General features: G+C 43.1%; 1 protein-coding gene across 1 annotated transcript; it reads right to left on the minus strand.

The window, feature by feature from the left end:
* Positions 1-19,670: 19,670 nt before the first annotated feature.
* LOC112901587 lies at positions 19,671-39,249 on the minus strand. The gene is made up of 22 exons (XM_025970528.1): positions 37,929-39,249; positions 36,174-36,289; positions 34,809-35,017; positions 34,085-34,204; positions 33,548-33,676; positions 33,345-33,470; positions 30,679-30,734; positions 30,496-30,595; positions 29,583-29,700; positions 29,272-29,484; positions 28,507-28,831; positions 27,468-27,561; positions 25,820-25,928; positions 25,455-25,723; positions 24,860-24,987; positions 24,376-24,610; positions 23,346-23,534; positions 22,516-22,799; positions 22,215-22,422; positions 21,887-22,126; positions 21,310-21,395; positions 19,671-20,348 (listed from the first exon to the last, which is right to left on the minus strand). Exons 1-22 carry the CDS (start codon positions 38,771-38,773, stop codon positions 20,189-20,191), a joined length of 4,359 nt encoding a protein of 1,452 aa, XP_025826313.1. The 5' UTR covers positions 38,774-39,249; the 3' UTR covers positions 19,671-20,188.
* Between the last annotated feature and the right edge of the window lie 32,840 nt (positions 39,250-72,089).

Here is a 72,089-nt window from a genome sequence, read left to right on the forward strand (position 1 = left end):
GTTCTAGTGTTCCATACATTGGTTCCTGGAATAATGCAACTAAGGTTTCCAAACAATTCCTAAGAACCTAATGCATAGAGATAAATATAAATAATATAGGTTGCAGTGTAGTAAAGTAGGGGTTATGTCCGGGGCTTGCCTTTACTGGTGGGGCTGAAGTCAGTAAAGTTAAGATCTTCTGAACTTTGGTTCAGGGCTTCAGATAATTCAGTGACGAAGTTCCCAGGGTCTTCAGAATAACCTCCTTCTGATTCCGGAATTAGCTGGTAATTTCCTGGCGAGAGTGGTCGAATCTATATGATATGCAAGATGGAGTTCAATGAATGCATACACTCTCATTTCAATTCATAATAAAGTTGCAATCTAAATAAAAGAACATTACATTTCGACAAATAATCTAACTACCCTATACTGGGCAGTCATTTATCGAGTATTAACTAAACTAACTAGTTACGTTAAGCAACAGGGTGGGTTACCCTAAACATTTATACTAACTTCATTAGGTAGTATGTTTGGTTATCTAATTGGTTGGTGTATAGGTCTTGGCCTTAATCGATGAGGATGAAACAAGTTTAGCTGACTGATGTGCTTTGGTCGGGCCTAACAGAGATGTGTCTACTGTGCGATCTTACTGATCTAGGGTTGTGTACTTTGGTCTGGGTAGCCGATTGACAAGTGCACTGGTTTTCTAATTGATCGATGAAAACATCGATCACTTTAGTAGAGGGATGTTTCCTAAAGCGGCTGTGTCCTAGCTAATCTGTGTGAGCATCGACGTACTTAACTGATCACATGCGTACCAGCATAGCGGATCCATGCTTTAGCAAAACTAGTCGATCAGTGATTTGACCTTCTAGCCGATTTAGTATATCGGCACATTCGCCGATTTATACATCGGGTAGAATTAGTCGAGTGATGTATCGGCATAGCTAGTTGACTAAAGCAAGTAACTAGCCGATGGTGTATTGATAGACTAGTCAAACTATGTAACCGTACGGTCTGTGTCTCAACGTATTCAGCCGATGGGTGGATCAGCTGTGTAGCCGGTTTTCATCCTTAATGTTCTCCTATATTTACTGGGGCATATCAGCTGCGTAGCTGATTGTCCTATTCTGCACTGGTTGTGCCTAACTAAGATGTGCTTAAGTGTTATCTTAGGTAACTAGATGTGGTTACATCGGCTGGATTACATCAACACAACAATTGAGTGCTGTACAGCTGATGGAGTTATCTAAGTTAGATCTATTTCAAGATTTAGATGTAACAGAACACTAATATTAAACTAGGTTGGTGAGACCATAAGTGCGGAGTTAGACAAAAGAGAATGTGGTTGAGGATATGTAACCGGTAAGCATATAGCCGATCTCTCAGCCGATAAATCGGCTGATAATAGTGTGTGGATAAGAATGAGAAAACTAAGGATTGACCGGCCATATTTGACCGCTATGGGAAACAACTGGAATCGGCTTAGATCAGTGGATAACAGAACTCTAAGATCGTGTGTGTATCTCCGATACGTCGACTATGTGCAGCCGATACGTTATCAAAATCGGATGGCTAGTCGATCTGTGAACATCAGCATGGTAGCCGATCAGGGTATGTAACTATTTGATTGTGTATTGGTAAACTAGTCGATAGTGTGAATATCGACCAAGCTAATATGTGCGCATGCGTTAGATTTGTGAATCGGCACATGTAGCCGATTCTCTATGCTGTACTGGCTGTGCTTGGCCGATAAATACGTTCTCTTATTGAATGTGCCTATCCGACTCTTGACTAGAGTGTTAACCGAAGTAATCAGTGTTTAAGTGGTTCGATGATATTAACAAATAACTGATTAATGCATAACCGGCGTGGTTGTCTAAATCGGACCAGGTCGATTAGGGCACTAACATTGGATCGGACCGATAGGGTGGTTAACATCGGCCGAGGGGCTTTTGCCGATAAGGAAGAAGTCAAAAGGCTCATGGTCTATAGGGTTACGCCTATCGAAAATCGGCTGAACTAATAGCCGATTGCTAAGCCTGGTTACAAAGGTATATCAACTAAGTAGTCGATACACAAGGTATGACCAGGATCTTTATATAGGAAGGGGCTCTAACAATATTGCAATCAAGACTGAAGTAAAGGCATAAGCATCCATATGAATAAAAGGTTAATCAATCATCACAAAAAAAAAGTCTGCCATAGGGGCAGCAAGTACATCAGGCATGTTGCACAATTTATCTTTAATCAATCTATAGCAAGAACTTTGGCTACCAATAGCTAATTAAGTTTAGCGTCACACAAATAATAGGTTAAATATAAATCAAACATTTCACGTTCGAACTAGACTTCTCTTATGCTTTAAAGTTGTACAACAAGTCTAATTAAGGTTCGAACACGCAGTACAATGAACATATTGCAATAACAAGCACATACGACTAAACATAACTTTAAGTGGATATGCTTAACTATTTCTTCTATAAAATAAATTGAATTGATTAACATAAAAGAATTTAAGTTACAAAACAAAATTAGGTTTGAAAATTCCATATCAATTCATACTTAATCTATAAAAATTGTATACCAAAAATCATGATCTACAAAGTTAATACGTAGGAGCTATGAATTTTACACTCTCTCTTATCTTAGATTTAACATAGATTCTAAACTATTTGGTTTCATATCAAACTCACTTAATAGAAATTATAGAGTTCAAAACTTAGTTTCAAACAAAACTGGTTTTGTAATTTTTGGAATTTCCTACACTTCTCTATTGAATTTACAAGTTAAAAATATCACTCACATGAAATAATGAACACCCATCCACTTCTATTCTAAATACAGTACAAACTACCTATTTTCACAGCATGGTCATAAAACAAAAGTGATAGAATTTGAAATGAAGATTCAAGTACAACTGGTTTCATATTTTTTTGAATTTTCTACGATTTTCTAAGGATTTTCAAAGTTCAGCACATCACTTCACATGAAACAATAAGCACCTTTACACACGGGTCCTCGAACTGTACTGTTCTCATGAGTCTAGACTTCGCAGAAAACACCCTGAACTTGTTTTAATTGCTGCACAAGGTCCCTCACCTGCAAACAGAGCAGAGGAGGCGCTTGGGGAGGTCGGTTCCAGTAGGGGAAGGTCATGCCGGGGACCGGGAAGCTCGAGCAGTTCACTGGGAGTCTTTTTTGAGAGTCAGAAGGTGAGGAGGAAGACCGGAAGGATGTTCTCGACAGTGGGGGGGAACACAGTGAAGCAGGCAGCTCCGGCCGAGCCATACCACGCACCAGCACGCTGCGCTTGCCGCGGCCCACGCCCGGGCCTGCCTGCGCAGCGCCCGCTCGCGCACGCCCGGCCCTCGCGCCAGCCGCCGCCAGCACTTGCTGCCGCGCGCGCGCCAGCTCGCGCACCGGCCGAGCCGCGGCCGGCTGCCGCTGCTGGGCCCGCTCGCCCTCGTGCCCGCGCTGCCGCAGCTGCGCTCGCCCCTGCGCCCGCAAGCCACCGAGCGCCTGCCGCCTGCGTGCGTCGCGCCGCCTGGCACCTGGGCCCGCCAGCGCTCCACGCACGCGCAGCGCCCAGCCGAGCCACCGCCAGCCCGCGCGGCCGCCTGCTGTCGCCTGCCCGGGGCCGCGCAGCGCCCGAGCCGCGGCTGCGCCGTGCGCCGGCTCCTGTGCCGCTCGCCCAGCTTGCTCCCGCGCCTGGAGCTGGCTCACCCGCTGTCGCGCGGGGCAGGAGCGCCCCTGGCCTGCTGCTGGAACGGAGCAGAAGGGGAGAGGAAAGGAGCAGGGAGGGAGAGGATAAGGCCAGGAGGGGCGGCAGGGAATTAAATCAGTGCTAGAGTTGGACGATGCGTGGTAATTTGGCAGCAGGAGGTGGCACGGTTGGAGAAACAGCGGTGAACCGCAGTTCAGAGGAGCAGAGAAGCGCCAGAGGAGGAAGACAAAGGAAATTTCCCAAGGACTCATTTGTAATTTTAGAAAATTGCAGGGACCTCTCGGTAAAGTAAATTTAACTACTGTTCTAGGGCTCAAACATAAATATGATCAAAATGAAAGTTGTACAACTTTTCGAACTCTACAACTTTGTTTTAGGGGTTGAATTCCAAAACTCACAATATGAAGTTTTATTTTAAGACTTGGACTAAATTTGAATTTTATAACATTTTTGTTATTGTTAGTATAAATTATATATAACCTTGGGCCTGTTCGCAATTTGCTAAGTAAGTCATGATTGCTTACATTATTACCTTTTTACTTCTAGTAATTTTGGAAAGTTACTTTTGTAAATCATCTATTTTGCATAAAAGGACCTGTACTTTTGTAAAATTACATACATACCCCTATTTCCTCAACTTTACTCAAATTTTTACACGATTTAACTCATACACTTCTAATGTAGCTGTTGGGTAAAAATATAGATTTTTACAAAACATAAAGTAAGAAAAATATATTTGCAAAACTAATCTTCACTTATTTTGAAGTTCCTTCTTATCAAATTACATTTTGCAAAAACAACCCTAGTTTTTCCATAATTACGAAAATACCCTTTTTACTTAAGATTTTCAAGAACTTCATACAAACACACAAAAGTCTTACACTAACAAGCATACACTTCACACTATCAAAATATAAGCCTAGCATTACAAATACACAAACTGTCACAGAAATTCCCCAAGGACTTATGCGTAAATTTAGAAAACTGCAGGGACCTTTCTGTAAAACATAAATTTCCCATTACTCTAAAACCCAAATGAAGAAATGCCCAAAATGAAAGTTGGAGAGTTTTTCAAACTCTACAACATTGCTTTAGGGCCCAAGTTCAGAAACTCAAAACTTACATCTTTACACACTAAATTTTGAACAAAAGTTGGATTTGAATTGCAATCATTTATGACACGCCATGATGACGGGATAGACTCGTCATAATGATTGGATAGATATGTCATGATAACTTGCATCTTTTACACTTTAGTCCTGAGTAACTTTGAAAGTTACTTTTGTAAAGCAAATACTTGCATAAAAGGACTTGTACTTTTATAAAATCACATAAACACCCTTATTTTCACAACTTTACCCAAAATTTTGTACACACTTCAACACGCACATTTCAAATGAAACTTTTGGATAAATATATATTTTTTATAGGACATAACTAAGAAAAACATGTTTACGAAACCACCCTTCACTTATTTTGAAATTACCCCTTATCCAAATACATTTTGCAAAAATAACTCTAGGTTTTTCTATAATTACAAAAATACCCTTTTTACTTGCACTTTAAATTTTCAAAAGCTTCACACAAGCTTTACGCTAACAAACACATACTTCACACTAACAAATATATGTCTAGCATTACAAGTACATGAACTGTCACAGTCTCAGAACTTGATTCTAAGCATGGGGACCCTGTTCTTAGCCCCCACCATTCTTCTTCTGGCAGTCAGTTCTCTGTAGGCAAATTCGATGATTTCTAGTTGTTAAATCGTCGACTTCCTTCTAGTTGTAATCTGTGAGGAGTGAGATGCTTTAGTTAATGTGTAGTTTGCTTAGACCATGTGCCATTTGATGTAACATAGATGGCCGGTGTATGGATCCTATGGTTGAGTCATGAGGGAAAACTATCAACATCCACGTTGTAATATGAGCTTCATGTTTTATCTTCTTGATCCTTATCTTGATGTTCTGAAATGAGATGATTGAATGGAATATGTGCCTTACTTATACGAATAATGTATCTTTTGAAATTGGGAGTAAGGTTATGTGATTAATAATGGGTATCTCCTTTATTTCAGATGGTTGGAGTCACGCGTGGGACCCCGGAAGGCTTCCAGGCAGAACAAGTCAGTGGTTCCCAACAACGCCACCGCCACCTCCTAACCTAGCCGAGGTGATGGCACGGCAAACAAAACTTCTTAATCTGCTGGTACAAGCACAACAGAACCAGCAACGTCAACAGTTTCGAGGAGGTCGTGATGACCTCAACCCTCCAGCGGCCAGTTATCAGGACTCTCTTAGTACCCAACCTCCATTCTTCAGTAAGGCTGAAGAACCTTTGGACGCTGATGCCTGGTTTCATATCATCGAATCGAAGTTTGCCCTTTTGACTATACCTTGTGCGGACTCGAATAAGGCTTCTTTTGCTGCCCAGCAGCTCCGCGGTACTGCTCGTATATGGTGGGATAATTTCTACGCCATGCAGCCCGCAGGACATGTCATCTCCTGGGATGAGTTCCGGACTGCATTTAGGGCGCATTATATTCCCGAGGGGTTACTGGAACGGAAGTTGAACGAGTTCTTGGCACTTACCTAAGGTTCCAATACGATACTACAGTATGCACAGACTTTTAATCATCTGTGCCAATATGCTGGTTATCATGCTGATAATGATGCCAAGAAACAAGACCGTTTTCGTCGTGGCCTTAATACCAAGCTCAAGGAGCGCCTGAATCTGATTAGGGCTAACAATTTTAGCGAGCTGGTTAATATGGACTTAACCCAGGAGAATTGTATCATGGCACATCGTGCTTAGAAGAAAAGAAAGACTCCTACTGGACCCTCAAGTGCTCAATCACCAAGATATCGGGTTGTTCCTAACACCCAGATTAGAGCACCACAGAGGAATGCCCCGTTTGGCAAATTGGTTTTTAGGCCGCCCCAACAGCAAGGCAAATATAGACCTCCCATATCTCCACAGCAACAACAGCAATCTGGCCCAAAACCAAATGTACAACAAGCTCCACAGAGAGGCTGTAGTTATCGCTGTTTCAATTGTGGGAGTGCAAACCATTTTATCAGGGATTGTCCGCGGCCCAAGAAACCTAACCAAGGACAAGGTCCCAATCAGGGTAACCAGAACAAGGGTAAAAGACCAATGATGCAAGTTCGGCAAGGACGAATCAACTTCACCACCCTTGCAGAACTTCCGGACGGAGCCCCCGTCATGTCGGGAACATTTTCTATCCATCACCAACCAGTTATTACATTATTTGATTCTAGAGCAACTCATAGTTTTATTAGTAACAACTGTAGTACCCGAATAGGACTTGATCCTTGTCTTACCTAAGGATCATATGTGATCTCTACCCCTGGAGGAAAGATTTCCTCTAATCAAATGGTTAAAAGTGTGCCAATTCGATTAGGCAGCCAAGTGATTAAAACTGATTTGGTATTGCTAAATTTAGAGGGTATTGACGTTATACTTGGGACGAATTGGATGACTGAATATCGAGTACTGCTGGACATTTCTTCCCGAGTTATTGAAATTGATTCACCATATCATGGAACCACTACCCTCTATCTACCCCAGCAGGAATATCTACATTCTTGTACTTATGCTATCACAGATATTAAAGTAAAAGATATTCCTGTAGTTTGTGAGTTTCCCGATGTATTTCCAGATGATTTGCCTGGAATGCCACCAGACAGAGACATCGAATTCATTATTGAACTTCAACCGGGCACTGCTCCTATTTCCAAGAGGCCATATCGTATTCCTCCAAATAAATTAGCCGAGTTAAAAATCCAACTTCAAGATCTTCTTGATAAAGGTTTCATACGCCCAAGTGCTTCACCTTGGGGTTGTCCCACTCTCTTCGTCAAGAAGAAGGACAATAGCCTAAGGCTATGTGTCGATTATCGTCCACTCAATGTGGTCACTATCAAAAATAAGTATCCACTTCCCCATATTGATATTTTGTTCGATCAACTAGCTAGAGCTAAGGTTTTTTCTAAAATCGACTTACGCTCTGGCTATCATCAGATCAAAATCAAGCCTTGTGATATTCCAAAGACGGCCTTCTCGACCAAATATGGGTTATATGAATATCTGGTTATGTCCTTTGGGCTCACTAACGCCCCGGCATATTTCATGTATCTCATGAATTCAGTTTTTATGCTGGAACTTGATAAGTTTGTCATGGTCTTCATCGACGATATTCTTATATATTCCAAGAATAATGAAGACCATGCCAATCATTTACGTATCATTCTTCAACGACTACGTGATCATCGCCTTTACGCCAAATTCTCAAAATGTGAATTTTGGCTGGATAGTGTGAAATTTCTGGGACACATTATCTCTAGCAAAGGCATATCAGTTGACCCAACTAAAGTTCAGGAAGTTATGGATTGGAAGCCTCCAACCTCAGTCCATCAAATTTGAAGTTTCCTTGGATTGGCAGGATACTATCGCCGATTCATTCCAGACTTCTCTAAAATACCCAAGCCTATGACTGAGCTACTCAAGAAAGAAGTTAAATACCTATGGGATGATAAATGTGATGAAGCATTCCATACCTTGAGGAAGCTTCTAACAACCGCGCCCGTGTTAGCTCAGCCAGATAACACCCAGCCTTTTGATGTCTAATGTGATGCTTCTGGGACTGGTCTTGGTTGTGTTCTAATGCAAAACCACCGAGTCATTGCCTATGCATCCAGAGCGCTCCGAAATCATGAGCAAAACTATCCTACTCATGACCTGGAATTGGCAGCAGTTGTTCACGCTCTTAAAATCTGGAGACATCATCTTATGGGTGTTAAGTGTAACATTTACACTGACCATAAGAGCCTCAAATATATCTTTACCCAAGCGGATTTGAATATGAGGCAAAGGCGATGGTTAGAATTGATCAAAGACTATGACCTTGAGGTATATTACCATCCCGGTAAAGCAATGTGGTTGTGGATGCACTCAGCCGCAAGGCACATTGTCACTGCTTATCTATAGCAACTATCAGTGATACTCTCTGTAATCATATGAGAAAACTCAATCTAGAAATCATTCCTCAAGGCAGTCTAAATCTTTTATCCATGGAGAATACCCTTCGAGATAAAATCATCATGTCACAGCTACATAATGAGGGTATCAGAATTATCAAACTAAAACTATCTCAAGGAGAAGCTAAATATAAGTGTTTTTGTACTGATCCTCAAGGAGTCTTGTGGTTCAACAAACGCCTTGTTGTGCCAAAAGATCATCAACTTCAAAAACAAATCCTTGATGAAGCCCATCTATCCAAATTCTCTATTCATCTCGGTAGCACCAAAATGTATCAAGATTTACGACAACATTTTTGGTGGACCAGAATGAAAAGAGAAATTGCCAAATATGTATCTGAGTATGATACATGACAGAAGGTCAAAGCTAGTCATCTTAAGGCATCTGGTACACTTCAACCATTACCCATTCCGTCATGGAAGTGGGAAGACATTAGTATGGATTTCATTGTTGGTCTTCCTAACACGTCCCAAAAATATGACTCCATATGGGTAATCATTGATAGACTCACAAAAACGGCTCATTTTCTTCCCGTACATACTACTTACTCCGCCAAGAAATATGCTGAAGTCTATCTTGATCAAATCATTCGGTTACACGGTGTTCCTAAGACCATTATCTCTGATCGAGGGTCACCATTCATTGCACATTTCTGGGAACAATTACAGGATGCTCTTGGAACTAAACTGATTTGAAGTTCTGCGTATCATCCCCAAACAGATGGACAAACTGAGCGAGTTAATCAAATCCTTGAAGACATGCTCCGAGCTTGTATTATTCATTATGGTACAAGCTGGGACAAGTATCTTGCTTTGGCTGAATTCTCTTACAACAACAGCTATCAGTCTAGTCTTCAAATGGCACCTTTTGAAGCGTTATACGGTCGCAGATGTTGAACCCCTTTAAGTTGGTCTGAGACCGGTGAACGCAAAATCTTTGGACCGGATCTAGTTGTTGAAGCTGAGGATAAAGTTAGAATTATTCAAACTAACCTTAAGACAGCCCAATCTAGACAAAAGAGTTATGCAGATCGAAGAAGGAAACCTCTGCAATTCCAAGTAGGAGATTTTGTATATCTCCGAGTATCTCCTACCAAAGGTGTTCAGCGTTTCAGCATAAAAGGAAAACTAGCACCCCGATATGTCGGACCCTTCAAAATTCTTGAAATTTGTGGCCCAGTGGCTTACAAACTTCTCCTTCCACCTCAAATGGCTGCTATTCATGATATTTTCCATGTCTCCCAACTTAAAAAGTGTATCAAGATACCCACGGAGATTGTAGAAACCCGAGCAGCTGAGATCGGACCTGATCTATCCTATATTGAACAACCCATCCGAATCTTCGATACCAAGGAAAGGGTCACCAGAAGAAAGAAAATCAAAATGTACAAAATCTTATGGGATCATCATACTGAAGAAGAAGCAACTTGGGAAACAGAATCCTATCTCCAACAGAATTTCCCAACTTTCCTTTCAACGAATTCCCTAAATCTGATCGTCTAATTTTGTTCATCTTTCGAATCTCGGGACGAGATTCTTTTTAGGGGGGAAGGCTGTGATATCCAGGTAATAAGGGATATAGTCTCTAAATTCTAGTGTGGAGTAGGCATGTTTGTTATAGGTAGTACAAAGGGCTAAGGGTGTATTTGTAATTTCTATACAATATAGGCCTCTAAGTGCATGATGGGTGGTTTGGCAGGTAGCCTTGAAACCTAGGATAAAATTAATGTTAGGTGCAAAATTTATGTTATCATAAGGAAAATAAGCCCTTAAGCAAGTGTAGGGGCCTATTTGTAAATAAACTTAAGCTATAGGGTCTTTTATGCAAATAACTGTGGAATAGAAGTAACTTTCATGTTTACCTGAGGGCCTACTTGTAAAAAATACTAGTCATCATGACATTTCATGAATATTTGCAAATATATCAAAAATTTGATCAAAACCTCGTTTGGTAAGGACAGGGGTGATTTAAATTCTACCTTGATTCAAAATTCAACAAGTAATGTTGCAAACTTTGAGTTTCTGAATTTGAGTCCTAAAGCAAGTTTGTAGAGCTTGAAAAACTCTACAACTTTCATTTTGGACATTTTCTCATTTGATCTTTAGATCAGTGAGAATTTTTAGTTTTCTGAAAAACCCTTGAACTTTCCAAGTTTTCCAAATCAGCCCTTGGACTTTTCCCCTTCATCTTCTACCTCTGCACCCTCTGCTCTGCTGCTACCTGCTCTGCCGCCGGCACAGGACCTCCCCCCTGGCCACTGCCCTGCCCTCGCCGCCGTTCATCTCCTGCCTACTCTCTCCCCACGCGTCCCCCCCTACTCCTGTCGCCGTTGTAGCCTTCCCTGGTGTCCTCCTGTGTGCGCGCCACGGTGCTTCCGAGCGCTCGCCGGCTGCCACCTCGCCGCCCGCTGTTCTGGGTGCAGCCGTGCCCATCCCTTTCTCCTTCCTTTTCCTTCACTTCTGCAGACCAAGTGTTGTTACAAACCCGACCACACTTCCTCTTCCTCCAGCTGCATTGCCATATCTTCTTCCTCGCGACACCGAGCCGCCGCCGTTGTTTCTCACCGGAATACTCCCCACTCGCGCCACCCCGCCCAAATTCACATGGCCAGCTGCTTCTCCACCCTCTTCCCCAGCCCCTCGACTTGATCTAGCCCAGTCCCCAACCTTCCTCCACCGGAATTGCCCTCACCCCGAGCCGCCGCTCACCGGAGCCGTCCGAGCTCGACCCCGTCGTCGACAGCTCCCTCCGCTTGAACTCCAACTCCTCCAGGTATACATATCGACTCCCCGTAGCACACCGATGCTCGTGCGCGTGTTTGACCTCCATGTTCGCCGGCCCTTAGCCGGGAACGGTGATGCGCCGCCACGGCCGCTGCACCCTCCCGTTGTCGACCATGTTCCACTGCCGCCCATCCAGCACACCCTCTTCCCGTACACTCCCTGGGTCCAGTAGGTCGTGTTTAGCCCGTCCTCCTCGCTGGAAAGCTCACCGCCGGCAAGAACACCACCTAAGCCGATCAGCCGGCCGTCGCCAAGGTCAGGTAGGGACCCATCTGCAAATAGATTTCTCGCCCCAGGGACCCCAGCGCAAGAATGCCCGAGCCCCCCCCCCCCCCCCCCCCTAAGTCTGCTATTATTTCATGTGATGCTGCTGCTGTCTTGTAAATTTTATGACAAACTGTAGAAAAATCCAAAAATTACAAAACTAATTTTACTAGAAACTAGATTTTAAAATCTACAACTTTTGTTAAATGAGTTTGGTTTGAATCTGAGTATTTTTGAATCTATTTTAAATCTAAGATAAGGGAGTATAATGTCCATAGCTCCTACATGTTAACTTTGTTGATCATGATTTTTGGTATACAATTTCTATAGATTATATATGAATTGATGTGGAATTTTCAAACCTAATTTTGTTTTGTAACTTAAATTCTTTTAAGTTGATCAATTCAATTTGTTTTATTGTAGAATTAGCTAAGTATACCCATTAAAGCTTAACTAACTAGATTTCTTGGTCATAATCTTTTAAGTATGCAATTGATCTATGTTTAAATTTTCAAAACTTTATAACTTTATTTACCCAAGGTTTACATTCAAATTTGAATTTAATTTAAACTTGAAATATTTTAATTCTTGTTTTCAATTAAATCAATGCTATAGTCATAAGTTGAATGTAAATGATTCAAAACTTAGATCCCTTCTTGTAACATAAGTTCTTGAGTGTTAGCCTTTTGGATTACAGCTTATCATGAAATAAAGTAAAAAGAGTATGCATTTTTTAATTTTATATCTTTGCATACCATGTAGACCCGACTACTCTCGCCGACGGTGATTACGAGCTGATCGCGGATCAAGCCGTGGAAATTCCTGCAGACCCCGAAGACGCCGTCGAAAGTCTAACTGAAGCTCCGAACCAAAGTTCGGAAAATGTTGACACTACTACCCCCAACCCTACACAAGAAGGCAAGCCCCGGACATAACCCACTATTTTGAATACACTGCAATCTATATCTATTGTATAATTCTATGTATTAAGTTCCTAGGAATTGCTTGAATTGCATTCTCCTAGGAACCAATATGTTGGATACTAGCACTTGAGTCCGAATAGCTGCTATGCTAATAGGACCAGTAGAAGTCGGGTGATTCCCTGTCACTCGCGTGATATAGGAATTGTAATGTTTACATTCCTACAGTCACTATAAGGATGACGGACGGGAAGAATATGAGGTATCATGGTTGAGATGATACCCCGTCTGTGTTGATGAATTTTGATAAGGTCGCAGTGTGTGGTGATCGGGGTTAAGCGTTTGAAAGTACTAACCACATGCCGTGAGTTTTGGGTAAGCGGCAAGCCTAGTTGCCAATCGGCCCGCGGAGTGGACATACCTCCCACCACTTGTATTTTGGTTCTTCCTGTTACTCGATTCGACGTGTGGGAATACGTGTTGCTAGGCAACCAGGAGTACGGACATGTAGTCGAGCTACAGGCGTACGTCCTGCACTTTGGAAGTGCGTATGGTCCTGCAGTCATTTGTGGTGGATCTGATCCACGAGTCGAAATGAAAGGCAAACGGTTGCTTCGGAACGATCCTTTGGCGTTCCAAGCGTGTGAGTTAGGTTTATCCTTGCAAGGCTTAAAATTCAATTCAGAATCATCCGTTTCTCGCGAAGATTGAGACTGCTTGATCCCTTTGTCACATAGAGTAACAAGAGCAATATTATGATTATCAAAGATGATGCTTGATCAAAGATTATACCATGCTTGCTTAGCTATAGGTGCTTACCTAGACTAGATAATCAACTAGAATCTGGAAACTAAAAGATAAAATTAAGGATTTACTCTTAGTGCTTTCAGCTCAAAAACTAAATCTAGGACCAGAGTAAACCTTCATAATATCTAGTTACATGGCTAAGTATACCATAACCGGGTAAGCCTTGCTGAGTATTAGAATACTCAGTCTTGCCTCATAATTTTGTTCAGGTAATCCTTCAGTTGACTCAGCTCTACCTGTACTGTGGCCCTACCCTTTGCCTGATGGTTGGTCCGTGGAGTGGGACCCGTCCCCGGCCAACGCAGACCCCTCCGAGTGATGTCATGCAAGGGCAAGCATGACATCTGCACTGGCAACATGTACAATGCCGTACTTTAAACTCCGCTGCATAACTTAAAACTTACAGTTGTTTTGTAATAATTTCCCTCTGTTGGGAAAATTTATGTCACTTTTGAATACTTCTGTAATATATTTGCCTGTGATGTAAAATGTGATGGCATTTGTATCTCTGGACTCGCCTTCGTGCAGGGTACCTCGTTTGATCCTGCTTTCGGTGGTTTATCGGGACGTTACCCGACAGACCCAAGGATTATACCATTTGAAGCACGTTGAAGCCCTCTAGAGTGGACTCGCATGCTTGAGCTGGTGTAATTCAGATTGGTTCTGCCACAAAGGGGGGAGATTGAAAGATATCTAGGCCCCTTAGTGGGTTTTGGTGGTAGATGACAAAGCACATATATATCTAATCATGCTATCGAGCATGTGTGCAGGGGCTAAGAATGATGAAGTAAAGCCTATTACAAAAACATGACCCCTCAAAAAGGGAAATGAAAAGCGGTGTTTCAAATTTACTTGAAGAATTAGATTTTATTTTGAAATTGAGTATAGGAACGCCGTACTATCAAGAGGGACTTTGATCCACAGGTGTTGATGTGGTAGTTGTGCTCAAGAGAACCTACAAAAGCCATGAGAATCCAACCTACCACTAAAAATAGCCTTCTTGTGAAAATCCAAGTTTATCCGGACTGTCCGGTTCACTGTCCAGAATGTCCGGACATTATGATCCGGAGTATCCAGACAGTCACCCAGAGTCTCCGGATAACTATTACTCATCCAAAGTTTATCTGGGACCGGAGTCTCCAGACCCCTATGTCCGGAGTATCCGGACATATATCCGGAGTATCCGGGTACCCTTCACCCAACGGCTAGTTTTCTGTGAGAGGGGGTATAAATACCCCCCATATCCCTTCATTTATCTCTCTTGCTCATTTCAACCAGAATACGCCACAAGCAAAAGGAGAGCTCTCTCACTTCCCCTCTTTCATTCTTGAGTGATTTTCTTAGGGGATTCAAGTGAGATTGTTGCAAGAGCAAAGATTCATGCTAGTAAGCATTCCATTCCATCTCTTGAGCACAACACCCTTAGCCGGTGAATTCAAATTTATTACTCTTGGAGCTTCAAGCTCCTAGATGGCTAGGCGTCGCTTGTGAGTGTTCAAGCAAGTTGTGAGCACCATAAGAAGTTTGTAATCTTCATTTCTCTCGGAGCAATACATAGTAAGTAACCTTGGGTTTGAGCGTTGGTCTCACCCTTGGAAGAGGACCATAGGGGTTCTTGAGCACCGTCTCTTGAATCCTTCCTCAACGGAGACGTAGCTCCTTTGGGAGTGAACTTCAGGAAACAAATTCTATCTCTCTTTTGTGCTCCTCACTAGTTTTATTAGATATTTGCTTGTGAGACTAACTTTCTAGGGTTTGAGGTCGATCTACAATTATATTAGTCTCTAGAGCAAAACAGCTGGTTAAAAACACTCCTAACGTACTACTAGCTTGCCTAAATTTACTTGATCTAAATTGCAGCATCAATATCTTTTTAGTGCATACATTGTTTCATACCCGGACTCTCTGGACAGTATTTCCGGAAACTCCAGACACAAAACCCATAGTATCGGAACATATATCCGGAGTATCCGGATACCTGTGTTACTGACAGTGTGTAAAGTGTTTTAAGTTTCAGATTAGCCTATTCACCCCCTCTCTAGGCATCTTGAGATCCTTTCAGCCCTTCGGTCGGCAGCTCGAGGTGGTCGTTGGCGTCGGTCATGGCGATGACCCAGTCTGTGTGCCAGTCCTCCCACTTGGCGCTGGAGAAGGCACTGATTTAGGAGCTCGACATCCTGTGCAGCAGCTGGAAGTAGTAGGCGCCGATGGTGCACCTGCTCCTCCCAGACCCGACTAGGGCGTAGAAGTGCTTGAAGATGGTGACGCAGGGGCGGACCCCCATGAACATCTCCATGAAGTGGACGAACACAGACACGAGCAGGATGGAGTGGGGGGTGAGTTGCTGCAGCTGAAGCCCAAACTCCTCCAGGAGCAAAAGGAAGAAGGAGGAGATCGGAGGGGCTAGCCCGCAGGAGATGTACGAGTTGAAGAGGACGAATTCCCCCGCGACTAGGTCGTTGAGGGAACTCGAACCTTCCCGGATCTTCCCGTCAAGTTCCGGCGCGGTCCAACCCAAGAGGCGGCGCACCAAGTCGAGCTGCTCCTGATGCTAGAAGCAGCGAGGATGGCTAAGAGGAGACATGGTGGAGATTGCCGCGGATGCGTGGGAAAGGATCGTGCGGAAGCAGGAAGGGAAAAGGTGCCGGGTGAAAAGAGCAAATCGCAAAAGTGCGAGAGAAGACGAAAGGGCGCTGCAGTGTCTGGAGAAAGCAAGTGCAAAAAGGTAGCCAATCCCTGCGGCACATGCCTTTAAATAAGCCTGTTTCCCCTTTGAACTCTATGGCGACCGAGGGGAATCCGAAGAGCCGATCGCACCAAGCGCCCGCCTCTCACCCCCTATGACCGGTTGGCCCGGGCCCGCCAGTCATAGGTGCGGTCACTGGAGGCGGGGGAAAAGGTGGAATCTGAACCGCCAGTACATTGGGACGTGCGCAAATAAGATGGAAGTTGAACCGTTAGGCGCGCTGAACGCGGGCACTGGACGTTGCCTCGGGGATCTCACCGGAGGGGAAAGTCCTTCTTGCCCCTTCGCAATAGGAGCAAGCTGTCCACCCAGCGCAACACAAGATTATGGCCCCACCTGCGGGTTCGTACCTCACCCGAAGTGGGCCCGGGGGCCTCTGTCTGTACATACAGACAGGGGTACCTCCTACTAGTGTGTCCTGCCTGAGGGGCGCGAGGTTATCCGTAACCTCGCACTAAGCTTCTGGGCAACAGGGCGGCCCGGGCCTGATGACTAGGGGCACGGTCTCCGGACCTTCCTCCACGCACTAGCAGGTCCGGCGCCTCCACGTGCCCGCAAGGACGAAGTGCTCAGGAACAGCTACCACGGGCCCGGACCACCGCGGGATGGTCTTAGGCCCCCACGTGTGGAAGCCGGACCCCTAGGGGGCCTGAGCGCCTGGGCCAGCCAGGGGGCCCGGACCTCCCATCCCTCCAGGGAGGAGGTTCGGTGCCGCCACGTGCCCTTAAGGAAGCAGCCGCTAAACCAGCACCGCCACGTATCCGTTGTATTTCAGCCTTCTGCGAGAAACCAGCCCAACTACCGCATTAAATGCGGGTGGTTAGGGTGCGCATGTCTGAGACAGGGCATGGGCTGCCCTCTGACACGTTGGGCAGGTATGGGTGACATCACGGTAAGCCCGCCAGTTACCGAGGCGGCGCGTCACGTCACAACGCCACGTGCGTGGGCGAGGGGCGTATGGTCACATCACAGCGCCGCGCACGTGGATGAAGGTTTATTATGACCTGCTACAGGAAGGCTACAGCGTGCGCTGCTACAGTGCGCAAAGGCTACAGCACGGCAGGTCAGTATAGCCCCTTCGCCTATCAGCAAGAGCTGACTCTACAGCGACAGCACGACTCCCTCTACGCATGTCTGCGGCAGCAGACTCTATACTAACAGCACAGCACAAGACCATATCCAGACGAAGGGTATGCCCGGAGGCTGATGAGGGAGATCTCCAGATCTGAGGCATTTAAGGCTCCAATGTGTACGTTATTTAATATGTCGGTGGGTCCACCTGTCGGGACCCCGCTCAGTGTACGCGCTCCCCTTGAGCCTATAAAAGAGAGAGCACGCATGTTAGAACATAAGTCCACACACACACAAGTTCTCACGAACACAGAAGTTTTCACAGACTCTCACAAGCAATACAACACACAGTGGACGTAAGGTTTTACGCTCCGGCGGCCTAAACCACTCTAAACCCTTGTGTGTTTCTCGTGTTCATACGCCTCTAGATCGAGCATTCCTTGACTTGCCCCAAACTCATCCTAAACTAGGATTAGGCGGGTGCACTCCGCCACCCGGCTGGAGAAATCCTCCGACAAGGTGAACTTTTATTTTCTTTTAAATGAAAGTGGTAGAAACTCTGCAATTTAATTAAGAAGAGATCAAGGGTGGAATCCAAAAATAGCCTAACTGTAACTTATTGCAACATGCAAAAATATCTATTGCAGCATGCAATAATACCTTTGCTAAGAAGATTAAAGGATACCTATAGCAATAACAAATACAAATAAATATTGCAGAATACAGCACGGCTTATACATATATGACCAATTTGATAGTTGTAACATGTTGCTATGGCAAGGTAGGCATGTACAACAAATTTAAAATGTTATTATTGACGCATTTACAGGATCTAACTCACCTCCGAATCTAGCAAATCTCAATAAACAAAAGGAACAAAGTCAAGTGCATCAAGTTACTTAGTACTTTTCTTTGGGCTCCCACAATTGTTTCGCCCCTACTTTGTCCAGGTTGCCCGGCCCAGACACCATCAGACGTCGTCATAAATCTCGCTACCCATCAAATATTGAACCGTTGTGTAACTCAAAAAACAATATCGAACCTTTGTGCTCCCTTTGGGTTCTTTTGGTTGAAGAGGAAGGTTAGTTGGAATGACTCCATCCATAGTTTTAGATATGAAATTGTCCCTGTTGCATGCTAAGGAAGGACCAATTTGATTTATTATTTAGTTGCGAAAATTATGCCATCCCTTGGTTCAAGTTTGGTTGGTGGGATAGGATCGATGTTTTAAATAGTGGTCCCAGTGCTGTGCAGCGCTATAGTTGTTTCATGGAGCTGCCGACAACTACAGTGGAAAATAGCGTGCTATTGCGGATAATAACAGTTTGAAGAATCTATTATTCAATTCAGTAGCCTACTGTTTAAAACATTGGATACCTGGCGCGAGTCATAAACGTGCAGCTAGTGTATACATACGTGTAACCATAATTAACCGGTAGTAATATGTATAGCACAATTATACATATAATTATTAGGTATTATCCTTAAATATATAGCAAGTCCATATGTTGCCAGTAACCATAATTAACTCCTGGCACCTTGTATCCGGACCTTCATTTTCCTCTGATCTCAGAATGTTTTCTAGGGTCCTTAGGTGTTCAATGGCTTGAAATAGGTGTGCCAGAAAAGTGCTTCCCCTTTAGGGTCAGCACCTAGCTACGGCACAACAGATCCTACTGTAGCCACCCCCCCCCCCCCCCCCCCCCCCCCCCGCCACAAACCCAACAACCACCCACACACAAAAAAATAAAAATCCTCTTGGGCCAATTATGGTCTAGTTCTCAGTAACAGTGTCGTTTTTCCTTCTCGAACGCTTGCATTAAGGTGAATTTTGATATTTTGTGCTAACCATAATAGCACAAAGGCACAGACTCAACTAACACCTGCTCATGACGTCTCCTTAATTCTTCAATGGATACAAACTTAAGGTCTGGTTGGAGCAGTTAAAATTAAATTTAAATGCTAAACTTTATATTAGCACTTATGCACATGCAAAAAATTTTAAATTTTAGCTAAAGTTTAACCACCCCATTAGCACTCTCATTTGGATAAAGTAGTGCTAGAGTTTAGCACTTTCACCCATTAGCACTCCCATTTCACCTATTAGCACTCCCATTTGGATAGTGCTAGAGTTTATCACTTTCGTCCCTTAGCACTTAGATCCAAACGAGACCTTAATTGTTTATACGTATCCGTTTCAAAACATGTTGATGATGCACGTTGTACTTGGAGATGAGTAACATAGCCAAGGAGAGAACATAACCAATAACTAAGTAAAATTTGATATTATAGCGAACAATCTCAGAAAGGAACATCAGAATTCTTAACGATGCTGTAACTCTCCTCTGCCACATCCATTCAGCTTCCAACCAAGCAGGGCAATTTGCAACACGCCACTTACAGAAAGTAAAGCTAAATAAAAAAAACATCTTCCCTAATAACTGTTTACAATTGAATCGACTGAGCTTACTATTACTTACAAGAATGTACACCACTAGGACACCAATTTCACTGGATTCTTTCTGTACACTAAAATCACCGGGTGAATCTCAACCAAAGAAAATGTAGAAATCTACTTCTCACGGGGCAATAGACCTATACTAAACACCCAACCAAGATGCAAAACTGAGATAAAGAAAAATAAACACTTATCTGCACTAAGCTGGAGAGCTCCCAGAAATAGGAGGAAGTTCCAGGTCTTAGCATGTCAGACCAATTCTTCGGATCCAGAAATTGCATCGGACAGACGGAAATGCTAGAGACAAAATGCAGCTTGTCCGCATCAACCAATTGATACTTTCTGCCATTCTTAGCCTGCAGCACGCAGCTACATTGCCCAGAATCTATCAGGGTCAGGGCTAAACAACGTATAGTCCTGGATCTCCAAATTCGCGACATGCAAGTTGACAAGTCCAGCTTGCAGTGACTTGATAAGAAAAAGGATGATAGGTAGTATCCACCATTCATTGTCTTCCCTACTCTTGAAGCTGAACAGGTGACGTAGAACAAAGATATCAATTACACATCCTTGGAGAATAAAAATGTTTATGAAAAGCAAAATTAGAAATATCTTGTCAGTTCCTTTTTGTATTATTGGGAAGAATAACTTGAAAACAGACATTCAGGATCTGAATAGAGAATCCAGATGAATGTTTAAACATGTCAGAATGCAGCCACACTAGGGATCAAAAGTACACTCTTAAAAATATTTGGACAGAACCTGGGTATAACTCGTGTCCAAATTCAATTAGGATGATGACCAAATAATACATGACAAGAAAATAAGATGTGCCTGATTTCCATTGAATTTGGTATTTTTTAGTCTAAATTTTTTAAGTATGTTATTAGTCAAACAACAAATCTATCCTACTGTTTGTCAATAAAATTATTAAAATCAATTTGCATTCGCTTCATATAAAGGTTCAGCTATGAATAAAGCATGCCAGATGTTTCTAGTGTCCTATGGCAAAAATTCCCATTGTTAGGGCCTGTATGAAATGGAGGAACCAAAAACTAAGGAATGAGGAGAACACAGGACAGGGATAGAGATGTAGTGGCAAACAATGGAATGAAAAAAATACAGGAAATGGATAGGAAGATGTGTTTGGACTTTAGAATGCAAGGAAACATAACACATATAGGGCCAGCTCCAGCTGCGAGATACATGCTGGATTTGGAGTTTGTAGAATAGCATAAAGTGGTTTGCACATATGTATCTACAACAAAATAATAACAAAATTGCTCAGCTAATATCTTCAATGTTCCCACAGCTCCAGGTCGAAGAATTTCTGGAGCCAGGAATGACAAGCTCCAGAAAATGAAAAGATTCCATAGTGTAGCATAGCAAGGACAACAACAGCAGCATGACACCTACTGCTGTTTTTATTAAGAAAGTGAATGCAGAGATCCTGTTCCAATATCACAATGCAGGAATAGAAGGAAACAAACCTTTTTCCGTTGTATACATGATGAAGTGAGGACAACGCCAAAGAAGAGAGCCAAAAATACAAAGCACCATATATGATTGATACAATCTGCATAAAACTAATATGGTCAAAACTCACATGGCCTTTAATGTTGCACGCATATGCGTATTTACAGAGAAATAGAGTTGAATAGTTAAGACACTTTTTTCCAAGTCCAAGTTGGAGGCACTCATGAGCACACCCACAGGCACGCCCAAACACATGTGGGTGCGCCCTAGAACACATCTAACTAGATTCTAATATCATATAGCACGAGCATGCCATTTACATTTGAATGCAACTACATGATGTAGATGAGCACTCATGCCGAGTCTGGGACTTGGACCTGGGTGCGCAGTCCACTACAAGGATCCTATAGTTCAGTTCTCAAATAGGTGAACTCTATATGCTCACAAGATTAGAATAACAGCATGCAGTAATAATTTTTGTTGTATAATACAACATATTCTACTGATCAGTGATCACAACAGCAAACAACAGAAATATGTAACATGTGACTAAACAAGATAATTAATATACAAACAAGTCAGAAGACTTACGATGTTTATAACTGAAGTAATGTTCCAAAGTGCAAAAATACGGGTCACAGAGGAACGTTTGGGTCCTCGGCTGAAAAGTGCATTGAGACCAGCAAGAAAAGGTGAAAGCAAAGCAAGAGGAGGAATGAGCAGTACAGCAAGAAAAGCTCCGACAGATATCCAGTAGTACTGTACAAGCATGAGCAGGGTGATGGAAAAATCACCCAGAAGTACAATACAAATGAGCAGCTGCAATGTTTCCTGCAATATTATAGCATGATTTCAGTCATGGTGACGTCAGATCCAGCATGAGCACATTTTGCGCTTACAAAATGGGTTCAGTAGTTACCGCGTATCCTATAGGCCTGAAATTTTGCAATAACAATGAGAAAGGGAAGAGATAGTCTCTTCTATAATCTAGAGACTTGAGTGTTCCCTCATTTATAATCCCACCATTCACTCCGCCTGTCAACCGCTTCCTAGAAACAGTGTAGCTTGTGCAAGGTTGATCCTGATTTGCCTGGTTGAAATCCTGAAGTAGAACTGCAATGTTCTTCCTGTAGGATTAAAGGCATTCAAGTTATATAAACATTAAATAGCAAGTAAAACATTCTATAAGAAATGATACTATAACATGCAACTTTTCAAACCTCGAGCGTTCACCGAATTCTGGTCCATGCTCGTGGGGGTGGAGAGTCTTGTAGAAGTTCTCATTCACAGCTACAACAATACCTAGCTGGTAATATCCAGAAGCAGTGGACTGGAACCACCCTAGCTCCACTCGAACACCATGCCTCTCAAGTTGGGGATTCCCATGACTGTTGATCCAAGAAACAACAGGGCCCAAAGTTGAGTGGATGCTTCCTTGTCTTACTGTCCTCAATTGAGCATTCAAACCGGCGACTAATCTATTCCAGATAGCAGTCGATACATACTAAAAAAACAAAGTTCACGTTACCCAGGGTGATTGAACACAACATACTGCAGCTTTTAGCATGTTCATGAAAACACCAAAGAATATTTTTGGTGTCAACAACATAAAAGCTAAAGAAATACGGAGATCCAAGAAGATTAAATTTTCTAATAAATGCTGCAAGATTTATTGACTGTAGCCTGTTGGTGAGTATCCCTATGCACCAAATGAATCTCATCCTGATCAATTACTCATATTCTCCGCCTAGAGGATATGAGACAAGATGAGTCCTCATGTAACAATAAACTAGGAGACCTAGAGTATCAATGGCAAACAAAAAACGTCAGGATCATACAAATGTGCATCAGGATATGGTTCGGTTTTGCTAGGATACTAGGTTATGCTTTGGGGAAAATATTTAAATCATCATTACCATAGACCAGAGAGGTCAATGTATACTAATATGCAAGGGAGAACAGAAATAGGAACAGTATGTAGATCCTGATCATGAGTCATGATAAACAATAGGTATGGTATTAATATTGCAGCAAAATATCTGATTTTTACCTGGCCAAGAAGGTTCGATAGCAATGTATCACTATGCAGGTAGTATGGAGACATGTAGCTTCCATCACCACCAAAAATTAGACACATGGGAAACCTCTTCTGAATGGTGGATGCTACATCAAGTCGTTTCTCATCACCCCCAAGAAAGAAATCTATGTAAGCAACCATCAAATCTGGGGTTGAACCAACCTGCAAAGTTCAGACAGTTACACGTGCACTATATCTTCGTTGATATGCATACAATAACAAGTCTGGAAGGCAGTTGTTTTAACTCAATTCCAATACGATAGTGATCATAGTTCAGGTTAACAAGCTAACCAAAAGATCATTCAAAAGAGTGGTTACATATTTTATCCCATCAGGCATACATTGAGGTTTGCATTCAGAATGAAGTTAAAAGTTCATTACAATCATAAAATGGAAGTCTGCAGATATTTGTCTAGTTCTGAGAGTAAAAAGTTCTGGCAACAACGTTGCTTCATCTAACGGTAATAAGACCTCTTAGGTCATATGCAGAGCTTGATCCTGACTTACCAGATGACTCTGACCAAGCTGGACTAACATTTGCATTTGACTTCTTGCTTGATCTAAACCAACACCACAAAAGTTGTCTTTATAGCTTCAGGAATCCTAAACAAGACCCACACGATAGCATAACTAAACCAACTTTTGAACATGCCTAGCAACACCATGCTCGTAAGCTAACAATACTAGATACACCATGCTCGTAATAGGTAATACTAGGGCCCTTTAAGGACTTGCAGTAAGCTAACAATTCATTCAACTGACTACAGCTTCTAGATATCTATCTGGACTCTGCCGCAAGGCAGGAACTTCCTGCTACATGCATCTGCGCTCCTGCTACTGATACTCATCAGACACAAAAGACCATACCATGTCAGCAGAGAAAACCAGTAATTCTGGTTTTGCAAAAAACAGGGAAAATTGCTGCTGGTTCTTGTACGAAATGACATAGGTTATTTTAGTTTTAGATAATGACATATAACATTTCTGCATCATGATTACTGACCTTCAAGCCTTTATAGAGAGCCCGTGACCTGCAAGAACGAAGACATGAATGGTCGTATTCAGATTTAACATACTCTTGAAGACGATGTATCTTTTTTCTTCTGCACCATTGCTTCCAAGACCAGGCACAAGGATATGCAAGAACAGAAAGTATACTGTGTATAGATCCTTCCCACCACTCATATGCAGCCACCAAATTTATCTCATCAATAAATCGGTTGAAAGCATCTTCATAACTGAAAGGAAAGCAATATGCAGTTAGCTTTTTCTGGTGGCATGCGTGCAATACTGAGACAAACTGATGGCAATGGAGTAGAGCAAAAAGAACTATAAAAAAATTTTCTGAACATTAGCAACAAGTAAATAAATTCAAACTCATGCAAAGCTTTTACAGTGTATGGGCTTTTGTGAATACCTTTCAGGTGAATAAAGGTTAATATAAATGGCACTCTTCTATTCTATAATTCTAAGATGGAAAATCTTACACAATTCCAATTATCGCATCAGGAGGTGAGTAGGGGAGATGCCAGGGTTCCCGGAAAGTATTAGGCCCCATGAAGTACATTCTGTGAACATGGCTCTGTGTTTCTTCTGCCCGGCTAGCCCCAGGAACCTACAAAGGAGGGGCACACTATTTATCAGCACAAACACAATATGAAAGAGTGCTTAAACAAAGTGGACTAGAAATCCCAGAGTACTTTCTGGGTATACTTTAACAGCCAATTATGTTTTGTTTTTGACAGTCATTCAGGTAATTTTACTTTTTTCAGAAGCAAATTTAGCATATGCCTATATTTCCATAACTGCATGTCGAGGTACACAAAAATATATCTCTCATGATGGATTCATTTCATTCTGTCCAACAAGGATCAACTTCTAGAGTTCTAAAATATGTGAATCCATGAATTGTACAACCATGAGAAGGGTAGTCACAGGATCAAATAGTTTTCAATAAATAACTGATAGTAATCAAAGTTATATACAAGTGCCTAAGGAGTAATTTGTTCAATGCCCAAGATTCAGCTATTCTGTAATAGTTTGTAATAAAAGAAAATATATTGAATGAAATGAGAAGTATACCTCAGCCAAAGAAAGTAAAAAAGGGAAAGAAGAACATCCATCATTGTGGATTGCATTTGTTGCCGGGTAGGTGATATCACTCTCACCAATCTTAATTCTTAGACCACTCAAGATAAGTGCCAAAAGAATAATTGTAAAAGAGAGGATAATTGCAAAAGACCATGGACCACCAAAAGTATACATAAGTTCCTCAAGTGGTGTGTAACAGTTTGGCATCTTGTACTTATCAGATATGCATTTATATGGGCAGGGCGGCTGGGTAACACCACCTAGCAGAAGACAGTAAATGCTGAGTTTCGTGCATTCAAAATCAGGATATTGAAAGTAACATCAATACTTAACTAGAAATCACCACGATGACTTACCTCTTACATATATGAAGTCAGCACGGTTTGGAAGACTATCCACAGAACAAGGAGTGCACAGAGATGAATTGGACCCAGTAACATTTTTATATGTACCGACTGGGCATTCCTGAAATGAACTATGGTCAGCAATAATGAACAAATAAAAAGTCATCTCCTGGTTTAAGGAAAGCATGCACAAAATTGCAGTGTGTTAACCAGGTCAATATTATATTCTAGGGTATTAGATCAACACTTCCCCGAGCCACCACCTCATAAACTATCCCCATGATATAAAGCTTAATTTACAGGTCACAACTGTTCTCAATGTCTCAGATCCTAAACGAAACGAACAAATAACGCCCTGTTTGGGAGCACTCCAACTCCAGAAAAATAGCTCCACTCCACCAACTCCAGGTTTTTTCAGCTCCACTCCACAAACTCTAGGAAAACAAGGAGTTGTTCTACCTGTGTGGCTGATTGGCTGACTCCAGCTCCAGGAAAGGGAGGCTTTGGGAGGAAGAGTCTTTTTTGCCCTTTCTTTTTCTTTTTCTTTGTTCTACGTATGTAAAATTCTGCATGTAAAATTCCTCTCACGCGTACTATACATATGTAAAATTCTGCATGTAGTTGTATACTTGTATATATGGCAAGTATTTATCAAGTATGGTACATGGCACGAAACCACATACGATGGTCGACGATGAACGTGCGCGCATGGGCAATGCCTTGATGTGGGCGTGCACGCATGAATCAAGCGGCGCCGGCCACAATCACAGCTCAGAGGCTCCGAGACCGCTCGTCAGATTGGAGCAGCGCCGGCTCGTCACAGACGAGGTTGCACGGGCCGCCACCAGCGCGCCGTGCTCACCCTCCCGCATCCCTTCCATGCTGACCGACCCGTCGTCCAGCTCGCGCACCACCAGACCAGCCGCCGACATGGCCCCCTCCAGCGCCACCAGGATCTGATACCAGAGCCACCGACACGAACCGCACCGCCGCCGGATGGTGGTGCTGCTGCTCCGGGCCGCCGCCGCTACCTGCGGCCTCGCCGTCCTCGAACAAGCAGCCCGACAGGTCAAACCCCCTCAAGAACGAGATGATGTCTAACGCGTTCAGGCTCTATCGCCGCCGGCTGCTCCCGCCGAGCCCATTGGAAGGGAGATCATCTTATTGGGAATCCCTTTTGCTTGAGAGAGGAGGCCGCCGGTGATGTCTCCCTGGAGCGCCGGCCTAGGGTTCACGGGTGGTGGTGGTGCCCGAGGAAGAAGAAAGGCGCAGGGAGAAAGGAAGGGGTGCGCCTCTCTATCTTTCTTTTTTTTAGCGAACCGGTATGTTGCGTAACCAGTGGCAATGGTGGGTAATTTTACCCCAACTCCATAAGGATGTCTATAACTAGTGTTTTTGGAGTACCCCTTGAGGAGCACCCCTTGAAAAACATGGAGTTGGCCCTAAACTCCAGGTTTTTTTTCTGGAGTTTCCGGATCTGGAATTCCTGGAGCTAGACGTGTTTGGCAGGGAGTTCGTGGAGCAGAGCTAGACGTCTCCCAAGCACGCCCTAAGTAACTGAATATCTGCACTAAAAAGTATCCTAAGTCATGTCTTGTTGCAGCATACGTCACATGGAATACGTATACAAACAAAGAAATTATTAGTTTAGTGTCCATACGGTGCAAAATGTTCCATATAGACCCATGGGGCATTTCTTTCCTGTTACTGTTCCATCTTCTCCAAAACGTCCATGATTGTTACCAGATCCTCCACTATCCAAAAGAAAAGTAATATGAATTATTAGAAAGATCTATTGGCTCACCAACAATTAACTCATGGGAGTGCATATGAAGAAGTTCCATAAAAGGCATACTTGGATGACCCTTGGAATACCAGTAATATTTTAAACATCGTATTTCTGTCAAAACTCAAGAAGGCAGCAGTGGTTGCATTGTTAAAGAACACATACATCTTGGAATTTGTTGCCACAAGGTGTTTGGAGTTTTTTATGTAGCAAGCATATGGAGAGAAATGAGGCTTTTGTATTTTTCCCCCTTTCCCATTACAGGTCAAGCAAGCACAAGGAAATGGTTGTTTACTCCACAAGTAGGGATGCAAGCGAGTTTGCCCGCAAGCCTGCAAATAGGCCATCTTTTGGCGTTTCACAGGAGCCCACTAAAAATGTCTTAATTGCGGGTTCGCGGATAAACCCACTTGCATGTTGCATCCCTATCCCCGATTGTGGTTTCTGAGATATAATTTTGATAATTGTTTTTTGATTGGTTGGGAGAATATTTATAATATTACACTTGTTATAGAAATATTCTATAAAATTACTCTAGTACTCAACTATGTAAGAAGCTTTCTTGATGTGATGAATCTATTGCTTCATTAATTTATATCAGTAGGTACAGCCCGAAAATTTTGATAGCATGCATTGTATTGCAATTCATAATGCCTGGCAAGACTAACAGTGGAAATAGCCAACAAGAAATTTCTGAAAAATATCAGCGCATACATGAAGTAACGCAACTGAAAGTTGTAATTGGAATAACCGAATAAAACTACAATCCTCATTATGTAAGATTCTTGCACAACTGGAATGTGGTGGGTTTTTGTTTTCACTAGGCAAAAAGAGTTTGAAATGATAATGCAGAGTGACAAGACAAACAAGAAACCTACTTTACTCGACTTGCAGTTTGAAAAGAATTGCATACCTTGATGCTACTGTACCATTGACAGAAGCAATCTGAACATATTCATCTCCAGTAGCAATATTCGACCAATGGAAATGTATTCTGCCACCACCACCACCTCCGCCACCATATACACCTCCATTGCCACCAGATGCGGATAATGATGAGTTTTTATCTAGCAGAAGACCTTGAAGAAATAATAGAATTGACCCTCCAGAACCACCACCAACTCCACCTTTAAAAGTGCCATTTGAGTTTCCAGTTGTGCCTCTATGACTCTCACCATCAGAGTTCACTGAGCCATAAATTAGCAACCTTGAAAGTGGCCATTTCATTGACCCAATGACTGAATAGTGAAAAATGATCAGCTATTAGAGCAAAGAATTGATTCAAAAGTTTGAGCCAAATACACTTCTAGAAAGGAAAAGATATGTCACAGAACAGTGCACTGCATGATGTATGTCAACACAGAACAGTGCACTGGATAGTGAGTTGCTTCTCCTTCCGTCTTGATGAAAATTATTGTGGTACAGCTTTCAAAAAAAAATCATTGTGGTACAGGTTAAGTTTTTCATTAATACAAAATTCTTATTTACTATGTTTTCTGTAAACACGTGCATGCAGCACATGCATTCTACTAGTAGTCTAAGAAACTATGCCAAAAGCAAACTCAGAGGATGCTATCAAACAGCATGAAGGGAAAAATGGGAAAACAAAGAGTGGAAAATGCAGGATACAAATCTGCAGAACATAGACTTCAAAGGATAAGAGTAAGATGGTACCAACCAATTAATCCCCCACCGGCAGTGCTATCCGCTGACACAGCAGAACCACCACTCCCACTTCCTAGCTCACATGGAAGATCAGCATTGCCATATGCTAGACCTCCATCGCTTTTCATTCCATTGTAAATCCCCACACCGCCTCGGCCACCATGCCCAGCACCACCTCCAGCTCCATATTTTAGAAATGTTCCTTTTCCAATGCCTTCCTTGCAACCTATCAAAGAATCCAAATTGCTGGGTTAACATAGTAATGACACTGACAGGACATAATATAGCTCCTTTATTAATTATTACACAAAAACACAGAATCACCTAACTCTGAGGCACTAATGGTGCCATCCTTTGCAATGGTCACAGTCCTTGCTCGATGAATATGGATTATACTTCCCCTGACAATGCCACTGACAGTTATGTCTTCAACCCGACAAATCTACAGGAAAAAAAAACCATAAGAAGATCTACAATGCAAATGAAAGCTGCAATTTAGGTTAAGACATTTTGCAAACACGAGATTATGATGAAAGGTGAACTTAGTTTCATTTTTTGTATCAGCAGGGAACAAATATAATTTCAAAATGAGGTTAATAAAGCCCAAATTTCAAGAGATATATTCTAAAATTGTCTGATTACTAAGCTGAACCACATAAAGAGTTCATGAAGATAGAGGTATATCACCCCAAAGAACCTTGGTGAGGCGGTGTATCATAAACTAATAAACATGAATCAGGCAATTATGATACAAATTATCTAGTCCCAAGAGATTGTATTTCATGAACCAACAAGTTTCAGATATTGAAAGGAAAGATGGGCAATGTACTCCAACACACCCCTCACATCAAGTCATCAAGCTTGCAACATAGCATCCAACTAGACCACAGGTATTTGTTTTTCTTAAAATTGCTTTACAGGAAAAGGGCAAGCCTGGAGGATAGTGTCTCTCCACTTGTATCTGGAGGTCCTAGTTTCAAATCAACCTCCTAGCAAAATAAGTGACGCTAAGGCTGCCTAAAAAATTCCTTCCCCTAGACCCCACCTTGTGGAAGCTTTTTTAGGTACTGAATTAGGACCTCATGTGTGTTTCACCCAAAACCTTAAGCATTGAGGAGTGAAAAATAAACTTAGAAAACTTGGTAGAACATCGATCTAGAAAATAAAGTTGTTTATTTTATTAAAAAGAAATCATGTGCCAATGAAAAGAAAAGAACATAGATTAAATTATACTTACTTGCAGTGTAAACGACAAGGAGCGGTTAACGTGGCAATCATCAGGTGGGGTAATAAGCTCACTAGGACATGTTTTACTTTCACAGCGTGAAAGTGCATCCCTGGTTAACACAAATATCTCAATCATATGCACTGTTAGAAGGAATTAAATATTATTAATTCACAGTAAGATAACATAACTTACAAGCTACTTTGAACAGCCTCATCGTGTGGAGCCTGAACAAGGGAACCAGGACCAACCTGTTCACATGCCGACGGACATGGTTAAGTCCCAAAATAGTAAATATTTAAGAACAAGATTCAAAATATCACAATGTTATTTTTTGATATGATAACTTAAACTAGCAGGATAATAAACACACCAAACGAAAATGCGTACAGTAGCACAGGATCTAGAATGACCACAGAAAGTGAATTTAATTGTTATGTTCCCAAGTTGCCCATCAATGTGCCCAAACGGTACTTCCTCCCCTTGCATAGTATTTTAAATTGAAATTTTGACCACAAATTCTATTGACACATCTAGTTACTAATTGGAAAAAAAACATAAACATAGGAATGTAGATTACAATACAATTGTTGTGGTACAAAATCTGTGCCATTAAACCCATACATACCTAGTCTAATTATTGATCAAGGCTATAGAATTTGGTCTTGTAATACGTGCACACCCAATAATTTATTTTTAGGGGAATGACGCTTCTAATTTCGTCCAAAGGGGGTTTAAAACTAAATAAGGTCCACTTGATGCCAATGGAAACATGTAGAGGGAAATATTATAGGAACAGTACTTAACAAAAACTGTAATACATTAATACTCTAACTCAGCTGATTAAACAAATAAAATACCAGAATAGGAAGTTGCCAGTATACCAAGGATCTTATACATCAGTGTGCCATGGTATTATTACACAGCAAAATGAAAAATTTAAACTGCTACATACAAGTTGTGCCATTTATAAGAAAAATAAATACATGACATAAGCAGCATCTATGGTTTTCGATATTCTTGCCTATATTATATGTTAACCGTCTTCTTTCTGCATGCAACACATCTAAGTTGAATCTACCTGACTCGCTACAAACAGATAGACAATGTCAACGAGCAGGTAAACTATTTCTGTTACCACAAAGACTAATACACATCACATTTTCCTCAAGTTATTCGAATTCAAAGCACTGAATCTTTTATTTTATGTCATGAATGTCAGCACTACAATGCCAGCATTCATTTGTAGGCCTATGTGGTTATGTTTACTAGCTTCAGCTTTTTCAGTAAATAAGCTTATATAGAAGCCCTATGAAGTAGATTCAGTAGATTCAGTAGTTAAGTTCTAAACCCAACATCTTTTGAAGTGGCCCAGCATTCTAAATATTACATGAGGAAGAAGCTCAACCTTGCATCAATAAACAGGCCTAAGTATATTATTGAAAAAAAATTAGAAGATTCATTTGTTGCTAATTATAAACTGTACTGATATATTACAACAACAACAACAACAACTTAGCCTTTTGTCCCAAGCAAGTTGGGGTAGGCTAGAGATGAAACCCACAGAAAACAAGAATAAGAAACACAAAAAGGGCACAAGCCAAAGGAAGAGTTACGGGTTAAACAAAAAGTAACAAAGGTCACGGTTCAGGTACGTTAATTGCTAATTTCCAAGCGCTCCTATCCATAGCTAATTCCTTAGCGATATTCCACTCCTTAAGGTCTCTCTTAACCGTCTCGTCCCAAGTTAGTCTAGGTCTACCTCTACCTCTCTTTACATTATCGCCCCGCTTTAAAACTCCACTACGCACCCGCGCCTCGGGAGGCCTCCGTTGTACATGTCCAAACCATCTCAACCGATGTTGAATCAACTTCTCATCGATAGGTGCCACCCCGACCCTATCTCGAATCTCTTCGTTCCGGACTCTATCCCTTCTTGTATGCCCGCAGAACCAACGCAGCATACGCATCTCTGCTACACTCAGTTGCTGGACATGTCGCCTTTTTGTAGGCCAACATTCAGCACCGTATAGCATCGCTGGGCAAATCGCCGTCCTATAGAACTTACCTTTTAGCCTCTGTGGCACCTTCTTGTCACAAAGGACGCCCGAAGCCTGCCGCCACTTCAACCACCCGGCTGAAATCCTATGTCTAACATCTTCATCAATGTCTCCATCTTTCTGAAGCATTGATCCTAGATACCGGAAAGTATCCTTCTTGGCCACCACTTGACCTTCGAGGCTAACGTCCCCATCCTCATGCCTAGTCGGGCTAAAGTCGCACATCATATACTCGGTCTTGGTCCTACTCAGTCTGAACCCCCTCGACTCTAACGTGTGTCTCCACAGCTCTAACTTCATATTAATCCCTGCTCTACTCTCGTCAACTAGCACCACATCATCAGCAAAGAGCATACACCAAGGGATATCACCCTGTATGTCCCTTGTGACCTCATCCATCACCAAAGCAAATAGATAAGGGCTCAATGCTGACCCCTGATGTAATCCTATTTTAATTGGAAAGTCACTGGTATCGCCATCACATGTTCGAACACAAGTCATCGCATCACATCACTGTACTGATATATTATGAATAAAATATTGAAGCTTCATCTGTTGCAAACCTCTTGATTAAACTTAGTTCAAAATTAGTTATACTCAAGGCATTAAGGAAACAAAGGTGTAATAGATTTAGGAGTATAGTTGACGCAAATCTAGTTACTTAGCATAATACCATAATGATATATAAATCATATCATTTGGTCTCCGTAGAAGGAATATTAAACAGGAAAAAACTTTATAGCATTCAGCATAGTAACATGGTACTATGAAAACAAGGTAGTACATATACTACAATCTTACTTCAATGTTGTAAAATAGAGAGAGAAACAGTCGCCTAGCTTTGATTCCATCGCCAGGGCCGCTCAAGTTAAGAAGTCCTTGCCCATAGACCATCAAATCAGCATTGGAAGATATCACTGAACCATGCTGCCACAGTAATGAAAAGAAAACTGAACACCAGTGCTAAATAAAGATTTTGGCAGTAAGGGCTTCAAGAAACATACCCTGAGGACTACAAGGTTTCTTGCCTCAAGCATAGATGCAAGAACAACATCTTTAGCCCCGCCATCAATCTGAATCTTTGAATCCCACATCAAGAGCACTTTGACATACATTCTGAAAGCTCCGTAGACCTTCCATAAGAGAAAAAAGGAATACAAAAAAGGGTAACTAAAACAACATTTTGATGAAGGAACCATAGAATGCATCAAGTACCCAATATAGCACATATTTTTTACAAGCATCGATTCCGCATAAATTCAGTGGGTAATATAATAGTGTTGGACAACTCTATGCCTCTAGCACATAGCATCCAACATATAGAAAAAGGGACACCTATGGTATAAAGCATCTGATATATGCTAAATTGATGACAAGAAAAGTAAATTTTTTACATAGATATTGCCGTGTCTCCAAGTCCATATTTAGAAAAATTAATTACATTCAACTGTCAGTCGCCTGACATGCATATGAAAATTAATTATTTACTTAGGAGACCCATCAAAAGAAACAAAATAATCTGAAGGCAATGAGCATTTTACCTTTATAACAGAGTCACTCATTAAAAGCTCTTCTGCTACCAGCTCAAATTCTGATATTGGATTTTCTGATAACCCAAAGCAGATACTGCCCTTACTAAGCAGTCTAATTTGACCTGTCACCTGACAATAAGAAAATAGTGACGGGAGAGCAAATATAACATCAGAAATGCTAGGATTCAACAGAGAGAATGGTAATACAGGAATATAGGAAGAAATAAAGTGATCAGGTAAATGGAACTAATGGACATAAATAAGATTCTTAAACTAGCATACAAAACAAATCTGAGAGTCTGATAATGTCTGCTAGATCAAATCAGAAACAATATAGTGAAATTTTCAGTATATGTAACTGCATAATGTTCACTGAACCATGTAACAGAAAGTTGACAATGGTGCACACAAAAGGAGAAGCCGACAGTCACACTCATTAAGCCTATGGTAGTTTAATCAGTATCCAAACAATTTCCGTTTCCATGCCCAAAGATCTAGTAGCGCTATACAAGCAACAAGCTTGTTGCAAAGGACATTTTAATTTGATATGTTAAATTTCAGAATTAGACTGCTGCATGTCTTATAGTTCATCAACCCCTTAAAAGGGGAAATACCATCAGAAAATTTGGATATTGGTGTAGCATAATTGCAACAATGAAGCTCAGATATCTACATATACATAGACGTAAAAGGAAATTGCTAATAAGATGTTAATCGGGCTCTTGAAACAAACCTGTACTCTGGACCACAACAAGGGAACCAGCACTCGTGCATTGCACTCCACAAGCACATTAGACCAAAGTCTAGTCATTGGGAAACCAAGCAATGGAGTTTCTGTGTGTGTGGTGAAATTTCCATTGCTCACCTTGAGAGTCTGTAATGAACTATCATATACTGTACCTGCTGCACCAGCATTCTGAGCACAGCCAAAGCTCCGGCCACCTGATGTGTTTCAAAAAGAATGATATCAACGAAGGACAGAGACAGAAAGAGGAATTACACTAGAAAAGGTTAGGAAAGAAAAAACACACGTTTTTAAATGCATATATATCAAAGAGAATGGATAATGAGAAATCATAACAGTGACATCTTAGGGCCTAAAAGCCCTAGCAAACCCTAGGGGCTAAAAGCCCTTGCATCTGAAGGAGGATAGGTTCTATCGTAGAGGGCGTTCTTGTTCTATATTGTCACTGGTGAGAATATAAGCTAAGAATCTCTAGGGTGTGTGGGTGGGTGTTGTAAGGGTGAGCCTTGTTGTTCTTATTTAATATAATGATACGCATCTCTCCTGTGTGTTCGAGGAAAAAACATCTTAGGGCGTATTTGGAATAGTGGGAACTATGGGGATTTATATAATTCCCTTGGACTGGGAGGAGAAATGAATTAATTTCACTTCTATTCCAAAGGAATTGGATGTAATCTCTTCCTATCGGTAGCAAACCGATGGTCAAAGTTCTACAAAAATACATAACTTTGATGAATGTAGCCCAAAGTAGGACAATAAAACTTTCATTTGTTCCATATATATCCTAACTCCCAAGTTGAAATAACCAAGACAATGAGTAGACATTATCTCTATACGTTTGCTTGCAAAAGATGTGAAACCTTCCTCTTAACTGATAATGTGCGCATAAAGCTTACAATGTACATTGAATGTGTATGCCTCTGAGGCACTGAGACTCAAAACCCTAAACTGATACATTTGTGTATGTGAGAATGATGCTTTTACATAATAGTGAGATAATTATTAATATGCAAAACAATCCCAAGGTAAGTCAGCATAAGTTGACCCTCCTAATAAATAATGGGAAATTGAGCATACTCCGACCACTATCTTATATTATAACTACATTGCATCTAATTGTAAGCAATAAAAATATTTTTTTATTGTTATCAATTCAACAGAATGCATCCACAGAGCTGTTTCTGCAAATGGCATAATAGCATGTCCCATCCCCAATTCCCCGAATAAAATTTGTAGCTAGTGTTACAACCAACCGATACATCATGCCAAACAGTACTTTTATTCGTTAATTGATGGCAGATGCTCTTTTGTACACAACACTTTGCGGAAAAACTAAGGTCAGAAAATACTAACCATGAACTGTAATTTCCAGATCTTGTTGAATGCTGTAACAATCCAGAGATATCCTCCCACCACCGCCACCACCCCATCCATTACCACCAGCAGCACTTATTGTACCATTTCCATATCTAAGAAGTAGGGAATGTTTGTGAATATCAAATATATTGACAGTTTGCACTTACAGTAACAATTATAGAAAACAATTACTGGGTTGACCATAAACCCTGGTGAAAAGTCAAAAAAAACTTTGTATCTATTCCACTTCTTTTTCTTCAAATAGAGATATATCCTTTCTAAAAAAAATTGTATTTCCAACCAAATCCCGCAGAATGCAGATCCATCCTATGCCAAACATAGACATTGCAATTCATACCAATGCTGTAAATTTCTTAGTGTGCACCACATCAAAAGGTTTGCAAGGGCAAAACTAGGTTAATGAGAACAATCCGACAAAATATGCACGAAGTAAGCTAAGTCTTTGGCTACTATGGTATGATTTCCAAAAGCAGTTCACCATGTTAATCCAGCCCCTTGCTTTCCTGTCTAGCAAGACAGCAACCAAGGAATTGCATGGAAGGGGCGTGGCCTGCTAATACCAGCCTTGTTCGGAACAATTTATGCGCATTCATTTACTGACAAATCTCATTGGAATTGACAGGAAATGATATAATAGAATAAATATCACCACAACCATCAAGCAGTTTGAGAAAATTCACTGCAACCATAAAGCTCTGAAAACTGCCATTACAAAGCTTTGAGACTCTACGAAAATATCATGACACTCAACACTGAATTTTGTGACATTGGACAAAAAGACCCTTACGTTCTTCCTCTTCATCCCTAGCCAGACCTTCAAGTGTATATAGCCCCCTGATGAGTCAAGCAAAGAACACCATAATCTGTTGTTGCCCCATTTGATTTGACAGTGTTCAGAACGTTGCAGATGGTCACAGCAGAGCATGCACGTCATCAACACTGCAACAGTTATTGCCCAATCGACCATGACCCCATGGAGACTTGTACTTGGACATGTAAACTAAGCCATGGCTGCCAGAGGTGTGCTCTGTGCAAACGCTCCTGCCTCTAGTCTATCTTTTTTTTTCTTGGACACAATGCTTGAATCATCAATTAATTGCTGGTCTTGTGGTTTAGCATTACTCATTGTGTGATTAAGGTGACCTGGGTCTGACTCAACCTCTTGGCATGATCACCAGACGAGATCATGTTCTGATCAATGTACAGACAGAGAAATACTAGATCAAAGTTGACCGCTTATAGCTCCTCTCATAAAGTAGAGAACAAACTCATCATTGTGTATTGCATGTTCCTTTTCTGGTCAACCAGCAAACAGTTTCTTCTTTGTAACCACAAGTTGGAAAACCTTCCGCCTAATCTAAGATAAAGCCATAAAGAGCAGCATGACACACAAAACAAGCCAAGAGGTCAAGAAAAGAAAAAAAATAAGGCCACGTTTGTCCAGAAGATTGACAGCAAAGGTGAGTGGATATTAGAGAAAAGAGAATCCTCAAAGTTAGGAATGGCCTCGTTTAAATGCCTAATGACTGCAGTGGCTTTTTCTTGCTGGTGATAACTGCACAATCAGTTATCCTAGTATACCAATATTAGATAGAGCTGGTGATAACTGCACAATCAGTTATCCTAGTATACCAATATTAGATAGGACACAGTTTCTGATTCGCCGAAGAATTTAGATTGCCGTGGTAACTCATAAAAAACAGGTATAAGTTTGAGTGATGTAGATCTTACAGCTTGAAAGCATGTATTATAATGCTTCCACCAGACCCGCCGCCTCCTTTGAGGCTGCCAACACCACCTTCAGCAAGCACATGCCCATCAATATTCATAAAGTCCCTCGCCCTAAGCATGACGCGGCCTCCTCCATACCCTCCAAACTGCTGATCAGCGGACATGCTGCCACCCATGCTGCCGTAGCTCCAGGGCCATGCCAACGTCGACCATGCATACACGTCGCCTCCCCAGTTGGTGTCATTAGACACCTTACATGACGCGCCCCTCCCACCATGCCCTCCGCCAGCCGCTTCCAGGCTGTGCGGAGTCCCACTCGTTTGGGGAGGGGCCTCCCCGGCGAGTGCAGTGGTGTTGATGGTCGAGTGGTGGTCCAACGTCACATTGGCCGCATCAAAGCTGACTGAGCCCCCAATCACCTCGACATGCTCACCGATCGTTATGCTCCCAGAGACATTGACGGTGAGGTAGCATCCCCTGACAGGGCAGATGATCTTCACGTGGGGCCGAATCTCCAAGCTCCCGTCGCCATACACGCATAGATCACCATCCAGCGAGGAGCTCGAGCTGATGACGCAGGTGGTGTTGAACGACCCGGAGCCATTCAACTCTTCGCAGGTCCTGGAGTTGGCCGAGTACATCTGGCACTGGAGCTCCCCGCGCAGCCCCGCCGCGGCCCCACCGACATCGCCGCCGCCGCCGCCACCAACGGCCTCAACAGGGGCCAGCGCGAACCGGTCATTGTGCCGTGGCTCGGCCGCCAACGCGAGCGCGGGGAGGATGCCGTCCCTTCGGGCGGCACCCAAGGCCGCGAACAGGACCGCCCACCACGCGACGCACCTCATCGACGCCGCCGCCGGTCGCTCCGGGTCATTGCTCGGCCCGGCGAGCGCTGGAGGCGAGCAGGGCACCGGGCTACCCGCCCAGTCGCAGCGTCCACCGATTCGCCGCGGGAGGGAGCGGATCGGGCGGCGGCGGCGCGCCCTACCGCCTGACGAGGATGCGGCGGCGGCCGGATCGGCCCGGATCACGGGAGCGCCGCAAGAGATCTCCAAACCCCTAGCGCCCGCGCGCGCAGGGCGGGGAGGATGGATTGGGGGGAGTGAGCGAGAGAGTGGGGAAGCGAAGTGTGCTTGCTGCTGCTGCTGCTGCTGCTGGAGAGGACTCGGGAGTGGCGGAGGAGAGAGAAAGTAGAGAGAGAGAGAGAAGGGGAGGAGACAGCCAGCTGGGGCGATTTGTTCGGGGAGTGGGGCCCGCTGCCCCGCGGTGGCGGCAGCTCGTGATGAGTCCACGCCACGCTGCTGGCTCGCTGGATGCTGCTCTTGGATCTGACTACTCCCCTTCCCTTCCCTTCCCTTCCCTTCCCTCTTGGACTCATTTGACGGCCCGTGAACCGGGAATTCCTTTCGATTCTGTCGAGCAGGAAAAGCAAGCCGCCGGGCCGCGGCGGCGTCCCTGTCGCCGACGCCGGGTGAGCTCGACGGGCGTGGCGTGTGGTCCTTTGCCACCGCAGCAGCTGTGTGGTCACCGGCCACGGCTTCTTTAATTCGTTTGTGTGAAAGTGACATGGCTGCAGCTTAGCTTGATCACGGTCGAGAACTTTCTCTTAATTTTGATTATCTTTCAAGATAGGTCAAATTTTTAATCTTGTAATGCTACTGACTCCACACCGCCGAAGTCAAACATTGGAATAATCTATTGCTATGGTTCCTACACCACATGGCCAAGTACGACTCCTGTGACCAAAACTTAGGTATAAATTATCAGCGAATTGGTCTCGAATATAATCTTGTTTGACGTATGTTTTCTACATAAGTGGTGCATTATCTGATTGGAGGGATACAGCGTATATGATAGCCGGTGGTAGCACTTGTATCCCTTCGTATTTACCTTCTCTCACCTTGATTGGTTAATTTTACTAGGAAATTTCCTTAGCCGTTGCTACGGGCAGTTATATATAATATTGACATACAAAATGTTAGTTCTAGTTTTCAAAAATCAGATTTTTCCGATTTTGGATGAATTCAAATGAAGAATCCAAATTTATCACGTTTTTATAAACCAATTTGACTCGTACTCGGAGCATAACTTCTCCACCCTATAAATATAAGCGGGCTTGCTAGCGCCGGGACATAAGCATCACGGTCTGATCAAACCAATAATCATAGTATCACAATGTAACATTTAAAATTAATTTTGCAACATCGAGAATATAAATTAAAATTATATCATCGCACGCATCTGATGCAGAAAAAATCCCACCACATGGCGTACCTATTCTAAGATAAAGGATGGGACATTGTCCATATCCTACACCAATTGTAACTATTCATACAGTAGCAAGACTAGTCGGAACAAAAGCGAACTACCCGAGTAGTACTCGGATAGGACTAGTAAGCTCGTATTTGGTTAGGATTTTCATGTAACTCTGTCCTCTCGGACTATTTAAGGGCAGGCAAGGACCCCCTCCAAAAAACACATCATCTAATACAATACAAACCACCACACAAGATGTAGGGTATTACGCTCTCGGCGGCCTGAACCTGTCTAAAGTTTCATGTTCCTTGCACCTTCGAGTTCCTAATCTCGCGACACCCCACCTACAATCTAGGGGTATCCCTCGGTGGGCTTGGAGGTTAAACACCGAGAGCTGGCGCGCCAGGTAGAGGTGTTCATCGAGCATTCACCGGAGAACTCGATGGCATCTTTCCACTTCACCAGCGTTGTGCTCGGCGAGGGCACAACCCTCATTTTCGGCTCCTGGATCTGCATCGCCAATGGCTCGGGTGGCTTCAACAACCATCTAGCCAACTCCAGGGAGTCGGAGACACCCACAGCAACTCAACGTGGCGATCTCGACGAGTTCATCGACAATCTCGACGAAATGCTGCTCCCTGGCCTAGCCAGGGAGATCGAGGAGGAGTCCTGTGGTAGAACCAACCTGAATCATATCGACTCAAGTACGCGAGTCCTCGCCGGAGGGCTACCTCGTACTTCAAACGGTATAATACCATTGGTCTGTCGGGTAACGTCCCGATAAACCACCGAACTCAGGATCCAACAAGGTACCTCACACGAAGGTGAGTCCAGAAATATAATGCCAAAATACTTTACACCACAGGCAGTTATATTACAAAAATACATAAAGTGTCATTAGCTCCCACTGAGGAGAGATTATTACAAAACAAGTTTAAGTTTCTAGTCAAAGCAGCGGAGTTTGAAAAGCGTAGACATTATACACGTCGTTATTACAGATATTATGCTAGCCCTGGCATAATATCACTCGGCGGAATCTGTGTTGGCCGGGGACGGATCCCATTCCACGGACCAACCATCAGGCAAGGGGTAGGGCCACGGTGTAATGAACGCTGGCTCATCAGGAGGATTACCTGGAGTAAATCAACAAAAGCAAGGCTGAGTATACTAATACTCAGCAAGACTTACCCGGAATTGGGTATATCTTAGCCCATAACTAGACTCATGATGGCTTTTAGCTTTGGGTAGGGTTTTCAGCTGAAAAGCAACAAATAGTAGATCCTTAATTTCAACTTTTAGCTTTCAGGTTCTAGTTGATTAACCATTCTAGGTAAGCACCTATAACTATTCAAACATGGTAGAATCTTTACTCAAACACCATCTTTGATGATCACGTAATTGCTCTTGTTACTCTATGTGATAAAGGGGATAAGCAGTCTCATACATCGTGAGAGGCGGACGATTCTGAATCGAGATTCAACCCTTGCAAGGTAAACCTAACTCACACGCTTGGAACACCACAAGGTCGTTCCGAAGCAACCGTTTGCCTTTCATTCCGACTCGTGGATCAGATCCACCACAAGCGACTGTAGGTCATACGCACTTCCAAAGTGCAGGACGTACGTCTGTAGCGCGACTACAAAACCCATACTCCTGGTTGCCCAGCAACACGTATGCCTACACGTCGAACAAAGTAACCAAAGGAAGCAAATACATGTGGTGGGGGTATGTCCACTCCTCGGGCCGATTGGTTACTAGGCTTACCGCTTACCATATTTCACGGCATGTGGCTAGTACTTTCAAACGCTTAACCACCGCTACCACACACTGCGACCTTATCAAAATTTCAACAAGACAGACGGGGTATCATCTCAACCATGATACCTCACAACTCCCGTCTGTCATCTTTATAGTGATAACAGGAATGTAAACATTACAACTCCTATATCGCGCGAGTGACAGGAAATCACTCGACTTCTACCGGTCCTATAAGCAGAGCAGCTATTCGGACTCAAGTTCTAAGGTTCAATACATAGGTTCCTGGGATTATGCAACTAAGGTTTACAAACAACTCCTAAAAAACTTAATGCATAAAGATATACATAAATAGTATAGGTTGCAGTGTAATAAAGTAGGGGTTATGTCCGGGGCTTGCCTTCGCTGGTAGGGTTGGGGTTAGTCAAATTTATATCTTCCGAACCGGGGTTCGGGGCTTCAGAGAAATCCGCGATGAGATTCCCGGGATCTTCAGAATAAACTTCTTCTTGTTCCGGGATCAGCTGATAATCCCGTCAGCGAGAGTGGTCGAGTCTATATGAAATGCAAAATTACAAGTTATGGAATACCTTTATTTTTATTCCACTTCCCGATAAAGTTGCAATCCAAAATAACTAACATTTCATTTCGATAAATTTCCTAACTACCCGGTACTGGGCAGTCATTTATCGAGCACTAACTAGTTCACTTAGATACATTAAACAGCAAACTTAGTTATGTTAAGTATTCAACTAGTGGCATGGGGCAACTGGTGGTGTGGTTCCTAATAATTATATTAAACGCTTTATACAATGACTACACTAATTATTTATATTAATTTTAAGTTACCATTGTATGATAGATCAATTATATTATATCCAACTTATTTAATATCTAATCCTTGGTTGGAAACTTAATAACATGTTGCAATATTACAAAACAGAACCTTAATATATTTTTCATGATTTTTGAACATTTAAAAGTGTGTTTATTAATTATACTAAGAAAACTACACATTATTTCTAATAAAACTTGTACATTAAGAAAATAATACTAGAGTACAAGGTTAATTATTTTTCTTCAATTCTACATGTTAAAAGAAAATTATCATCACTGGTTTTACCATTTTATCATCTTTCTATGAATTACTATGCATTTCCTAAGCCTACAAGCAACTAAATTTGATATTTAAATTTGGTCATCAAACATTCAGAAACTGAAGTTGACCCTTTAAGTAAAGTTGTAGATCTTTATCTAAGGATTCCAACAAAATTTAGTTTACAATTTTATGATTTTTCCTCGAAGAGATATAGCATTTCTAAGTTGGCAGCAATATTTACATAAGGAGGTCCCTCGGCACTATTCAACTGAGTCTTAGGCTATGCACTTAACCCCCTGAACTTTTAATTCTTCTAACCTGGGGTCCTTGGCTGTGAACCCGAATAGAGCAAGGCGGGGGCGGCCGTGTTCCGGCGACGGTGATCCCCGGCGGCGAGGTCCAAGGGTAGGGAAAGGCTTAGGGACTTACGGTGGTCTTGTTGCGCTACGTGTCGAGGACGGGGATGGCCGGAATGGTGGAGTTCGACTAGGACCCGAGGCGGCGGCGGAGGGGTCGACGGCGACGACGATGTTCCGGCGGTGAACGTCGGCCAAGATCCTATGCACGAGAGCCAGTGAGTCACGGGGAACATGTAGGTACAACTAATTGGAAGAATAGACATTGGATCGAGGGTAATCGACGGAGACCGAGGCGGCGGCGGCGAGGAAGAACGCCGGCGAGCGTCAGGGAGGCGCGGTGGTGGACTAAAGAGCCAATGAATGGGGCGGGCAGCTTCAGGGTGATGATGTGGTGCTGGCTACGGTGTTGTGTTGGCGTGGAAGGACTCGGGTCGAGCTGTCCACGGTGAGGCCGAAGACGGCGGCGGCGGCGCTCCGTCGGAGACGAAGTTCCAATGGAAATTGGAGGAGAACGGTTGGTCGTTGAGCACGAGCAAGTAACGGGGAAGCTAGTGCAGGTGTTGATTGAGGCGGGGGTGAGCTGGTGAGGGCTGCCCACGGGCGTGCCGTGCGCGGCCGGAGCGGAGGAGGACGGCGGCGAGGAAAATGCAGCTCGGGCGTTTGGAATTGGGCACTGGGAGTAGCAGAAAAGCACGTAGGTGTTGAAGTGGTGCTGCTGCGCGCAAGAGGGAGGAAGTTAAGGCACGGCAGAGGGCTATCCACGGCGACGAGGAGGTGGCGGCCGGAGATGGCTCGGGGGCGTCGTGGCGTGCGCGTGGGAAGCCACCAGGGGAGAGGAAAGGGGTCGGGATTGGGAGGAGATGACGCGTGGACTTGTGCTGCAGCTGGAGGTGGAGCTCGGGGCCTGCGCCGGCGGTGAGTGGCGGTGGCAGGCGCAGCGAGCAGAGCGGAAGCGGCGTGCCAGAGGAAGACGAAGCAGGGAGGTGTCAGGGGGACTAGTTTGTGATTTCTAAAAAGTTCAGGGACCCCTCTGTAAACTAAAATTTTCCACTGCTACAAAATCCTAATGAGGAAACTGTCTAAAGCAAAGTTGTAGAGAATTTCAAATACTACAAGAATGCTTTAGAGCTCGAGTTCAAAATCTCAAAGGGTACGGTTTTATTTTGAACTTTTGAACACAACTCAAATTATAAACTTTGTGTTACAATTTAAACAAAATGCTCTAATGTTTGGTGTCACTTTGTAAGATTTTCTGCAGTAATCATGACTAGTTCTTTTTACACTTTAGCCCTTAGGTAAAACTAAGTTTTACTTTTATCTTTCAACCATTTTATATGTAAGTCCTTATATCTTTGTATTAATCACATAAAGGTCCTTAGTTTCATATAAAGTCTATTTCCCTTAGGTTTATTTAACTTTTGCTCTTTTCTTTTCTATAGCCATCTGAATTTGACACTTAAGAACATTTTCACACACTTGCACATAAGAATTTATAAAACTCATAATTTACAAATATACCCCTATTGCTTTGTACAACTTGTATATATACCATATCATGCATACATACAATACATCCAAACTTACTATCTCATTGTCTAACTACCGGGATATTACAAGTCCACTGTCGATGCGACTTCGACTCGTGCTGCACCAAGACTTCTCGGGTCGAATCCAATCCGATCTGGGGAAGAGCGTACCCGACTCCTATTCGGGCTACGCAACGCGGCTTGTATCTACCAGGAGCTCACTCAATCTGAGTTCCTCTCCGCATTGGAAGAGAACTTGGATAACCTACTCAAGATCGGAGAGGAGGGTGCCACCGTTTGCCGAGAGGCCCCCATCTTCGACAAGTACCCAGACCCGGACGACGATTCCCGACTCTTCTCGGGTCGTCATCTTGGTTTGACTATAACTTCCACACCACAGGGCCCGTTCATGTACTGGAAGGGCATGGAGCCCTCTGAGCTACTCGAATACGACTCCCGTCTTGTAGCCTTCACACAAGAACTGCCTTTTCAGGAAGGCAAGCCTCTCTCTCCCATTGCGGAGGAGGGAGAAGGCAGGACAGTACTCGTCGACTATAGCTCTGTCAGTATCTCGAACCGCCGACTAGTAAATTTCGTGATTGCGCGTTTGGCCCGGATGGTGTGCAAGAAAGACATGAGGGTTTATACTGGTTCGTGTAGAATATCCCTACGTCCAGTTTGAGCCGCTTGTGCTCTTGCACTAAGTTTGCAGTAGGGTTACAAACAGGCGAGAGAGGAGAGGGCTCCCAAGTCTCTTGTGGAGTGTGTGTGTGTGAATGTGAGTCTGAACGTTTTTCCTCTCTCCCCCCATGGGGTCCTCCCCTTCCCTTTTATATTCCAAGGGGCAGGGGTCGGATACAAGATAGAGAGAGAGAGAGAAAGGTTGCCGGGATCCCGCTTTTCCTCATCCTTGCATGTGGTCCCCACTGGTCCTGTAGATAATGATGGGGGTGTCCTGCGCCACTCCCTAGCGCGACGTGTGACGTGCGTCTCAACAGTGTGGGCGGCACGGGCCCCCTGGCGTGCTTTGTGGGCGACGTGCGCCCCGACACGATGGGCAGCGTGAGCCCCCGGCGTGTTTTACGACTTGACCTCCAGTGCGGCGGACGACCGGGGCTTGAAATAATGGTCTGTCCTCTTTGGGGTCATGTCGAAGCATGTCCTTACCTGCCCCCATGCCGGAGGTTCGACCCCTGACACGACTGTCATTCCGTAAGACGCTGAGGGCCCCACGTCCTTGCGGCAGATATGGTCGAATCCGTTCCCTCGGGGTTAGGCGAAGCGGAGCTCCCCCTCGGGGTCAGGCAAGGCCAAGCCCGCGCCCTTAGGGTTAGGCGAGGTGGGGCTTCTCTCACAAGGGTCGAGCGAGGTCGCACTCACATTCTTAGGGTCGCGCGAGGCGGAACCCATCCTCTGGTGGTTGGGTGAGGTGGCTCGTGCCCTTCTTCTAGGCTTGGTATTTGGGCTGCTGGTGCGCTTCCTTCCAGTGGGCCCTCTGTGGCCATGCGACAGCCTTGATTAGGCTGAGCCGCATATTGCGGGAGAGCTAAACTATAATCAGCTTCCAAAGGAACATACTTTTCAGGATGTCCGTGATATTCGCCTCCACGCCTTGATCAACGTGACCAATGAGAGCTCTTTCTCTCTCTTCCTGTCTGATGTGGGTGCGCACGAGTGCACCAAGTGGGTGTAGCCCCAGAGCCTCTAAGTGAATCAGAGATTCACGTAGAGGATCAGTTATCATGTCCGGAGGGCACTATAACAGCCTAGGTGTTTAAATTGCTAAGAGACCTTGAACAATGCATCATATATCTTTGACCATGAGAAATATAACCAAAAGTATTTTAATTGAACTATACATGTATATGTGTGAATGAGTGTATATGCATATGTATGTGTGTACCAAGTACCTCTTTATGACTTTCAAATCAAACCAATAATGCATAATAAAATAGCTAGACACCTTCCACTTGTCATGTTCAATCAAAGTCTAGTTGAGATCATGATGAAAATTTGAAATTTTGAACATGAAACGACAAGTCATTCAAATCCTTATGTTTGAAAATTTAAAATATCTTTCAAATTGTAGCTCAAATGAACTTTGCACTGAAACAAAAGTTGTAGAGTTTAAAATTCCCCACAACTTTTATGTTGGCAGATTTCAATGTGTCATTGCCAAATTTAGAGAAGAATCCATTCAAACCGGCCCTTTTTCTTTCTCTCTCTCCTGTCTCCCTTCTCTCTCCTACCTCCCTCCCCTCCCCTGTTTCGCTCGACAGGCATGGCTGCTGGCCAGGTGGGTGGGGATTCCTGCTGCCCACGCCAAGCCAAGCCAGTGGCTGGCTGCCCTCGCCCCCGCCGCATGCAACGCCCCTGCCCGCGCCAGGGTCGCTCCTCGCGTCGCGAGCTCGCCCAGCGCACACACGCCACGCGCCGCACGGTTCCTTGCTGCCGTGTGTAGACAAGCCAGTCCGTGGTCGCCCTCGATGCAAGACAGCGGTAGCAGGCGCACCCCCAATCCCTGCATGTGCGAACCCCTTTCTCCCATGCCACAATTCCGCTCGACCAACGATGCCACTGCTACGTGGCGAAGCATCTCGGACGCCCGTGCCGCGACACGGGCTTGCCGGCGTTGCCACTGCCGCAGCCTGCCCGCATGTGGCCTGCCCCACTCAGCATCCCCTTGACCATGCCCCGCTCCTCTTCCCCTCACCCTGCCTATAAACAATCGAGCCAAGCCCAGCAACGCGCACCCGAGCTTCCACCCCACCATTAGCACTGCCGCTTGACCTCGCCGTCAAACCCCACCCTCCGACCTCCCTCCAACCCAAACCACCCTCTAGCAAGCTTGCCATGCCCTCCTGAAGCTCCTCGACCGCACCCCACCCCCCCATATCACCGGTCCTTCGCCAAACCGTCATGCGCAGCCACCTCCCGAGCCCCTATCATGCCGCCGCCCCTCCACAGGTCGCATCAGGCCCCGACGGAGACCACCACAAGGTAGCCCTTAGCTCCCTCTTGCCTCCCCGCCCTTTGCCCCTCGCCGCTGGTGAGCAGGCTCACCGGATTTTTGCCAGCTAGAGCCCTCCCCACCATAGGATCCGGCTAAGCGCCACATTGCAAGAAATTAGATCTTCGTAGGGTTCTTGTTGCAAAAGTCAGGGACCTATCTGCGAGGCCTTGTTTTCATTTTGTTTTAAAAAATAGTGAACTTGTAAATTCCTTTAAAAATCATAGATAAATCCTAAAAATGCAAACTAAAATGTTTGCAAATCCTTGCAACAAGATCTACCACTTTGCTTACATGACCTCGTGCAGTTTCTGTATATTTTTAGCTCTAGATTAAGAACTAGTTTTATTAGCGCTTAATTGGATCTCAAGTTATGGACATGCACTGTTGGAGATTTTTGGACAGTTTTTTAGTATCTCGGAGATGAGCTATGTATCAAAATTTCACAACTCTAGCTATAGATTTTATTAGATCTTTTTCTATGCCATGTGTAAATAAATGTATTTGTTCTAGGTGTTATATTGTGATTCATGAAGTTCAACTTTTACAGTAGTGTTATAGTGATGGCTAGATACTGTAGGAAAAGTTTAGACTTTCATGATCCACTAGATCTTGCTCAAGTAACTTTTGCAATGAATAAACACATTAAATCAGTATAAATAGTTTCTGTACTTAGAAAATTATGATATTTTTACCTGAGGATATTTTTTATTAGATTATCATGCTGGAAATGTTTGAGACACAGAAACTTTGTGAAACTGCCTATAGAAATAAATCCTGATTGATGTAGATGTATCTTGACTTATTTTCTATGCTCTATATCTTGCACACTAAAATTTGAAAAATTTACAATAGACTCTGTTGGTGTTTTACCAGCTACCCACCGAAGTATATACCCGAGGTGGTAAGTTTAGGTGAGGAGACACCGAGATTAGAAACTCGAAGGTACAAGAAACACAAGATTTAGACAGATTCGGACCGCAAGGTGCGTAATACCCTACATCCTGTGTGGTGGTTTGTATTCCCTTGGGTGTAGAATGATCTTGATGATCTGCCTTGAATGGGTTCCTGCCCCCCCTTATATATCAAGGAGGTCAGGGTTATAAGAATGCTAGTCCAATACTAGATAAGGAATCGTAACCGAATACAACTCGAGTAGATTTTTTCTGTACCGACTAGCTTTATCTCCTATTCATACGGAACAAATAAGAGATAAATAAGATAAATAAGAGATAAGACGGACTTTATCTCTTAAGCCTGTTTAAACTACGTTATGTATACAGTCCCGTGGCCCCGGGTTTGATAGACTCTCCATAAGTTTAGGAGTACTCAGTAAAATGTTGAGCACCAGTCTTTGCATGTTTGTTCTGTATAAATGGATCTTGATCCTAGTAGCAGCTGTTTAACGTATTTTTTATGATTAATCTGCTGAATGAAAATAGCTGGAAATTTTATAGTGAGTTTGTACTTAAGTAATGTGCTCTGCATAAAATCTCAACACCAGAAACTATCTCTAATAGTTTTTTTTAATCCATGCTTACTTTTGAGAAATGGTTGTTTATAAAATGATAAAATCCTTCACTTACTTACTTAATAAAGTTAGTTAATCTAGATAATACTCGATAAATGACTACCCAAGGAAAAGAAAATGAAGTGCTTTACAACTCATACATGTGCATTCATATAGAATCGACTTCTCTTGCTGTTGGAACGTACGAGTTGGCGCCCGAGTCCGAGATTGAGCAGCGGGAAGCTCAGCTTAATCTAACTAAAATCATCGAAGATCCGAACCAAAGTTTAGAAGAGCCCAAGGCTAGTTTTGCTCAAGAAGGCAAGCCCCGGAGCATGAATCGTGTTATTTTCAAATTATGCAACTTATTACTCCTTTTACTTGTGCATTAAGTTATAGGAGTTGAATGAAAACCATAGTTGCATGATCTTAGGTACCCATGATTGAAACACTAGTTGTATAATTCGTTAGAGTGCTATGCTAATAGGACTCCGGTAGAAATCGAATGATTTTCTATCACTCGCGAGAAAATAGGATTTGACTGTTTAAATTATATTGGAATCATAAGATCGACGGATGGGGCTATAGTATGATGTTTATGTTGATGTTTGAGGCCCCATCTGTGTAGCAAAACTGGCTAAGGTCATGTTGTGTGGTAGTGGTGGTTATGTTTTTGAACATACTAACCATATGCTGAAAATATGATAATCAGTAAGCTTAAGTACCTGATTGGACCGGCGAGTGGACTTTACCCTCACCGTCTTGACTTTGTTTCCATAGGCACATGGTAAGTGTAAGAGTAGCCACAGCCCAGCTTCGTTCCGTGGTTCATGGACGTCTGTACTCAAGGGGGTGGCCCTCATCTACAACCTGAAAAGAATGGGGAAAAGTTGTATGGGTGACTCATCTGGGCCCCATGCGTGTGTTTAGGTTTCCAATTACAAGGTTGAGAAATACAATTCGAATCGTCTGTTTCTCGCGGCCATTGAGACTGCTTAACCCTTTTACCACATAGAGTAAGAAGTGGAACAATGATGATGGTGATTAATATTGTTGGCTGCTTAAATTAATTCTATCCACCATGTGTGATGTTGGATAGTTGCTCATCTAGGATGGTTAATCAAACTAGAATCTTGAAGCTAAAATCTGAAATGAAGGACCTACTCTTTGTTGCTTTTTGGCAAAAGCAAACCTCTTAGGCCAAAAGCCTTGCATGTCTAGGAGTTGGCTTAGTATATACCAATAGTCGGGTAAGCCTTGCTGAGTACTTGTGGCTTTATTTTCAGATGAGATCTTTGAGGATATGGTTGCTAGTTTTGACTTGGCTATGTACTCTTCCTCCTAGTTGGTCGGTGGAATGGGATGCGTCCCCAGCCAATGATGATAACGCTGAATGATTTCATGTACGAGCTTCATCATGATATCTTGTATCGTTGTTAGAACTTTTGCTTATTTTCCGCTGCACTATTAAACTCTGAAAGTACTTGTTTATAAATATTTTTGAACTTGGTTTGTAATAATAATTCATGTTGAACACTGTGATGTAAAATTTGTAGATTGTTGTAATCTCTGGGCTCACCTTCGTGTGGGCTATATGTATGCATTGTTTTGATCGAAATTCCAGTGATTGCATCGGGATGTTACCCGACAGATTGTCGTTTTACTCCGTTTTAAGTGCGTGTTAGATCAGATTGCCTTTATGGTGATGATTCACACACGTAAGCCGGATTAACTCACGCGATTCTGCCACAGCTGGTACTAGAGCCAAAATACATACACTAGAGAGTACAATAAGCCTGAAACAAATATTTTCGTAAAACTTGACCACAAAAATCGCGTTTAAAAAATACGTTGGTTCATTAAGGATGATGCCTAGTTCGTAAAGCTCTAGAGGATGATGGGAAGTAACTAGGTGGTTATCTTAACTATATTATATATAACTGACTTACAGCATATTACTTTCTGTCAAAACTTACTTTTGTGTACAACCGACCTTTAATTTCTATAACGACGCACTCAACGCTAAGGTAAGAAGGTAAGGATCCTAAGTCAACTGAGAGAGCTTGACCCTCACATCGGTAACACGAGCCGAACGCTGCCCTCGAGCAGTGGCTTACTTGAGATGCTGCCAATATACCAACTATTCGTTGATTATATTGGGAGTAAAGGTTTGCCGCAGGGTATGGCGATGTTGTTCATACCCCCATCTCATTAAGTGACGGTACCCCCTTAAATACGCTATCTCGGTAGCGTATGCTAACATTGTCCATACGGCGGGAATTGACGGATGTTGTTTCTACAGTGAACGGTAATGAATGTGGACGCTTTCGTGAGTATCAGCACGGAAGGTTCGATATATATATTCGTTCAATCTTCTGCAGGTACAGTAACTACGCATACATTAAGTTAATATAGGGAGAGACATACTATATATGCCACCGGTGCTAACCCCGTAAGTCCAAAGTGTGGCAGAACCAACCTGAATTACACCGGCTCAAGTACGCGAGTCCTCTCTTGAGGGCTACCTCGTGCTTCAAACGGTATAATCCTTTGGCCTGTCGGGTAACGTCCCGATAAACCACCGAACGCAGGATCCAACAAGGTACCTCACACGAAGGTGAGTCCAGAGATATAATGCCAATATATTTTTACACCACAGGCAGTTATATTACAAAAATATACAAAGTATCATTAGCTCCCACTGAAGAGAGACTATTACAAAACAGGTATAAGTTTTCAGTCAAAGCAGCGGAGTTTAAAAAGCGTAAACATTGTACACGTCATTATTACAGATATTATGCTAGCCCTGGCATAATATCACTCGGCGGGATCTGTGTTGGCCGGGGACGGATCCCACTCCACGGACCAACCATCAGGCAAGGGGTAGGGCCACGGTGTAATGAAAGCTAGCTCATCAGGAAGATTACCTAAAGTAGATTAACAAAAGCAAGGCTGAGTATACTAATACTCAGCAAGGCTTACCCGGGATTGGGTATACTTTAGCCCATAACTAGACTTATGCAGGCTTTTCAGGTTTTGGGTAGAGTTTTCAGCTGAAAAGCAACAAAGAGTAGATCCTTATTTTCAACTTTTAGTTTTCAGGTTCTAGTTGATTAACCATTCTAGGTAAGCACCTATAACTAATCAAACATGGTAGAATCTTTAATCAAACATCATCTTTCATAATTACAAAGTTACTCTTGTTACTCTATGTGATAAAGGGATTAAGCAGTCTCAATCTCCGCGAGAAACGGACGATTCTGAATTGAATTTCAAACCTTGCAAGGGTAAACCTAACACACACGCTTGGAACACCAAAGGGTCGTTCCGAAGCAACCGTTTGCCTTTCATTCGGACTCGTGGATCAGTGCCACCACAAGCGACTGCAGGACCATACGCACTTCCAAAGTGCAGGATGTACGTCTGTAGCGCGACTACAAAACCCGTACTCCTGGTTGCCCAGCAACACGTATTCCTGCACGTCGAACTAAGTAACCAAAAGAAGCAAATACATGTGGTGGGGGGTATGTCCACTCCTCGGGCCGATCGGTTACTAGGCTTACCGCTTACCATATTTCACGGCATGTGGCTAGTACTTTCAAACGCTTAACCACCGCTACCACACATTGCGGCCTTATCGAATTCATCAAAACAGACGGGGTATCATCTTGACCATGATACCTCACAAAACTCCCGTCCATCATCCTTATAGTGATAACAGGAATGTAAACATTACAACTCCTATATCGCGCGAGTGACAGGAAATCACTCGACTTCTACCGGTCCTATAAGCATAGCATCTACTCGGACTCAAGTGCTATTATTCAATACATTGGTTCCTAGGATTTATGCATCTAGGGTTTCAAACAATTCCTATGAACTTAATGCATAGAATACATAGATAAATATAGAGTGCAGTGTAATAAAAATAGTAGGTTATGTCCGGGGCTTGCCTTCGCTGGTGGGGCTGGGGTTAGTCAAATTATTTTCTTCCGAACCTTGGTTCGGGGCTTCAGAGAAATCCGCGACGAGATTCCCGGGGTCTTTAGAATAATCTCCTTCTTGTTCCGGAATCAGCTGATAATCCCCGTCAGCGAGAGTGGTCGATTCTACATGATGTGCAAAGGTATAACTTATGGAATGCATATACTTTTATTTTAATTCACGATAAAGTTGTAATCCAAATAAAAGAACATTACATTTCGATAAAGACCCTAACTACCTTGTACTGGGCAGTCATTTATCGAGTACTAACTATCTTACTTAGATACATTAAACAGCAAACTCAACTACGTTAAATATCTAACTAGTGGCATGGGGCAACTGGTTGGGGTGGTTCCTAACAACTAGATTAAATGGCCTTATTCATTGATTACACTAATTGTTTATATGAACTTTAAGTTACTATTATATTATGGACTACATAAACTATGTCCAATTTGTTTGACACCTAACCCTTGGTTGGAAATTTAATCACATGTTATACTATTAAGGAACAGTACCCTAAAATATTTCCATGATTTTTGAGCATTTAAATGTGTAATTATTAAATATACAAAGTGAACTACACATTATTTCTAATTAATATTTGTATATTAAGGAAATAATACTGGAATACTAGGATAATTATTTTTCTTCAATTCTACATGTTAAAAGGAAATTAACATCACTGGTTTTACCACTTTATCATTTTTCTATGAATTACTATGCATTTCCTAAGCCTACAAATAACTAAACTTAACAATTAAATTAGATTATCAAACATTCCGAAACTGAAGTTGATCCCTTAAGTAATATTGTAGATCTTTATCTAAGGATTCCAGCAAAATTTGGTTTGCATTTTTATGGATTTTCCTCTAATAGTTATAGCATTTCTAAGTTGGCAGCATAAATTACACAAGAGGTCCTTTGGTTACTATTCCTCTGAGTCTAAAGCTATGCACATAACCCCCTGGATTTTTGATTCTTCTAACCTGAGGTCCTTAAGCTGGGGACCGAAGCAGAGCAAGGCGGGGGCGGCCGTGTTCCGGCGACGGCGGTCACCGGCGGCGAGGTCCAAGGGCAGGAAAGGGCGCAGGAGCTCACGAGGGTTCTGTGGCACCACGTGTCGAGGGCTGGGGTGGTCGGAATGATAGATCTCGACAGGGACCCGAAGTGGCGGCGGAGGGGTCAATGACGGCGACGGTGCTCCGGCGATCGACGTTGGCAGGGAACCTACGCACGAGAACCAGTATGATGTGGGGAAGGTATAGGTGTAGTCAATTGAGAGCACGCAGGTCGGACGAGTGGTAAGCTTCGAAGACAGTGGCGGCGATGGTGAGGAGAAAGGCCAGCGATCGTCGGGGAGCCGATGTAAAGCCTTAGGATTCAAATTGATGGGTCGGAGAGCTTCGTAGCGGTGATGTAGTGCTGGCTAAGGTACTGTGGTGGCGTGGGACGGCCTGGAGCGAACTGCCCACGGTGAGGCTGAAGGCGGCGACGGCGGCGCTCGTCGGAGGCGAAGTTCCAGTGGAAATTGGGATGCAACAGAGGGTCATCGAGCACCAGTAAGCTACGAGGAAGCTTGTGCAAAGGTTGATTGGGGCGGAGAAGGTCTGGTGTGGGCTGCCCACAGGCGTGCCGTGCGCGGCCGGAGCTAGAGGAGACGGCGGCGGAGGAATGTGGGTCGAGCGCTCGGAATTGGGCTCTGGAACGGGAGGAATAGAACGTAGGGGTGAGGGTAATGCTGCTGCGCGTGAGAGAGAGGAAGTTAAGGCACGGTGGTGGGCTGTCCACGGCGACGAGGAGGTGGCGGCCGGCGAAGGCTCGGGGTCATCGTGGCGCGCGCGCGAGGGGCCACCAGGGGAGAGGAAATGGACCGGGAAAGGATGGAGGTGACATGTGGATACTTGCAGAGGCTGGAGGTGGAACCTAGGGCGCGGCGCCGGCGGTGAGCGGCGGCGGCAGGAGCAGAGCAGAGGGAGAAGCGGCGTGGACAGAGGAAGACAAAGCAAGTAGGAGTCAGAAGGACCCGTTTGCAATTTCCCAAAAAGTTCAGGGACCCCTCTGTAAACTAAAATTTCCTACTGCTACAAAATCCTAATGAGAAAAATGTCTAAAGCAAAGTTGTAGAGAATTTCAAATACTACAAGAATGCTTTAGGGTTCAAGTTCAAAATCTCAAAGGATACAGTTTTATTTTAAACTTTTGAACACAACTCAATTTATATACTTTTTTGTTATAATTCAGACAAAATGCTTTAATGTTTAGGGTCTTTTTGCAAGATTGCCTGCAGTAATCATTACTAGTCCTTTTTACATTTTAGCCCTTAAGTAAATCTGAGTTTTACTTTTATCTTTTAGCCATTTCACATGTAAAACCCTTATACTTTTGTATTAATTACGCATAGGTCCTTAGTTTCCAACAAAAGTCTATTTTTTTCGTAGTTTTAACTTAATATTTGTACTTTTCTTCTCTATGGTCATTTGAATTGACATTTAATAGCATTTTTACACAATTGCACATAGAGACTTATAAAATTCATGAATTACAAATATACCCCTATTGCTTTATACAACTTGTATACACCATATCATGCATACATACAATACATCCAAACTTACTATCTAGTTGTCTAACTACCTGGATATTACAGCCTTCCCCCCTTAAAAAGAATCTCGTCCTGAGATTCCGAAGCTGAACAGAAATTTATAATTAGATTTGGGGATTGGCTTGAAGGAAGTCTGGGAAATTTCGTTGAAGATAAGACTCAGTTTCCCAAGTCGCTTCTTCCTCGGTGTGATGATCCCATAAGATTTTGTACATCTTAACGGCCCTTCTTCTGGTGAGTCTTTTCTTGATATCCAGGATTCGAAGAGGTTGTTCGATGTACGATAGATCGGGTTCAATCTCAATGGCACATGTTTCAACAATTTCTGTGGGTACTTTGACACACTTCTTAAGTTGAGAAACATGGAAGACATCATGGATAGCAGCCAATTGAGACGGAAGTCGAAGTTTGTAAGCCACTGGGCCACAAACATTGAGAATTTCGAAGGGTCCGACATATCGAGGTGCTAACTTCCCCTTGATGCCGAAACGTTGGACGCCTTTGGTAGGAGATACTCGGAGATAGACAAAATCTCCTACTTGGAATTGCAAAGGTTTCCTCCTCTTATCTGCGTAGCTCTTCTGTCTGGACTGAGCGGTTTTAAGATTAGATTGAATAATCTTAACCTTATCTTCGGCTTCAACAACTAGGTCTGGCCCGAAGATTTTGCGTTCACCGGTCTCTGACCAACTCAAAGGAGTTCGGCATCTTCGACCATATAATGCTTCAAAAGGAGCCATTTGAAGACTAGCTTGATAACTGTTATTGTAAGAGAATTCAGCTAGAGCAAGGCACTTGTCCCAACTTGTACCATAGTGAATAATACAAGCTCGGAGCATGTCTTCAAGAATTTGATTAATTCGCTCAGTCTGCCCATCAGTCTGGGGATGATACGCAGAGCTTCGAATTAATTTGGTCCCTAGAGCTGATTGTAATTGCTCCCAAAACCGTGCAATAAATTGGGGCCCTCGATCAGAGATGATAGTTTTTGGAATCCCATGTAATCGAACAATCTGATCCAGATAGACTTCGGCATACTTCTTAGCAGAGTAAGTGGTATGCATAGGAAGAAAATGAGCTGTTTTGGTAAGTCTATCAATAATTACCCATATGGAGTCATGCTTTTGAGATGTGTTAGGAAGACCGACAATAAAATTCATGCTAATGTCTTCCCATTTCCATGACGGAATGGGTAATGGCTGAAGTGTTCCAGATGCCTTGAGATGACTGGCTTTGACTCTCTGGCATGTATCACACTCAGACACATATTTAGCAATTTCTCTTTTCATTCTGGTCCACCAAAAATGTTGCCGTAGATCTTGATACATCTTGGTGCTACCAGGATGAATAGAGAATTTGGACAAATGTGCTTCGTCAAGGATTTGCTTACGAAGTTGATGATCCTTAGGCACAATAATCCGATCGTTGAACCATAGGACTCCTTGATGATCAGTGTGAAAACACCTATATTTAGCTTCTCCCTGGGATAGCTTCGATTTGATGATTTTTATACCCTCATCATGTAATTGCGACATGATGATTTTATCCTGCAGAGTAGACTCAATGGATAGCAAATTTAGACTACCTTGAGGAATGATCTGTAAATTGAGCTTTCTCATCTGATTGCAGAGAGTGTCACTGAAGGTTACTACGGATAAGCAGTGACAATGTGCCTTGCGGCTAAGTGCATCCGCAACCACATTAGCTTTGCCTGGATGATAGTGTACTTCAAGGTCATAGTCTTTGATCAACTCTAACCAACGCCTTTGCCTCATATTTAGATCAGCTTGAGTGAAAATATATACTTGAGGCTCTTATGGTCAGTGTAAATGTTACACTTAGCACCCATAAGATGATGTCTCCAGATCTTGAGAGCGTGGATAACTGCTGCTAATTCAAGATCATGTGTTAGATAATTTTGCTCATGAGTCCGAAGTGCTCGGGATGCATAAGCAATAACCCGGTTGTTTTGCATAAGGACACAACCAAGGCCAATTCCAGAAGCATCGCAATAGACATCAAAAGGCTGAGTATTATCTGGCTGAGCTAGTACTGGAGCAGTCGTCAGAAGTTTTCTCAAGGTGTGAAATGCTTCCTCACACCTATCATCCCAATGGAACTTAACTTCTTTCTTAAGTAGCTCCGTCATGGGTTTAGCTATCTTGGAGAAATCTGGAATGAATCGGTGATAATATCCCGCCAATCCAAGGAAACTTCGGATTTGATGGACTGAAATTGGAGGTTTCCAGTCCATAACCTCCTGGACTTTGGTTGGATCAACTGATATGCCTTTACTGGAAATAGTATGTCCTAAAAATTTCACACTATCCAGCCACAATTCACACTTCGAGAATTTGGCATAAAGGCGATGATCACGTAGTCGTTGAAGAACGACACGTAAATGATTAGCATGGTCTTCTTTGGTTTTGGAGTATATCAGAATGTCATCGATGAAGACCACGACGAATTTATCGAGTTCCGGCGTAAATACGGAATTCATGAGATACATGAAATATGCCGGTGCATTAGTGAGTCCAAATGACATAACAAGATATTCATAAAGTCCATATCTGGTCGAGAAGGCCGTTTTCGGAATGTCACTAGGCCTGATTTTAATCTGATGATAACCAGAGCGTAAATCAATCTTAGAAAAGACCTTAGCTCCGGCTAGCTGATCGAACAAAATGTCAATGCGGGGAACAGGGTACTTATTTTTGATAGTAACCGCATTGAGTGGACGGTAATCGACACATAGCCTTAGGCTATCGTCTTTCTTCTTGACAAAGAGAGCAGAGCAACCCCAAGGTGAGGCACTTGGACGTATATAACCTTTATCAAGAAGATCTTGGAGCTAAATTTTCAGTTCTGCTAATTCATTTGGAGGCATGCGATACGGCCTCTTTGAAATCGGAGCAGTGCCTGGTTGAAGCTCAATGATAAACTCGATGTCTCTATCTGGTGGCATTCCAGGCAAATCGTCTGGAAAGACATCGGGATATCCACATACTATAGGAATATCCTTGACTTTGATATCTGTGATCGCATAAGTGCATGGGTGCAGACATTCTGGCTGAGGCAGATAAAGGGTGGTGATCCCATAGTAGGGTGAATCAATTTCAACAACTCGGGAAGATATGTCTAACCGTACTCGATGTTTAGTCATCCAATCGATCCCAAGTATAATATCAATACCCTCCAAACTTAGTAAAACCAAATCAGTTTTGATTTCTTTACTACCTAACTGAATTGGCACATATCTACTCACTTGGTTGGAGGTAATATTTCCTCCAGGGGTAGAGATCATATATGATCCCTGGATAGGACAAGAATCAAGTCCTAGTCGGGTACCACAGTTGTTACTAATAAAACTATGTGTTGCTCCAGAATCAAATAAAGTAACAACTGGTTTGTGGTGAATAGAAAATGTACCCGACATGACGGGAGCTCCATCTGGAAGTTCTGCAAGGGTGGTGAAGTTAATTCGTCCTTGCCGAACTTGCATCATTGGTTTCTTGCCCTTGTTCTAGTTACCCTGAGTAGAGCTCTGCCCTTGATTAGGTTTCTTAGGCCGCGAACAATCTCAGATGAAATGATCCGCGCTTCCGCAATTGAAACAGCGATAGTTGCTGCCCCTTTGTGGCACTTGTTGAACATTTGGCCGAGGGCCAGATTGTTGCGGTTGTTGCGGAGGAACGGGAGGTCTGTACCTTCCTTGCTGTTGGGGCGGCCTGAAAACCAATCTACCAGTTGGGGCATTCCGCTGCGGTGCTCTGGGCGGTGCGTTAGAAACAACCCGATACCTCGGTGGTTGCGCACTCGAGGGTCCAGTAGGAGTCTTCCTCTTCTTCTCAGCATGATGTGCCACAATGCAATCTTCTTGAGTTAAAGCTATATTAACCAGCTCGCTGAAAGTATTAGCCTTTACCAGATTCAGGCGTTCCTTGAGCTTGGTATTAAGGCCTCAACGGAAACGATCTTGTTTCTTGGCATCGTTATCCGCATGATATCCCGCATATTGACACAGATGATTGAAATTCTGTGCGTACTGCAGGACTGTACTGGTGCCCTGAGTAAGTGCCAAGAATTCATTTAGCTTTCGCTCTAGCAATCCTTCTGGAATATAATGTGCTCGGAAGGCTACCCGAAACTCATCCCAAGTGATAACATGCCCTGCCGGTTGCATGGCATAGAAATTGTCCCACCAGATCCGAGCAGCACCACGGAGTTGCTGGGCGGCAAAGGAAGCTTTGCTGGAGTCCGCTCAAGGTATTGTCAATAGAGCGAACTTCGATTCAATGATATGGAGCCAAGCATCGGCATCCAAGGGTTCTTCGGCCTTACTGAAAAAGGGCGGCTGGGTACTGAGGAAATCTTGGTAACTAGCCACGGGAGAATTGTGGTCATCACGACCTCCCCTGAACTGTTGACGTTGCTGGTTTTGCTATGCTTGTACCAGCAAGTTAAGAAGTTCAGTTTGCCGAGCCATAACTTCGGCAAGGTTAGGAGGTGGCGGTGGCGGTTGTTGAGAACCGCTAGCCTGATCTGCCCGGAAACCTTCCGGGGTTCCGCGCGTGGCTCCAACCATCTGAAACAAAGGAGATGTCCATTATTAACCATATAGCCTTACTCCCAATTTCAGAAGATGTATGACTTAGATAAACAATGCTCATACTCCATTCAATCATCTCATTTCAGAATCATAAGGATAATGAACAAGATGATAAAATAGGAAACTTACATTACAATACTGGTTCTGATTGTTCTTCGCATCATACATCCGAAAGATCTCTACGCAGGACATCTATGTTACAACAAATGGCATGAGATCTAAATAAAGTACTCACTACCTAAGTTATTACACTCCCCATAGGTTACATCTAGATAGTCGATGATTTGCTAAACTAAAAATCATCGAAGTTGCCTACAGAAGATTGACTGCCCGAGGGAGAGTGATAGGGACTAAGAACCGGATCCCCGTGCTCAGAGTCAATCTCTAAAACACCCTCAATCTCTTCCGGATCTTCTTCTTCCTCACTCTCATCTCCTTCTGGCATTGCAAGTGGTACGGGCTGCTCATGGAGGTTGTTGATATGGTTGATGGCGTAATTAAGCTCAATAGTGAGATCTTGAACCTGATCCTGGAGGAATTCAATAATGGTATCGCGCTGGCTAATAACCGTCTCCCTCTCGTGGATCTGGTTCTCCTGATTGTTGATGATCACATCACGCTGGGCCATCAGGTCAACTTGGGCACTCATGGTATTGTGAAGCTCATCCAGCTCATCAAGTTGCTGGGTGATAGTTCCATGGTGAGCTTGAGCTAAAGTGGACATCTGGTTCATGCTTCGACGTTGCAGCAATTGATAATGATGCTGCACGTTCATGAACCGGATAAGAGCCTGCAGTGTCTCTAGAGACAGATCTCCCAATTAATGACTGCAGCAGGAGATCCTGAAGGTCCACTCGGGGTCACGAGAATCTGTGGCTGGAAATAAACCAATCGGATAGGCAGCCACTTCCTCGGGGTGCTTGTCACAGAAGACATGAATAGCTTCAAGTGCTGCAGACTCAAAGGTATCCACAAGGCGGTGACCAATCGTGTTAATTGTGACAGGTTGCCACAAGTAGCGAGAGGGATGCTGTGGAATAGTCATCTTCACCCTACACCGAGGAACACCCGCTTCCTCAAACTCATATCCGTCGTAAAGTGGGGGCGTGTTATAGCCAAAAATCTGAAGTGACTCCCATAAAAGACGGGGAAAACCCTCCCAATGCAAGGCATTGGTATGAGCGTGTCCTTCGCAATCCCAACGAATATTTGAAGTCTCAGCCATCTGTGACAAGAATGCAAATGGTAAGATAGATTTACCCTGTTGAGAACTCACAAGGTAACTGGATTAAGATAGTTGATTCTGATAGCAGCAAAGGCTAGAAATCAGATGGATATCTAAGAAGCTTAACTAAGTATTCCTATTTACCCAAACTAGGAAATACCAACATGTTGCCTATTTCTTAGAAAGCATCAAAATTAAGCATTCATTTTGGTTGATTAGTGGATTATGCATGCACGCACTAACCAATCTCACAACCAAAAATTAACTGCCAAGTAATCTTGGTCTTACGTGGTTAGTTACGGTGGCACAATATAAATACGTCTCTCACTATTAACTAGTCGATAAACCCTATCCGTCCTAGTTTCGTAATCGTGGTTAGTGTACCTGTAGAAAATCACAATATATATATATATATCCAATGAACCTTTCATGCCAGCATGTTATGAAAGCGTCCCCATTCATTACTGTTCACTATAGAAATAGTATCTGTACAATTACCGCTGTACAGACAACGTTAACATACGTTATCGAAATAACGTATTCACGGGGGTACCGCAAAATGCGGGGGTATGAACAGCGATCGCCATACCCTGCGCCGAACCATATACTCCCAATATAGTCAACCGAAGTTGGCACATTGGCAGCATCTCAAGTAGGCCACTGCTTGAGAAAAAGCGTTCGGTTCGCATCACCAACGGGAAGGCCAAGCTCCCTCAGTTGGCTGAGGATCCTTACCTTCTTACCTCACGATCGAAGATGTCGTTACAGAAAGTAAGGTTGAATTGTGCATGAAACTAAGTTTCAACAGAAAAATAATGCTGGAAGTTAGAGTTATTTATATATGTTACAGCCACCTCTAATTCCCTTAATAATATTACCCTAGGGCTTACGTACTATACATAATCCTTAACGAACCAACGTAGTTCGCAAATACTTGATTAATCAATTTTTATACTAAAAATTACTTTTTAAGGCTAATTATATCTCTAGGGTACACTTGTTAACTCTGATACCAGCTGTGGCAGAACCAACCTGAATTACACCGGCTCAAGTACGCGAGTCCTCTCTTGAGGGCTACCTTGTGCTTCAAACGGTATAATCCTTTGGCCTGTCGGGTAACGTCCCGATAAACCACCGAACGCAGGATCCAACAAGGTACCTCACCTGAAGGTGAGTCCAGAGATATAATGCCAATATATTTTGACACCACAGGCAGTTATATTACAAAAATATACAAAGTATCATTAGCTCCCACTGAAGAGAGACTATTACAAAACAGGTTTAAGTTTTCAGTCAAAGCAGTGGAGTTTAAAAAGCGTAAACATTGTACACGTCGTTATTACAGATATTATGCTAGCCCTGGCATAATATCACTCGGCGGGATCTGTGTTGGCCGGGGATGGATCCCACTCCACGGACCAACCATCAGGTAAGGGGTAGGGCCATGGTGTAATGAAAGCTGGCTCATCAGGAAGATTACCTGAAGTAGATTAACAAAAGCAAGGCTGAGTATACTAATACTCAGCAAGGCTTACCCGGGATTGGGTATACTTTAGCCCATAACTAGACTTATGCAGGCTTTTCAGGTTTTGGGTAGAGTTTTCAGCTGAAAAGCAACAAAGAGTAGATCCTTATTTTCAACTTTTAGTTTTCAGGTAATCAAACATGGTAGAATCTTTAATCAAACATCATCTTTCATAATTACAAAGTTACTCTTGTTACTCTATGTGATAAAGGGATTAAGCAGTCTCAATCTCCGCGAGAAACGGACGATTCTAAATCGAATTTCAAACCTTGCAAGGGTAAACCTAACACACACGCTTGGAACACCAAAGGGTCGTTCGAAGCAACCGTTTGCCTTTCATTCCGACTCGTGGATCAGTGCCACCACAAGTGACTGCAGGACCATACGCACTTCCAAAGTGCAGGATGTACGTCTGTAGCGCGACTACAAAACCCGTACTCCTGGTTGCCCAGCAACACGTATTCCTGCACGTCGAACTAAGTAACCAAAAGAAGCAAATACATGTGGTGGGGGGTATGTCCACTCCTCGGGCCGATCGGTTACTAGGCTTACCGCTTACCACATTGCAAGAAATTAGATCTTCGTAGGGTTCTTGTTGCAAAAGTCAGGGACCTATCTGCGAGGCCTTGTTTTCGTTTTGTTTTAAAAAATAGTGAACTTGTAAATTCCTTTAAAAATCATAGATAAATCCTAAAAATAACTAATCAAACATGGTAGAATCTTTAATCAAACATCATCTTTTATAATTACAAAGTTACTCTTGTTACTCTATGTGATAAAGGGATTAAGCAGTCTCAATCTCCGCGAGAAACGGACGATTCTAAATCGAATTTCAAACCTTGCAAGGGTAAACCTAACACACACGCTTGGAACACCAAATGGTCGTTCCGAAGCAACCGTTTGCCTTTCATTCCGACTCGTGGATCAGTGCCACCACAAGCGACTGCAGGACCATACGCACTTCCAAAGTGCAGGATGTACGTCTGTAGCGCGACTACAAAACCCGTACTCCTGGTTGCCCAGCAACACGTATTCCTGCACGTCGAACTAAGTAACCAAAAGAAGCAAATACATGTGGTGGGGGGTATGTCCACTCCTCGGGCCGATCGGTTACTAGGCTTACCGCTTACCACATTGCAAGAAATTAGATCTTCGTAGGGTTCTTGTTGCAAAAGTCAGGGACCTATCTGCGAGTCCTTGTTTTCGTTTTGTTTTAAAAAATAGTGAACTTGTAAATTCCTTTAAAAATCATAGATAAATCCTAAAAATGCAAACTAAAATGTTTGCAAATCCTTGCAACAAGATCTACCACTTTGCTTACATGACCTCGTGCAGTTTCTGTATATTTTTAGCTCTAGATTAAGAACTAGTTTTATTAGCACTTAATTGGATCTCAAGTTATGGACATGCACTGTTGGAGATTTTTGGACAGTTTTTTAGTATCTCAGAGATGAGCTATGTATCAAAATTTCACAACTCCAGCTATAGATTTTATTAGATCTTTTTCTATGCCATGTGTAAATAAATGTATTTGTTCTAGGTGTTATATTGTGATTCATGAAGTTCAACTTTTACAGTAGTGTTATAGTGATGGCTAGATACTGTAGGAAAAGTTTAGACTTTCATGATCCACTAGATCTTGCTCAAGTAACTTTTGCAATGAATAAACACATTAAATCAGTATAAATAGTTTCTGTACTTAGAAAATTATGATATTTTTACCTGAGGACATTTTTTATTAGATTATCATGCTGGAAATGTTTGAGACACAGAAACTTTGTGAAACTGCCTATAGAAATAAATCCTGATTGATGTAGATGTATCTTGACTTATTTTCTATGCTCTGTATCTTGCACACTAAAATTTGAAAAATTTACAATAGACTCTGTTGGTGTTTTACCAGCTACCCACCGAAGTATATACCCGAGGTGGTAAGTTTAGGTGAGGAGACGCCGAGATTAGAAACTCAAAGGTACAAGAAACACAAGATTTAGACAGATTCGGGCCGCAAGATGCGTAATACCCTATATCCTGTGTGGTGGTTTGTATTCCCTTGGGTGTAGAATGATCTTGATGATCTGCCTTGAATGGGTTCCTGCCCCCCCTTATATATCAAGGAGGTCAGGGTTATAAGAATCCTAGTCCAATACTAGATAAGGAATCGTAACCGAATACAACTCGAGTAGATTTCTTCTGTACCGACTAGCTTTATCTCCTATTCATACGGAACAAATAAGAGATAAATGAGATAAATAAGAGATAAGATGGACTTTATCTCTTAAGCCTGTTTAAACTACGTTATGTACACAGTCCCGTGGCCCCGGGTTTGATAGACTCTCCATAAGTTTAGGAGTACTCAGTAAAATGTTGAGCACCAGTCTTTGCATGTTTGTTCTGTATAAATGGATCTTGATCCTAGTAGTAGCTGTTTAACGTATTTTTTATGATTAATCTGCTGAATGAAAATAGCTGGAAATTTTATAGTGAGTTTGTACTTAAGTAATGTGCTCTGCATAAAATTTCAACACCAGAAACTATCTCTAATAGTTTTTTTAATCCATGCTTACTTTTGAGAAATGGTTGTTTATAAAATGATAAAATCCTTCACTTACTTACTTAATAAAGCTAGTTAATCTAGATAATACTCGATAAATGACTACCCAAGGAAAAGAAAATGAAGTGCTTTACAACTCATACATGTGCATTCATATAGAATCGACTTCTCTTGCTGTTGGAACGTACGAGTTGGCGCCCGAGTCCGAGATTGAGCAGCGGGAAGCTCAGCTTAATCTAACTAAAATCATCGAAGATCCGAACCAAAGTTTAGAAGAGCCCAAGGCTAGTTTTGCTCAAGAAGGCAAGCCCCGGAGCATGAATCGTGTTATTTTCAAATTATGCAACTTATTACTCCTTTTACTTGTGCATTAAGTTATAGGAGTTGAATGAAAACCATAGTTGCATGATCTTAGGTACCCATGATTGAAACACTAGTTGTATAATTCGTTAGAGTGCTATGCTAATAGGACTCCGGTAGAAATCGAATGATTTCCTATCACTCGCGAGAAAATAGGATTTGACTGTTTAAATTATATTGGAATCATAAGATCGACGGACGGGGCTATAGTATGATGTTTATGTTGATGTTTGAGGCCCCATCTGTGTAGCAAAACTGGCTAAGGTCATGTTGTGTGGTAGTGGTGGTTATGTTTTTGAACATACTAACCATATGCTGAGAATATGATAATCAGTAAGCTTAAGTACCTGATTGGACCGGCGAGTGGACTTTACCCTCACCGTCTTGACTTTGTTTCCATAGGCACATGGTAAGTGTAAGAGTAGCCACAGCCCAGCTTCGTTCCGTGGTTCATGGACGTCTGTACTCAAGGGGGTGGCCCTCATCTACAAAACTAGACCCCCCCATGATATAAATTTAATTTCAAGTAGACCCCTCGCACTTTTTGTTATGCCTCTTATATTTCCAAGATTTACAAAAAAGCCCTTCTGTTTCTAGAAAGTTTACGAGCAAGCCCCTGGACCTTCGTTTAAGCCCTGAAACCACCTTTAGAGCGTCATTTTATGTGCGAAACGACCTCCGATTGACCCGAAACTTTACCACGCCCTTCCTAGTATAGTTTTAGCCATGCCATTAAGAAACCACCCAGAGATATCACCCCTAACTCCGTAACTAAATTATTTCCGATTCAAGCCTATCGGTAAAAGCTTTTAGTTCTTTCGCTTGATTGTGTGTCTGTTTATTTGCGTCGTAGGACACGGAGTGAACGACGAGGTTCCCGACCGCGACCAAGCAACTGAGGACCAGTACTGCGGCCCCGAACCCGAAGGACAGTGCTTCGATCAGGACTTCCCGCAAGGGTTTGACGATGGCAAGTTCAATTCCGCCCTTTGATGCATATTTTTGTCCTAGTTTTTATAAACACAACCCAGTGGCCTGTTTTATGAAATTGCATGGTTTTGCGTGCCGTAAACATGGTAGGGTAGCCACCCTTGTTGAGATAACCATACCTTGAACACCTGATTTTATAAAGGAAATGCGTGTGTGTGTGGGAAGGGATAAAATGTGGTTTTGAAAAGTGAGTCAGACGGGATGGACGGCATTTCTGTGTGGAATGCCGCTGGTGTGCTCGTACCTGTGTGGTAGGGCAAGGGAGGGAGATGTCCGTCCTGTCACCCCTAAGGACCGAGTTGTCGTGACATCTCACCTAGCTTCCTGTCGTGCAAACCACTTGACCGTTGTATGGGCAACGGCTTGGCCTAACCCCACTGGTTAGTCTGATAGCCATCAGGAGAGCTGGGAGCAACGGGTGATCAAGGAGACGGGATAAGCTCTGTGTGACTTATGCCCCGGTTAAACCTCCGTGTTAGGTCGAATGGCCCCTTGATAGATCCCGTGGTGGCTAGTCAGGTCTAGCTAAGGTGGGTAAGGGCTTCGATGGGGTCTGCACCGGCACTAAGGTGTTCGTGCTGTGGTACCCCACCTGTGGGTAAAGTTGCACACCTCTGCAGAGTTAGAAATCTATTCGAATAGCCGTGCCCACGGTATTGGGCAGGTTACGGTGTGGTCACATAACTAGTGTTTATCTCTGGGAATGGTTAAGCTGGTGTGAGTTGTTTGGAAAGTATCCGGCAGCAGTGTCGTGTGCTACGGCGGACGGGGAGTCCGGTAGCCATTTAAACGTGAATCCTGTGTGGATCCACATCGTGTGTTCTTTGATACTTGAAAACTTATTTTGAAAATGTTTTCCAAAACGAACCCCTGCATATGAACGAGCTTTCCGTAAATGAACCCTAACCCCTATCTTGAATATTTCCTGTGCATTTAATTCTGTTGTATCCCCCCCGTGGGTGTGATTGGACTTGCTGAGTACGTTGTACTCACCCCGTTCTTACTTTACAGTGGAGGATCCCGACTACATCCCCGAGAACGACGAGTAGGGTTCCGCCCTGCACCCAGTCTTGCCTGTGGGTGAGGTCACCGTTGGAGCTCCGCATGGCGCAAGACTCTGATGATCCCCTGTTCGTAGTTAGTGTAGTAATATGGGTTTTTGTTGTAATCCTCGCGATAGTGGCGCTTCACTGCCCATTACCGCGAAGAGTTGTACGGTGATGTACCATCTGATGTAATAAAAGTGTTATCAGCCTCCTGGGACTGATAAAGTGACACTTTTAAGTCTTCCCTGATGGGGGGACGCTTCACTTCCAAAGTGCAGGATGTACGTCTGTAGCGCGACTACAAAACCTGTACTCCTGGTTGCCCAGCAACACGTATTCCTGCACGTCGAACTAAGTAACCAAAAGAAGCAAATACATGTGGTGGGGGGTATGTCCACTCCTCGGGCCGATCGGTTACTAGGCTTACCGCTTACCATATTTCACGGCATGTGGCTAGTACTTTCAAACGCTTAACCACCGCTACCACACATTGCGGCCTTATCGAATTCATCAAAATAGATGGGGTATCATCTTGACCATGATACCTCACAAAACTCCCGTCCGTCATCCTTATAGTGATAACAGGAATGTAAACATTACAACTCCTATATCGCGCGAGTGACAGGAAATCACTCGACTTCTACCGGTCCTATAAGCATAGCATCTACTCGAACTCAAGTGCTATGATTCAATACATTGGTTCCTAGGATTTATGCATCTAGGGTTTCAAACAATTCCTATGAACTTAATGCATAGAATACATAGATAAATATAGAGTGCAGTGTAATAAAAATAGTAGGTTATGTCCGGGGCTTGCCTTCGCTGGTGGGGCTGGGGTTAGTCAAATTATTTTCTTCCGAACCTTGGTTCAGGGCTTCAGAGAAATCCGCGACGAGATTCCCGGGGTCTTCAGAATAATCTCCTTCTTGTTCCGGAATCAGCTGATAATCCCCGTCAGCGAGAGTGGTCGATTCTACATGATGTGCAAAGGTATAACTTATGGAATGCATATACTTTTATTTTAATTCACGATAAAGTTGTAATCCAAATAAAAGAATATTACATTTCGATAAAGACCCTAACTACCTTGTACTGGGCAGTCATTTATCGAGTACTAACTATCTTACTTAGATACATTAAACAGCAAACTCAACTACGTTAAATATCTAACTAGTGGCATGGGGCAACTGGTTGGGGTGGTTCCTAACAACTAGATTAAATGGCCTTATTCATTGATTACACTAATTGTTTATATGAACTTTAAGTTACTATTATATTATGGACTACATAAACTATGTCCAATTTGTTTGACACCTAACCCTTGGTTGGAAATTTAATCACATGTTATACTATTAAGGAACAGTACCCTAAAATATTTCCATGATTTTTGAGCATTTAAATGTGTAATTATTAAATATACAAAGTGAACTACACATTATTTCTAATTAATATTTGTATATTAAGGAAATAATACTGGAATACTAGGATAATTATTTTTCTTCAATTCTACATGTTAAAAGGAAATTAACATCACTGGTTTTACCACTTTATCATTTTTCTATGAATTACTATGCATTTCCTAAGCCTACAAATAACTAAACTTAACAATTAAATTAGATTATCAAACATTCCGAAACTGAAGTTGATCCCTTAAGTAATATTGTAGATCTTTATCTAAGGATTCCAACAAAATTTGGTTTGCATTTTTATGAATTTTCCTCTAATAGTTATAGCATTTCTAAGTTGGCAGCATAAATTACACAAGAGGTCCTTTAGTTACTATTCCTCTGAGTCTAAAGCTATGCACATAACCCCCTGGATTTTTGATTCTTCTAACCCGAGGTCCTTAAGCTGGGGACCGAAGCAGAGCAAGGCGGGGGCGGCCGTGTTCCGGCGACGGCGATCACCGGCGGCGAGGTCCAAGGGCAGGAAAGGGCGCAGGAGCTCACGAGGGTTCTGTGGCACCACGTGTCGAGGGCTGGGGTGGTCGGAATGATAGATCTCGACGGGGACCCGAAGTGGCAGCGGAGGGGTCAATGACGGCGACGGTGCTCCGGCGATCGACGTCGGCAGGGAACCTGCGCACGAGAACCAGTATGATGTGGGGAAGGTATAGGTGTAGTCAATTGAGAGCACGCAGGTCGGACGAGTGGTAAGCTTCGAAGACAGTGGCGGCGATGGTGAGGAGAAAGGCCGGCGATCGTCGGGGAGCCAATGTAAAGCCTTAGGATTCAAATTGATGGGTCGGAGAGCTTCGTAGCGGTGATGTAGTGCTGGCTAAGGTACTGTGGTGGCGTGGGATGGCCTGGAGCGAACTGCCCACGGTGAGGCCGAAGGCGGCGACGGCGGCGCTCGTCGGAGGCGAAGTTCCAGTGGAAATTGGGATGCAACAGAGGGTCGTCGAGCACCAGTAAGCTACAAGGAAGCTTGTGCAAAGGTTGATTGGGGCGGAGAAGGTCTGGTGTGGGCTTCCCACAGGCGTGCCGTGCGCGGCCGGAGCTAGAGGAGACGGCGGCGGAGGAATTTGGGTCGCGCTCGGAATTGGGCTCTGGAACTGGAGGAATAGAACGTAGGGGTGAGGGTAATGCTGCTGCGCGCGAGAGAGAGGAAGTTAAGGCACGGTGGTGGGCTGTCCACGGCGACGAGGAGGTGGCGGCCGGCGAAGGCTCGGGGTCATCGTGGCGCGCGCGCGAGGGGCCACCAGGGGAGAGGAAATGGACCGGGAAAGGATGGAGGTGACATGTGGATACTTGCAGAGGCTGGAGGTGGAACCTAGGGCGCGGCGCCGGCGGTGAGCGGCGGCGGCAGGAGCAGAGCAGAGGGAGAAGCGGCGTGGACAGAGGAAGACGAAGCAAGTAGGAGTCAGAAGGACCCGTTTGCAATTTCTCAAAAAGTTCAGGGACCCCTCTGTAAACTAAAATTTCCTACTGCTACAAAATCCTAATGAGAAAAATGTCTAAAGCAAAGTTGTAGAGAATTTCAAATACTACAAGAATGCTTTAGGGTTCAAGTTCAAAATCTCAAAGGATACAGTTTTATTTTAAACTTTTGAACACAACTCAATTTATATACTTTTTTGTTATAATTCAAACAAAATGCTTTAATGTTTAGGGTCTTTTTGCAAGATTGCCTGCAGTAATCATTACTAGTCCTTTTTACATTTTAGCCCTTAAGTAAATCTGAGTTTTACTTTTATCTTTTAACCATTTCACATGTAAAACCCTTATACTTTTGTATTAATTACGCATAGGTCCTTAGTTTCCAACAAAAGTCTATTTTTTTCGTAGTTTTAACTTAATATTTGTACTTTTCTTCTCTATGGTCATTTGAATTGACATTTAATAGCATTTTTACACAATTGCACATAGAGACTTATAAAATTCATGAATTACAAATATACCCCTATTGCTTTATACAACTTGTATACACCATATCATGCATACATACAATACATCCAAACTTACTATCTAGTTGTCTAACTACCTGGATATTACAGCCTTCCCCCCTTAAAAAGAATCTCGTCCTGAGATTCCGAAGCTGAACAGAAATTTATAATTAGATTTGGGGATTGGCTTGAAGGAAGTCTGGGAAATTTCGTTGAAGATAAGACTCAGTTTCCCAAGTCGCTTCTTCCTCGGTGTGATGATCCCATAAGATTTTGTACATCTTAACGGCCCTTCTTCTGGTGAGTCTTTTCTTGATATCCAGGATTCGAAGAGGTTGTTCGATGTACGATAGATCGGGTTCA

The sequence above is a fragment of the Panicum hallii genome, chromosome 7, assembly GCF_002211085.1.
Source record: "Panicum hallii strain FIL2 chromosome 7, PHallii_v3.1, whole genome shotgun sequence".
Taxonomy (NCBI): Eukaryota; Viridiplantae; Streptophyta; class Magnoliopsida; order Poales; family Poaceae; genus Panicum; species Panicum hallii.

Coding starts and splice junctions, on each gene's coding strand:
- LOC112901587 (XM_025970528.1), bottom strand. CDS start 38,773: ATGAGGTGCGTCGCGTGGTGGGCGGTCCTGTTCGCGGCCTTGGGTGCC. Junction 24,988..25,454: donor TTTTACTTTCTTTGGCTGAG/GTATACTTCTCA, acceptor CCTCCTTTGTAG/GTTCCTGGGGCTAGCCGGGC. Junction 23,535..24,375: donor CTCTCTATAAAGGCTTGAAG/GTCAGTAATCAT, acceptor TGAACTTTGCAG/GTTGGTTCAACCCCAGATTT.